This window comes from Hydra vulgaris, chromosome 14 (assembly GCF_038396675.1).
Source record: "Hydra vulgaris chromosome 14, alternate assembly HydraT2T_AEP".
NCBI lineage: Eukaryota > Metazoa > Cnidaria > Hydrozoa > Anthoathecata > Hydridae > Hydra > Hydra vulgaris.
In genome coordinates, this window is record NC_088933.1 from 7,901,303 (window position 1) to 7,972,500 (window position 71,198).

At 27.0% G+C, this 71,198-nt stretch overlaps 1 protein-coding gene and 4 long non-coding RNA genes across 29 annotated transcripts in view; 2 read left to right on the forward strand and 3 right to left on the reverse strand.

Annotated features, from left to right (window-relative positions):
• The window catches only part of LOC136091201 (uncharacterized), an 18,255-nt gene extending 15,943 nt beyond the window's left edge, over nucleotides 1–2,312 (reverse strand). The window contains exon 1 of the mRNA XM_065818233.1: nucleotides 1–2,312. This exon is cut by the window's left edge and continues 2,136 nt beyond it. Coding sequence (XP_065674305.1) covers nucleotides 1–2,208 — 2,208 coding nt within the window. The 5' untranslated portion in view covers nucleotides 2,209–2,312.
• A 21,209-nt stretch (nucleotides 2,313–23,521) lies between these two features.
• LOC136090628 (uncharacterized) lies at nucleotides 23,522–26,394 on the forward strand. 7 transcript variants are annotated; one of them, XR_010643582.1, is made up of 5 exons: nucleotides 23,522–24,394; nucleotides 24,594–24,690; nucleotides 24,886–24,994; nucleotides 25,449–25,521; nucleotides 26,203–26,394. It is a non-coding gene; the product is annotated as an uncharacterized LOC136090628 (long non-coding RNA). The 7 variants fall into 7 exon arrangements; XR_010643579.1 differs by having other exon boundaries at nucleotides 24,594–24,994; XR_010643578.1 differs by lacking the exon at nucleotides 25,449–25,521.
• A 1,414-nt stretch (nucleotides 26,395–27,808) lies between these two features.
• LOC136090552 (uncharacterized) lies at nucleotides 27,809–34,067 on the reverse strand. 8 transcript variants are annotated; one of them, XR_010643504.1, is made up of 7 exons: nucleotides 33,388–34,067; nucleotides 33,092–33,188; nucleotides 32,788–32,896; nucleotides 32,241–32,313; nucleotides 29,806–31,558; nucleotides 29,510–29,606; nucleotides 27,809–27,994 (listed from the first exon to the last, which is right to left on the reverse strand). It is a non-coding gene; the product is annotated as an uncharacterized LOC136090552 (long non-coding RNA). The 8 variants fall into 8 exon arrangements; XR_010643499.1 differs by adding an exon at nucleotides 28,677–28,749 and having other exon boundaries at nucleotides 32,788–33,188; XR_010643505.1 differs by adding an exon at nucleotides 29,206–29,314 and having other exon boundaries at nucleotides 32,788–33,188.
• Nucleotides 34,068–35,211: 1,144 nt separating this feature from the next.
• LOC136090725 (uncharacterized) lies at nucleotides 35,212–37,799 on the reverse strand. 2 transcript variants are annotated; one of them, XR_010643669.1, is made up of 3 exons: nucleotides 37,211–37,799; nucleotides 36,610–37,011; nucleotides 35,212–35,407 (listed from the first exon to the last, which is right to left on the reverse strand). It is a non-coding gene; the product is annotated as an uncharacterized LOC136090725 (long non-coding RNA). The 2 variants fall into 2 exon arrangements; XR_010643668.1 differs by having other exon boundaries at nucleotides 36,082–37,011.
• Nucleotides 37,800–41,991: 4,192 nt separating this feature from the next.
• LOC136090545 (uncharacterized) lies at nucleotides 41,992–49,556 on the forward strand. 11 transcript variants are annotated; one of them, XR_010643484.1, is made up of 8 exons: nucleotides 43,339–44,018; nucleotides 44,218–44,618; nucleotides 45,097–45,169; nucleotides 45,852–47,604; nucleotides 47,805–47,900; nucleotides 48,096–48,204; nucleotides 48,616–48,688; nucleotides 49,371–49,556. It is a non-coding gene; the product is annotated as an uncharacterized LOC136090545 (long non-coding RNA). The 11 variants fall into 11 exon arrangements; XR_010643487.1 differs by lacking the exons at nucleotides 48,096–48,204; nucleotides 48,616–48,688 and adding an exon at nucleotides 41,992–42,151 and having other exon boundaries at nucleotides 43,832–44,018; XR_010643482.1 differs by lacking the exon at nucleotides 48,616–48,688.
• Nucleotides 49,557–71,198: the final 21,642 nt, after the last annotated feature.

Sequence of the window (71,198 nt, forward strand, 5' to 3'; positions counted from 1 at the left end):
AACATTTTGTAATTGTAACTTTTTATGATGGTTTGTTTCATTTTTTACTGCTTCCTCTAATTTAATATGAGCCTGATGATATTGAGCTAATCTAAAATAAATAAGACCTTTATTAGCATCATTATCTACATAAAACTCAGTATCTTTAAAAAAAGCTTTTCTATCATCGTTGTCTAGGTTCATGTATTCATTACAAAAATCTTTTAACTTTTCATGTAATGGTAATGCAGTATAAAAATATTGAAACATCCCTCCTTGTTCTCCTAAATCTTCTTCAGATAAATGGAATGTTTGTTTGGTTTGTTCTTCAAGTTCAGCCTCACTTTCGATTGATCTAGAAAATATTGACATATCTTCTGTTTGTGCTTTGTAGTGCAGATAGGTTTTTAATCGTAGAGTAGTTGCAAAAGTTGCAGCATTTTTCATGTTTCTTGCTGCTTCCATGCTAATTATGTCTTGATTTGTTAATTTATCTACTGTATCCCAGACACTATCTCCTTCAATGCCATAATATAGACCAAAGTTATATATCAGACGATCAGGTAATCTATATATCTCCTGCTTAACGTTAAATAACATACCTTCAGCATCATACAAGTTAGGTTGTAATTTTTCTAAATCTCCTTTAAACTTGATTTCCTTAGGTTTTAAACTCAATGCTTGTTGTAGATAATCACTTTCTATTGCACCTTCTTTTAGCAGCTTAAGAGCTCTTATTTCAAAGTTCTTTGAGCTAGCATGTTCTTTTGGATTAAATTTACTGTCCAAAAATCCTGAAACCTTGACCCGATAAGTTTCTACAAGCTGCTTATCCCCGTGCACATAACAAACCTTTTCCAATATATATGGTAGATTCTTATCTATATGACTTGCCCAATCCTTTTCATTATGCACATAAGCAAGCATTCCATCTATTGTTTGCACTAACTTGTATTCTTTGTCACTATCTATTCTTCCAAGTGGAGTTTTACCACCAAGATCAAAGTTAACTGCCCTATGCACTAAATGGCTCATATCTACACCATACTTACTGGTAGGAATAATGCTCTCCCCTAAATTTATCATCTTAAAATTTACAAAGTGGCTTAAGTTTTTAAAATATTTTCTTACTTTCGGATCGTTATTTTTTTTGTAATCATCATTTTCTGTAAGAATAGCAAATTCTAAATCCGAATACGGTGTCATTTGCTTAAGGGTCATTGAACCTAGTCCTATTACTGCGTATTTGCATGGTGGTGTTATGCCAATTTCTTTTTCACTATCACTATATAGTATGGCTAAAAACTTTTGCATGTCATCAGCTATTGATTCAAATAACTTTCTTACTTCCTTTACATATGATTCCTGATATTGTTGTTTTTCTTCTTGGTTGTTTATTGCTTGCTGACGATCATCTTCCGCTTTTTTTAATCCTTCCTCAGTACTTGCTCGTATTTTTGCTAATATAGCTTTATTACTAGTTGATTCATTCTGGACATTTGGAATGGTTTGTGGTTGATTAGTACTAATTGCAGAAAATATTAACTGTTGTATGGAGGCTAATTGCTGATATGAATCTGATAATTTTTGTTCTGAAAATTTATTTTTCTCTTTTGTACTTAAAAACTTTCCTAATGCTCCATCTTTTTCATCCAACATGGCAATAACATACTGATAAAATATTGACGCATCTGTATAATATTTAAGATCACCGCTTAATTCTCCTAGCTTGGTGGTTAAATAACCAAGGTCGTTTAGTATGATTATTAAGTTCTTAACTTCTTTTACAGATTTTTTGTAAGCGAATTGCTTTACTAAAGTTCCATATTCAATTTGTTCTATCTCTTTTAAAATACTAATTTTTATTTCATCATTACTACTTTGACCTTCCAACGTTATAAATTGCTCTACGCTATTCCGTATTAACTCTAATTTAAAATTATCTAATAATTTTTCGTAAGTTTTTAAAAATTCTTCAGCTTTAGTATGATAAGGTTCTTTTTTTAAGACCTCATCATAACCTTTATGAGCTAAATACAGACATCCAAGATTTTCATAAGCACGGGCTTTGTTAAAAATAATTGAAGCATCATCAGCTATCTCAAGAGCTTTATGCCAAATAGCGATTGCTTCGTTGTACTTTCCTTCCTTAAATGCTTTGACTCCTTTATTATTTAAAGTTGTTAGACCTTCTCTATTATAGTTATTTATTCTGGACCTTTCAGACATTTTTATTCCTCCGCTATTAAAAACAGTCGTTGATCAAAAATTACTTAACATGCTACAAATTACCACACCGGGTAGCATATTTACATACTCCACAAGGCGATAGCACACATGCGTAAAAATCAAAATGCAAGACCGGAATTTTTTTTTTTTAATAATGATAGACTGCCTGCCCCAACCAAACCCTCAGTCGATGTAGCAGCACTCCCTTGCGGGTCAGGCTATTTGTCAGTCGATGTAGCAGCACTCCCTTTCGAGTCAGGCTCAAATTTAAAAATATGTTTCTTTATAAAAAAGTACGAAAAATGGAACAAATGACTCGAAAGGGAGTGCTGCTACATCGACTGACAAATAGCCTGACCCGCAAGGGAGTGCTGCTACATCGACTGAGGGTTTGGTTGGGGCAGGCAGTCTATCATTATTAAAAAAAAAAAATTCCGGTCTTGCATTTTGATTTTTACGCATGTGTGCTATCGCCTTGTGGAGTATGTAAATATGCCACCGGGTAACATAAAAATATCCGTAAAAAATACGGGATTTGTAGTTAAATAACAAAGTGGGCTAGAATCGTCTATGAGATAGGGTGTTTAGCAGAAATAGTTCTATAATTTGAGATTTATTATTGGATGAAGTAGAACATTTCAATAAATTTATGTGATCTTCTACTGTGCGTATAGAGAGGTTTAAAAGGCTAGCAATCTCTTTTGGTGATGCACCAGCAGATAGATAAGATAAAATATAAAACTTTTTAGGAGTAAAAAGATATTTGTCATTTAACAAATATCTTTTTACTTTAAATTTATCATAAAACTGCTTGATTGCCTCATTTTTTGAAACAGAAGTGGGTGACCTTTTATTGCTATTTATAGTAACTGATTATTTGCTGGAATGTGATATTTTATTTTGCTTTTAAAAAATAAATGAACTTTAACAGTAACTCTGAATAATTTTAATAGAATTGGTAATATAATAGAATTATCCAAAGTTTAACCAAAATGAAAAGACTCTATCATTTGTGGATGGCGATTGATAATAGAAAAGCTATTACTAATGTTGAAATTTTTCATGGTAACAAATATTTTATCTTCTTTATGTGCCTTCCATAATAATTAGTGCTGTCCTATTGGTAAGTTATAAATGTTACTATGTAAAATATCATTATAAAATTGACAATTTAAGTAATGTTCAAGCCAATTAAGCTGATAACAAATATCTATTCTTTTACCATTATTATAAAAAAATTGTGTAGTCAAAGTAACTAATACCTATATCTTGTATAGGTTTGCAAATACTATTTGTAATAGTATTTATATTTCTATTGTAACCAATAAGATTTTGCCAATCTTTCTTATCGTTCATGGTTTGCTTCTCTTGTTGCTACAAGTAATAGTTAACGCTTATCGCAAAGTTTCTTGTGGAGTACATATACTTTCGCCTCTAACGAAAAATGACTCAAATAGCTATTTACTAACTTAATTTTAGAACAACAATTGACTTGCCCATTAGTACATGAATTTCTACATTTTTTTTAGAAATACGCATTATATTGCCTGTTTCTTTATATGTTTTAACCATTGAAAAAAGAGCGAGACATTTTTTTTCCTTTGCAGTTATAGCTACTGATTCGTCAATATTTAGATAATTTTCATTGATTTCTATTGACTTAAGCAAATTGTTGATTTGCGGATATTCTTCTCCATTATATTTCTTACGAATATTGTTATATTCATTATTAAGAGTAACTTTAGGAAGATGTTCGTGTTTGGTACAATGAAACTTATATCGAAAGTAAAAGATAAACTGCTGCAATAAAGAAATATTATTAAGGTAAAAATTAACTCATAATGTTCATCAGGAAAATGTGAATGTTTCTGTTTAAGTTTGATATTTCTAAAAATACTAATGCCATACCATAAATTGTTATTATATAAGAACTGATAAAAATGATTATCTGGGTTATTAGACCAATAGTAAATTTGATAACCACAAGAATTATTGGAAAATATTTTATGCAAAAGCGAAGAACCAATAAATACAAGCGATTTCTTTGTGAATTCTTGCAGTTCTGAAAAAATGGTGAGTAAAAATATTGTATTATCATCAGCTTTTATACCCGAGAAATGGAAAAAACCACTATATGCGAGAAATGAAGCACCAAACGACTCTTTAAAAAAATTTACACTATCATTGATATTCTTGGGTATTTCCTTCTTCAGAGTATTCTACAACATTCTAGTATCTCATAGACTTAAAATTGGCTAAAGTTTATAGACTATTAGAAATAAATAATTAGTGTAGTGGTTAAAATGAATAAACGGAAAGAATAGTTAAAATAGCAGCAAAAAAATTAACGAATATCACAAAACATTAATAACTTATATTCTGCAGCAGAATGCGAGGTATCTTAGTTTTTTATAACCATTAATTTACCAATATTAATTCCCAAACAACATTACTTTCATTCCACCTTACCTAGTGTTATGATCAAAACTAAAAATCGTAAACTAAACTAAAAAAACCGTAACTAAAACTAGCCGACTAACTTTTTAGTTAACTAAAATTACCCGACTAACCTTTTAGTTAACTAAATTTAGTCGACTAACTTTTTATTTTACTATAATTTTTTGACTAATGTTTTAATTAACTAAAATTAGTCAACTAACATTTTAGTTAAATAAAATTAGCTTTTAAGTACTTAACTAGTAACTTTTTAATGTAACTAAAAATCGTTTATAACAGTTTCCTAACTTTTTAGTTAATTCAAATTAGTCGACTTAATTTTTAATCTAAATAATACTAGCATGGGTGCCGATAGTCTTTACGCCGCGTGGGACAGAAAACCAAGTCGGCGCCCCTATTTCTCAAAACTTTCCTATATTTTCAGTAAAGGACCTTTTTATCTATATATATATATATATATTTTAGATACCTTCTTTTTCTTTGGCTCCCCTTGGACATCTGCCGCCTTGCACAAACTGTCCCTTTCGTCAAACTTGTCCCTTTAATAATTTATTTTATATTTTAATAACATATAAAATATATTATTAATATACTAATTGCATATATAATATAATTAATTTATATAACATAGTTATTAATAACTTATATAAATTAATTATATTATATATAATATAATTAATTTATATAATATAGTATTCAGTATACTTACTATTACTTACTATTATATAATTAATTTATATAATAGTATATATAGTTATATAATTAATTTATATAATAGTATATATAGTTATATAATTAATTTATATAATAGCAAGTGCCGCAAAAAGAAGAGGGGGGGGGGAGAAAGGAACAGTTTGTCGCAGGCGGCAGATGTCCAACGGGCGCCAAGGAAAAAAAAAATTTTTCAAAAATTCTGATAAAAACGACATCATGAAATTTAATTAGTATTCTATCAGATTCTTTGAAAAAGTTTGTTAATACATGATCATTGTACCGCAAAATACCGCAACAATAAAAAAATATCAAAATTTTTTTATTGAAAACTTTTTTCTTGGTTCCAGAAATTTAACGAGATGCCGGCGTGAAGGAGTGGGGTGGTTGGTTGTGAAGGTGTGTGATACCCCATCAATTAACTTTTAGTTCATTTAGTTGGCAAATTTGACTTTTTTAGATAAGTCAGTCAGGAAATGTAGACCTTTCAGACCAGCTGGTTATCAAATTTTAAAAAGCGAGGGCTTTCATTTTCTTTTCCAGTCAGCAACATTTTTAATGGCGCTCTTGACGTGATACCAACTTGCGCCGGCCGTGTGAGCTACAGAGGTGTTTACAACCCTTTTAAAAATAAATTGTCTTAAAAATTTAAATTTATTGAAAAATAAATTATTTAGGTTGGCTTAAAAATTATATAAACTCCCTAATTATGACTATTACACAAAAGTAATTTTTATAAATCTTGTTATGCGTTAGTTGTGAAGAGATTAGATCTCCAACTATTTATTCATTTGGCTTTACGAATTGCTGTAAGTTACAATTTACAGTTGTAATTTACTAAAGCGCATGAATTTAAAGATTTGTTTTTCAGAGTTTTTCAAGAACCTCAAGTGTTTCAAGAGAAATAGTTTTCAATTTATAATTAAACTATATGTAATAATAAAAATAGTTATGTGAAACAAATTTATAAAAATAGATGGTGCAATATTTTTAAAAGTTGTGTTTTGTGCCGGAACTATATTCGGATTTGCTTTATATAACACCTCAAATCATTTTTCTGATGTAAGAACTCGTAAGTTAGTTAGTTCTACATTCTTAAAACGCTAATATATTCATTTACGACAATTAGATTGTAAAATTTAGACAATTAAAGTTTTTTATTAAATTTATATTGTTTAATTAAATACCATGTTAAACTATTTACTTTTATTTTAAAAATTGTAAAAACTAATTATGTATTCGGTATAGCGGCTTATTAGGTGAACTAAGCAGCTGCCTAAAGCCTGCTTAAAAAAGAGGCTCGTACTTTTAATCTGAAACAAATATATAAAATATACAAATATATACCGTATTAATTAAAAAGAAAAATGATAAATTAAATAGCATATTTACTATTTAATTTTGTTACTAATATTGTTTAATATAAGTAATTTTATGATTTAATTTAAACAGAAAAAATGATTTATCAATCTAAAACTTACAAAAAAAAAAAATTTGCTAGTGATATACCTAAATTTATTTGCCATGACATGACATTATCGTGGAGAAGGGGACAAAACTACCAAAAAAAGCAAAAACTAAAAAAAGTCCTTTTGAAAAAACCCTCAGGTGTCATCAAATGAGGCCCTCGCAGTATCTCTGTCAAAGGCCTAAAATGCTTTAATCTGCCATTAATTCTGCATAAAATTATTTTTTATTAAAACATCAGCTGTTTTAACCAAGTTATTCTGCTAAAAAACCGATTGTTAATAAATTCAGTAAAATAACATTTGGGGCAATACATGTACAGACAAAACATTTTAGTTAACTATTTTTCACAAAATATATAGTTTTTGGTATTTCTGGAATTTTAATGAATGCCTTTAAATTGATTTGATTGTGATAACTTCATTAAATTTCTCAACGCAGCAAATTTTATGGAATGTCCTTACTGAAACCTCAAAGTAATGGTTTCCTGCTTTATACTAGATAAATAGTTCTTCTAAACAATATCTACAAATTTATTTTACGAAATTAAATTATTAAATTATGGCAAACAATAATACGTTTAGTCGACTAACTTTTTAGTTCGAATAAAATTCTAGTCAAATAAAATTGTTAATAAAATAAATCGTTTTAAACTACATTTAAATATTTGTATTTTTCCCCAGCTTGGAGATAAATGCCCATGAGGTTATTGCAACTGTTTAAAAACACCCAATCGGAATGTAAGCGCGGAATGTAAAAAAGACGCCATTTAGACAATTAAATTAAATTTGGTACGTTCATTTACCGTGTAATTTATTCATTTTTTTGTGTGCCGCGTTCTATAGATAGTATGCAATAATAATCGCACATCATGAATACTCTCCCCTGGCTTATTGCAAGGGTGGAGTCCAATTTTCACCAAAAGTCTCTTCGATTTCAATTAATTACTTTCTATCCAATCTACGCTTTTTACCCCCAAACACCTTCCTTCATAACAATTTATAACCACCCCAAAATTTAAAATCAAAGGCAAAAAAAAAAAGGAATAGTAACCGAATAAATAAAGCAAAACATAGTATGGTAAAAAACACTCTCAAATATGAAATACAGAAACTATGCAGTAGAAACATTTGGCATTCTACTACTTTTTACTAGTTTTTACTTACTACTTTTTCTGTACACTTAAAACTCATAAATGAGTAATCAATAAGTTCTATCCCTCTATTAACTCTCTCAATCTATTGAAATCTTAACGTAACCACCACAACAATTACAATACACAATCTATGAATATTTATTGCTGTGTCTTCTCCCCCGACTATTGTAACCACAACACATTACAATAAGGCAGGCAGGGCCGTACCGAACGACGAATACGTGCAACTAATAATACTAATTTTACCAATGAAGGGTTTTCTTCTTTAGATGCCAAATTTCAGTTTTGAATTTCAGCACCCACTTCCACCACTTCGTTGGTACGAACCTGTAGCCAGGCGTGAGTATTACCATAAACCCAGTTTATGGTACCCAGTACCCAAACCCAGTACCCAAACCCAGTACTCGTTTATAGGTTATTATGTAAACATTTTTATTGCTTTCAGAGTAGAGTTGTTTGTCAATTGGGCAGACTTGCAAAATTTACAAAGAACGCTTGGTATTCGCATTTAAGAATGCAATTTCCGCAATTTAAATCGTTGAATAGTATTTACAAGATAAAAAGTATTGAATAATACCTGTTGAATAATGAAAATATAAGTCGCTGCGGTCGCTTTTTAAACCAGAAATTTGTTTATTACATTTTAATTAATTCAACAACGTAATGCGTAATCTATTATTTTTAAGTACTTGTTTGTTTTTGTTAGAAAAAAAATTATCACAAATTTTATTTATATATTCATTAATGTCAAAAAATTAATATTTATTATTTGGAATAAATAAATGGATATCTATTTTAAAATTGAAACTATTATTTTCAATACCACACCTTTACGAGAAAGTTTAACAACAATGCCACGTTAGTTTCCGTTAAAATATTTTAGCGTAAATGTTTTTGTCAGTCGTTTTCACTTAAATGATCAAAACTTTTAACCCAAATCGAATAACTGTTTTCGGTATATTTTACTTTTCTTTTAAATACTCAGACTATTCCTGCCATTTTTTTACACATACTACGTCATTTTTAATCTATTAAGAACCAGTAAACAAATAAATAACAAAGTATGCATTTTACGAACTATGAAAAAATGTCTACGACGGACAAAGTTTTTTGGAATGTGTTAATTTTTTTGGGTCCAAAAAATACATAAAAACACAATATCTTTTATGCGCATGCACAAAACTCTACAAAGCTGCTGTAAAAGATTAAATGGTAAAATAAGATAATCCAAGTAACTTCTAGTATTTCTGATGAAAGGCTCTTTTACTTGTAGCCTGTTAAAGCGATCCTTATTGTTTTAACGCTTGATTCATTATATATGGCTACCGCATACTGAAAAGAATCTGGCAACCCTGGCCGCACCGCTCATGAGATGTCTTAGATATACTAAAAATTCCTCAAGTAAACTCGCCCTATTCTTTCTTGGATATATATAAATATGCAGTAGCGTAGCGAGGATTTTTGCGCACAGGGTAAAGATAAATAAAAAAATTTTTTACAATAAATTTAAAAAAATATTTTTAAGTACAATAGTTTGTTTTTTTTCGCTTTTCTTGTTTCTTTGGCGTTCATTTAAGCCTTCACGCCCTAGACAATTGCCCCTTTGCCACCTCTCCTCGCAACGCGACTGTAAAGACTTATAACACAAAAGAGTTTATAACAGTTTATAACTATCAATAAAATTATATATCAATTAGAGTTATATCAATAAAATGAATTAAAAAATAATTATTACTATAAAAAACTTCCGAATTACATTTAATAAATTTAAATTAAATTAAAAAATTCCAAATTTTCGTATAAAAACATCAACATTTGAAAACATTCAGTTGTCATTCTGTTTCGCTTTGCATATAAATTATTTAATGCGTCAGAGAAAAGGCGCTCACTTGGTGCACCGGTAGCATGCGTACATAAAATCATTGTTTAAATACAATACAATATTGGAAACACATATTGATTTTGATGCCAAAAGTGTAAAACATTTTGATCGTGTATTGACAATTTTATATAACCACTAATTTCTTTTTTTAAATCTAAACTTATTGTTTTGTCACTATCATTTCCTGAATCATCATCTTCATCGTCAAATGATAACTTAAATTTTTTTGATTTGCTTGTCAACTTTTTAACCGGAACTATTTCACAAACTTTTTTTGTCAGGTAAAAATCTGACAAAAATTCCTTCACACATTTTAAATATTTTTTTTTCTCATACTTTTCAAAGAATTTTTATAGTTTGGATCCAAAAAAGTGGCACATAATAAAAACGAATTGTTCTCTAAATCATACGAGTCTTTGCAAGTTTTTAAAGATAACTAAAGGAGGGGTTTCACTTTTTTTCTTATTTAGTGGCTTCTCAAGGAACTTTATACTTGGATAATTAAAGAACATGTTGCATAAGTATTGCCAGAAAGTAAAACTCTTACTTGATTACAGCTTGTTAATGATTTTACCGTTTCTTTTAAGTTAACTATTTCATCTTCATCGAGCAAATATTTTCTCATTTCTTTGTAATGTTGTTTAGAATTAAAGATATCTTTTATGTAGGAGTGAAGTTTAAGCATTCTTTCTGCCATGAGAAACGTGGAGTGCAAACGAGTTTTCTTTCAACGCCTTGTCGCATTTGACTTTCTTCTAATAAATCATTAAGTTGAGATGAGTGATTGAAAGATGTAACAATTTTTCTGCACTTAGTTAATGTTTTTGCAATAAAAAAGAATTTAGATGAACTATCATTTTTATCTTCTTCAACTAAATCTTTGACATTTTTTACTACTAATTGCAAAACATGCCCCATGCATCTTATTTGTTGAATGTTTAAACTAACTTTTAAAGAATTTAAACAGTTGCGTACGTTACTGGCGTTGTCGGATACTACACTTATTATTTTATCATCTACCTTGAATTTTTCTAAAATTTTCAGTAAAGCGTCTTTTAAATTATTTGCTTCATGTCGTCCATTAAGGTATGCAAATCCCAAACAAAAACTGATGAAAGTGGTTTTGTCAGAAATGAAATGTGCAGTAGCAGATTTGTAACTATAGTTTTGACAGGACGTCCACTCATCAGTAGTAATAGATAAAACTTTAATTGAACATAATTTAGACTTCAAAAGATCAACTTTTTCTCGGTATAAATCTGTTAAAAGAGATCTTAACTTTTTCCGGCAAGGGGCTGTTCAAATAATACGTGACAGTCTTAGGGGGGGTAGGGGATATTGGAAAGTGTCACCAAATATCACATGGGGGAGGGAGTTAGTTTGTTACAGTGTGACATGACAAACAACTTTTTAAATTAAACTTTTTATCAATGCGTAATTTTTTAAAATTGCAAACTCCTAGATATAATACGAAAATTTTCAATAAGAATGATATGCAACGACTTCACAAGTAGCTAGCGTTTATTGTTTAACGGAGTCATAACTAATAAAAATAAAAAATTTAAATTAGTTTTTATTAGTCAATTACCTCAAGTAAATTAAGTTACTTGAGGTAATTGCAGGCATTAAAAGAAACATTGATTCTACAAACATAGAAAAACCAGATAGTGGGCGATTGTTTAAAAGCAATTTATGTTACCGTTAAAATCTAATTTTATTTTTTAACGAATATTGGTATAAATATACTAAAAATTTTAGTATTAATAGTTGTTTAAAATTTGATCTTTAAACATAAATATTATTCTTGATCGTCATCTGATCTATAAATATTTTAGTTTTGCAATACTTTTATTTTTAATGTTATTGTTATCATTACTTTTAATGTTTTGTGTCACTCTATTATAATGAATTTGTCGAACTACTTTAGTTGCGTTATCATTTTTATTATACATTATGTTATTTAGTTACTACGATATAAAATTTTTGTAATAGCAGTACTATTATTAATGCTATTATTAATACTATCTTTACTATATACTTATTTAACGTAATGGTTTTTAGGAAAATTAATTTCTTGTTGATGTTGTTATAGATTAAAAATGTGTAATTAAAAAACTTTACAAATTTATTTATGAAGGGTATTTAAAAGCATTTGCAAACAAACCAAAGCAAAAGTCTCAAGAAGAAACAAATAAAATCTGGTCTGAGATTAAAACAAAGAGCAAAACATTATCCTAATTAAATGTAGAAGTTGAAAAAAAATTGAAAGAGCTAAAACAAATTGAACTCCAAAATAAAGTTATCTTACTGGGCAAAATTACCGAACCAAGAACCGAGTACATCAAAAAAGCGTGCGGTTGAATCTAAAATCACTTTTGATGGCGTGACTGACGCGACCCCATCAATTACAACAAGTGAAGAGTGTGAAAAAAGAAACTCCAATTTCTCAAAAGTTTTAACAAAACAAGCCCCAAAACAAAATCAGTTAAAAAATGAAATTTTCATTTTACAAAAAGATATTGCATATCTTACTGAAAAAAGAAATTGCTACTTGTTGTTACAAGAAGACTACCAAATACTAGGGCAAAAGCAAATACTTTTGGTAGAAAAAAACCGAGATCTTGTACTTCGTCAAAAAGCCACAGAACGCCAAAAAGCAACCAGACTGAAAAGAAAAAAAGCTATAGAAGCATTAGATCCAGATATTAGAAAAAAGTTGTGAGGAATTAAAAATTTAGTATCAATAGGTCAACCACTAGCCTGTGATCAGGACAGTTTAGTAAAAGCAATTGTAGATATTGCCATGAAAGGGTCTGCTTCTGATAATAGGAGATGAACTGAAATGGTTCAAATTGTAAAAACATTAAACGGCTTGGTTGAAGAATTGAAAAATCATGGTTAACATCTCTCCAGATCAGGAGTTTACTTAAGATTACTTCCAAGCAGATCATTGAGCACAGAAGGAAAAAGACATGTTAAATCTGCACCTGTCCGGTTAATAAGAGCACAAAATTCTGAGCATAAATATCATGCAGACAAAATTTGCCAAATCATCCATTAGTGCTCTTGAAAAACTTGCGGCAGTCTTGGGTCCTAAAGAAGTGACGTTTCACTCCCAGGATGATAAAGCCAGGGTGCCAATTGAATTGACAGCTGCAAACAAACAAGCACCAATGATAATGCATATGGAGTATAAGGTAACTTTAGCTGATCATGATTTTATAATTGCTCCTCAATACAAACTTATTCCTTCAGTAATTGCAGCCATAGAAATTAAAAAGGATTGCATGGAAGAACAAGCAGTCACATACTCTGGCCCAACATACATAGCAATCAGAAGTGCAAAACATGATTCATCAACAGCACTTAGTCACTTATAAGACATGAACAGAATAAACCATCTTCCTGCATTTAAAAGCAGCTTGTTTACTGAAGATGGGGTTAGCAAACCAGTCATAATTTTAACTGTTGATGGTGGGCCAAATGAAAATCCAAGATATGAAAAAACAATTTATTGTTCCAAGACTTATTTTAAAGAGCATGACCTTGATGGATTATTTGTGGCCCTTAATGCTCCTGGCAAAAGTGCCTTTAACAGGGTAGATAGAAGAATGGCTCCGCTAAGCCATGACCTAGCAGGAATAATACTTCCATTTGATCATTTTGGAAGCCATTTTAATTCAAGAGGAGAAACAACAGACAAAGTTATGGTGAAGGCAAATTTTGCCAAGGCAGGTGAAGTTCTTGCACAATTTTGGTCTAGCACAGTCATTGATAGATTTGAATCTAAAGCCGAGTACATAAAGCCAAATAGTGAAAATTGTGTACAGTTACAACATTTCGGAGCAGAGTGCGATGCTAAACATGTCAGAGAAAGTCAATACTTCCTTCAAATTGTAAAATGTAATGATCAAAACTGCTGTGGTCATCGTCGCAGCTCACTGTTTCATCTTATTCCAACTTGTTTTCTTCCACCACCAATTTCTTTGTTCCAAGGAGAAGATGGTCTTGAATGCAATAATACAAAGAACAACTTTGTATCTCTCTTTTTAAACTTATCACTTTGCAAACCAATTTTTCCCACGACAGTTACATAGAAGTATCCCAATGGATTGCTATACGACTATTTAAGTCCAACCATTCAAAATTCCTTACAAAAAAGAATTTGTACCAATTGCAGTTTATATTTTGGCACTATCAAATCAATGAAACAACACAAAACAGTTTGCCCAAGTATTGGATATTCGAATGAGATTCAAAAATCTCCTAGATAGACCTCATCGCCTAGTTGCTCAACGTCTATCTGAACTCATGTGTATTTTTTTTAAATTCGAAACAATTGAGTGGTATGATCAGGACGATGTTGATACCTCTGACCTCAACTGGCCTTCAAAAATTATTAAAGAACATGAAACTCCAATTTTGGAAGGCCTAAGTCCGATTTGGGAACAAATATAGGTTTTAGACAGATATTCATCAATTGTATATTTTTATAAAAATAAACTATTACAATTAAACTATACATTTATAAAAAAAATTTTTTGTCTTTGTCACGTAACACAGGTAGGGGTGGTGGTGGTTCTTCAAAATGCCACAAAATGTCGCATAGGGGAGGGGGGTTTATGTAGAAAAACGACAAATAATATATCACGTATTATTTGAACAGCCTCCAAGGCACATTTTGAGCAAAATTTAAAAAGATTCAAGCAAAAAACAAATTCTTCAAAGACATTACTTTATATCAACATAAATGAAAGGCAACGGGCAATAATGAATATCAAAAGACTTCTATCAATCTTATCGCTTTTTTCTTTTGACAAACCACTCACGTTGCGTTTCTTTTTCGACGTTATAATTTCGTGATCATGTTCAAGATGGTAATCTAGTATACTTTTTGATGTTTTACTTGAGTACTTTTTAGATCTTTGATTACTACATTCATTGCATACCCATTTTGATGTTTCCTCATCAAATGAGTAATATTCGTATGTCGTTTTAGTAATTTCCTCAATAAACTGTGTATCAATTTCAGTTTCTTTTTGACTAGATGAAAAACTTGAACTGGTTTCGCTACCGTTATGATTTGGAGAAAACGTATTATTGTTTGCCATAATTTAATAATTTAATTTCGTAAAATAAATTTGTAGATATTGTTTAGAAGAACTATTTATCTAGTATAAAGCAGGAAACCATTACTTAGAGGTTTTAGTAAGGACATTCCATAAAATTTGCTGCGTTGAGAAATTTAATGAAGTTATCACAATCAAATCAATTTAAAGGCATTCATTAAAATTCCAGAAATACCAAAAACCATATATTTTTTGAAAAATAGTTAACTAAAATGTTTTGTCTGTACATGTATTGCCCCAAATGTTATTTTATTGAATTTATTAACAATCGGTTTTTTAGCAGAATAACTTGGTTAAAGCAGCTGATGTTTTAATAAAAAATAATTTATTTTTGTCAGTTTTAGATTGATAAATCATTTTTTCTGTTTAAATTAAATCATAAAATTACTTATATTAAACAATATTAGTAACAAAATTAAATAGTAAATATGCTATTTAATTTATTTTTTTCTTTTTAATTAATACGGTATTTTTGTTTAATACGGTATTTTTAATTAATACGGTATATTTGTATATTTTATATATTTGTTTCAGATTAAAAGTACGAGCCTCTTTTTTAAGCAGGCTTTAGGCAGCTGCTTAGTTCACCTAATAAGCCGCTATACCGAATACATAATTAGTTTTTACAATTTTTAAAATAAAAGTAAATAGTTTAACATGGTATTTAATTAAACAATATAAATTTAATAAAAAACTTTAATTGTTTAAATTTTACAATCTAATTGTCGTAAATGAATATATTAGCGTTTTAAGAATGTAGAACTAACTAACTTACGAGTTCTTACATCAGAAAAATGATTTGAGGTGTTATATAAAGCAAATCCGAATATAGTTCCGGCACAAAACACAACTTTTAAAAATATTGCACCATCTATTTTTATAAATTTGTTTCACATAACTATTTTTATTATTACATATAGTTTAATTATAAATTGAAAACTATTTCTCTTGAAACACTTGAGGTTCTTGAAAAACTCTGAAAAACAAATCTTTAAATTCATGCGCTTTAGTAAATTACAACTGTAAATTGTAACTTACAGCAATTCGTAAAGCCAAATAATAAATAGTTGGAGATCTAATCTCTTCACAACTAACGCATAACAAGATTTATAAAAAATACTTTTGTGTAATAGTCATAATTAGGGAGTTTATATAATTTTTAAGCCAACTTAAATAATTTATTTTTCAATAAATTTAAATTTTTAAGACAATTTATGTTTAAAAGGGTTGTAAACACCTCTGTAGCTCACACGGCCGGCGCAAGTTGGTATCACGTCAAGAGCGCCATTAAAAATGTTGCTGACTGGAAAAGAAAATAAAAGCCCTCGCTTTTTAAAATTTGATAACCAGCTGGTCTGAAAGGTCTACATTTCCTGACTGACTTATCTAAAAAAGTCAAATTTGCCAACTAAATGAACTAAAAGTTAATTGATGGGGTATCACACACCTTCACAACCAACCACCCCACTCATTCACGCCGGCATCTCGTTAAATTTCTGGAACCAAGAAAAAAGTTTTCAATAAAAAAATTTTGATATTTTTTTTATTGTTGCGGTATTTTGCGGTACAATGATCATGTATTAACAAACTTTTTCAAAGAATCTGATAGAATACTAATTAAATTTCATGATGTCGTTTTTATCAGAATTTTTGAAAATTTTTTTTTTTCCTTGGCGCCCGTTGGACATCTGCCGCCTGCGACAAACTGTTTCTTTCTCTCCCCCCCCCCTCCTCTTGGCGGCACTTACTATTATATAAATTAATTATATAACTATATATACTATTATATAAACTAATTATATAATAGTAAGTAATAGTAAGTATACTGAATACTATATTATATAAATTAATTATATTATATATAGTATAATTAATTTATATAAGTTATTAATAACTATTTTATATAAATTAATTATATTATATATGCAATTAATACGTTAATAATATATTTTATATGTTATTAAAATATAAAATAAATTATTAAAGGGACAAGTTTGACGAAAGGGACAGTTTGTGCAACGCGGCAGATGTCCAAAGGGAGCCAAAGAAAAAGAAGGTATCAAAAATATATATATATATAGATAGATAAAAAGGTCCTTTACTGAAAATATAGGAAAGTTTTGAGAAATAGGGGCGCCGAATTGATTTTCTGTCCCAGGCGGCGTAAAGACTATCGGCACCCATGCTAGTATTATTTAGATTAAAAATTTAGTCGACTAATTTGAATTAACTAAAAAGTTAGGAAACTGTTATAAACGATTTTTAGTTACATTAAAAACACACTAGTTAAGTACTTAAAAGCTTATTTTATTTAACTAAAATGTTAGTTGACTAATTTTAGTTAACTAAAACATTAGTCGACAAATTATAGTAAAATAAAAAGTTAGTCGACTAATTTTAGTTAACTAAAAAGTTAGTCGACTAATTTTAGTTAACTAAAAAGTTAATCGGCTAGTTTTAGTTACGGTTTTTTTAGTTTAGTTTACGATTTTTAGTTTTGATCACAACACAATATTTTATAATAATTTTTCTTGTTGTATTGTCGAAATCTTTAATTAGTAAAAAATTAATCTTAACATATTCAACATCTTTGTCTTCATAGTAACTTAAACTCATCTTTTTAAAAACAAGATGTACCAAAGCATCTTCTGATGGGTCAGGAATAGTTTTTGTAAATTTAATTAGATCATGATTCTTAAATATCTTATCTAACCTAGAAATAAAAAATAGTTAATTTACATTTTTTGTCTGTTAAGTTTTTTATTTTTTGAGCTACATCAATGTAATCCTGAAAAAATATAGAAATTTTATTTAATTGGGTAAGTTGAAAAGTTTTTGTAGTAACAGAAAATAAGCCGGATGCAGGAATTGGGATATTTGTATTTTCTAAAGTGGTATTAATATGTTCAATTTGTTTGGCTCTTTGTTCAGCTTTTTTCGCTCTTGTTGAAAATATATCATTTATTTTATATCTTAAAACTTTACCTCCTTCACCTTTTGGTATAGCCAAATAAGTGCAATATTTATAAGATAAAGTTTGATTATATAAGATTAATGCAATATTTATAAGAAAAGGTTTGATTATATAAGATTAGTGCAATATTAACAAGAAAAGGTTTGAGATCTAGCATTGAGCTAGCTAATTTCAAAAGGATTTACTTGCGTACAGTAAAAACAGATTATAAAATTAATTAACTTATTGGGCACTTAAAATGCCAAATTTACCTCTTAACGTCTTTAACTTCCTTGCAAATATCCTTTTCAATATATCGAAAACTTAATGCCATTTTTGAGCAGCTTGTTTTTTTAGGAGACATCTTAACTTTATTTTACTCTTAATTTAATTATTTTTTATAGATTTAGAAGAATATAAACACAATTTATAACAATAAAAACATTTAGATATTCATTTGAGAACTCCAAAGTTCGGAATTATTTTCCAAGGGAATTACTGTGTTGCAAACATTAATGATTGTACAAAAAGAACTTCACAAAACATTAATAATGTTGTGTTGCAATCATAAATGATTGCGCAAATAGAACTGTACGAAACATTAATTATTTAGAAACATGCTGTGTAACAAATCACAATATTCAAAAAAGCTGAATAGTGGCTCAGAACACCTATTATACAATCAGGTATTGGTGTTACTTTTTTATTTCGCCGTATACATAATAAATAACTTAAATAAATATCTTTTTGATGTTACTTTTTTATTTTGCCTGGAAAACATAATAAATATCTTAAAGTCATCGACACCCCTTTTATCCCCACTTCCTTTTTAGTGTCTTGATTCTGAAAGTTTGTACATTCATCTCATCTATTTCCATATCAGCATGAAAAATAAAAAAATTCAGTTACATTAAAATTGTCATGCGTTTTTTTGTGGTTATCTAAAAAGAGTTATAAATAGCATTCCTAAAAGTTAAGGGTATTTACGGAAGTTTTTTTTGCTCTAAATCATCTTATGTGTTTATTTTTATGTTTACAATAGCCAAACTTCCTTCATATATTAAGAAATAATAGGCGATCATTTAAGACATTTAAAAAGACATTTTTTTTTTATAGTTTCAAGACATTTTTTTTGGCATTTAAAAAATTGTTTATTTTAGTTGCCATTCTTTTTGGAAATTTTTGTTCCGGTGTTTTTATTAGAATTTTAATTTATTCTGCTTAGTGTTTTCTACCGGTGGTATGGTGGGTGTATTGTATGTAGGTGTTGGAAGTGTATTCCAAACAGTTTCAGGTCATTATTTCTGATTCAATTAGTTTATAATTTATTTTATTTTTGATCTAAATTTAGTTATATTTTTCATTTTTATGCAGCCTGGTTTGTAGAATATTTTCTCAATTTTGTTTGTTTAATAGCATATTTAAATTTAAAAAAATTTAAATTTACTTGAAAGTTGTGAAAAACTTATTTTTTAAAAGTTTTGTTACTTTGGTTGTTATAGATTTTGTCATCATTTTAAGAACTTTTGGTTGTTCTTTATAGAATTATTTTATTGTTTTTTCTTTTTCTTTTAGCATTATAGATTAAAAATCGATTAAAATATAATGTAACTTATAATAAGTTTATTCTCAGCAAGCTTTTGTGTTACAGTATGCTCCGATGAGGCATGGTTAGGCAACCCCTTTCTTCCCCTCCAAATACACCCTCCCTGAAAGGAGGAGGGGGCAATTTTAGGGAGCCTATTTGGAAATTTAGGGCACTATTTGGGAATTTAGAACCCTATTTGGAAACTTAAGTGCCTTTTTGTTTTTTGTGTACTATTATGCCTTCCACATTTTCGTTACCATTATGCCTCCCACATCTGCATGTGTAAGTTTTTTAATGTGTAATTTTTTTTCGATATTTTGTGTAAATAGTAATTTTAATTTTTGCTTTTTGTTTGTGTAGGTAATCTTTTTCTTTCACTTTTTTTTGTAGCTTGCACAAGATTGCTTGCAAAAGGACTGGTAATAAAAAATATATAATAATAGTGTCACGACTCTTTCAACCTCGGTAACTATAATGTAATTTGAATATAATTGGGAACTAAGTCTATTAGCGTACTCATAACTAATCCAAAATCATCACTTTTTTGATTTTGGAATGATTTACAAACATATTGCAATAAAGTTTTAGCTTTCCATAACCAAAGTTATCTGTGTAGACTTCAACGGACTCAACATCAAAAAACTGACCAGTAACAAAATATTGAGATATGATAAATGATCTGGGGTCTTAAATTGTCAGCTAAAATTGGAAATAAGAACATTCAGGGCATTAATAGTAATCAAAAATAGTAATTGATGATTTTCTGACGAACCAGTCATTACAATATTCACTTTTAACATCTTCTGCAGTAAAAAGATGTTGAAACAAAATGCCTCAAGCGATTGGATTAAATTTATTACATTTTTGATTTTCAACAGAATCTCTTTCTACAACATTTAAATCATGAGCTCGACATTGTTCTGGTTTCTTTTTTTCCTTATTACGGTCTGCAACCAATAAATTCTTTCAGATATGTTTGTCCCGTCAACTTTTTTGGTGTTGTCACTAAACTATGTTTTACCATTTTTGACCCCTTCCACCCCCTATCGTTACAAAATCGTAACACTTTAGCAGCAAGTTTTATATGAGTCGTTACAAAACCACTAACCCGCCTTTCCCATATAGCGTGACGTTTTTTTTGGACAACCCTTTGAAGACTAAAATGGTATAAAACGTCAATCAAAAACTTAAGTTGCGTTTTTGATGTTTTTTTTTTATTTCTATCAAGATTTTTTTTAATCTTAATTTTTTTCATTAACGAGAGAAACGCAAATTAAAAAAAAAAAAAATTTCACTTTATACTTTAAGAGCAGAGTTGTCTTTATAAATGGAAGAAAACTTGAAATGCTATACAACTACTATACCATTTCAATTCGCAAAAAATCATCTGCTTGTAGTTTTATTAAAAAAAAGTTTTGAAAATCTTTGCGAAAATATTTCTACAAATCTGTTTGTAAAAATTTTGTTCTTTTGGTATTGGTTAAGTGATGGATATTTGTCGATACCAGTGTAGCTTTGGTATTTTTTCCAGTTAGAAATTTCATATGATTTAAATTCTTCGTGCGAATGTGAATGAAGCGCAAATGATATTTTCTTCTCAGAGACAAATTAACCTAAAAACTGTCTTTCTTACAATAATGTAAAGTTTACTCAATTTTTCATTACCAGCTTTTACTCAAGAAAGACTCATTAGAAGCAGAAGCGGCCTGTGGATAAACCGGGAAATTCCCCAGTGGGCCCGTGGTTCAAACGGATAATAGGCTTCAAGCGTTAGATTTTTGTTGTTACATTATATTGTTTAGACTTCATCGAATCCTGACTTTTCAAAAATTATTTAAACAGCACTTTGCAAGATTGGACTTGGTATTTTCAACCTTGATAGCGAGTTTAGAGCAACAACAAACTTGCCTTTAAAAAATTTAGGATATTTTATCTACCTAAATTTCATTGCATACTGTTTTAAAAAATAATTAAACAAATGAAAGCGGGCTAATTTCATAGTTTAGTCGTTAGATTATTAAAATTTAACGTAGAAAGTGGAGTCGTAAATTTAGATAACAGTGCATTTTTTTTTAACATTTATATCATTTTTGAACCACTCTTATTTCAATAGATATTTTTAGTTTGACATGTTTAAATTTAAATTTTTTAATGTTTAAATTTTTAAAAATATGCCTAGCTTCTAAACATATATCCAACTTATTTTTTGTTTCAGAATAAACAAATGCGAGTCTTGAAGTAGTAAAAAAAAAAAAAATCTAGACGAGTTTTCAAGTTTTATGATGCTGATTAAGTCTTGAGATTCATTGAAAACACTTGTTTCAATGAATCTCAAGAGTTAGTGACTAAGAATGTTAATATTGAAGCAGCATCCACTCCTTACAGGAGTCTATAATCCATTAAATTTCAAAGGAATAAAAACAAAATAGTGTCGGTCATTGAGATTGTTAATATAGATTTAGTATAGATAGAGCGTTATCTATACCTCACAGCCTGCAATCCGTTGAACTTCCAAAAGATGGACACAAAATCGTATCAGCTGTTGAAATTTCTTGTTGAATTCTTGAAAACAATCATTTGATGTTTCAAAGCAGTCTCATGGTAACGTTAAGCACACAAACGTGCGAAACTAAGGTTGCACGTGCGAAACTAAGGTTGCACGTAAGAAAAAAAGAGTTTTAAAAGAGTCACTGATAAAATAATTTTTATTACCGCGGATTTCATCAAATGACATCAAATGACTACTTACTAAAAATTTGCCGACTGCTTAGTCGAGATTTGCCGACTGAATGTCCAAATTTAGTAAATGGTCTTCATTTGCCAACTGACTTGTCTAAAAGTGTCAAATCTAATGACTAAATGAACGAAAGAATTATTGATGGGGTGGAGGATGTGCCGCACTCCCCCCCCCCCCCCACATCGCGCCGGCCTTAAGGCCGGCATATCTAGTATTGTAAATACTCGGAGTATTGATCACGTATAACATACCGCCATTGATACCAGAAAAATGCGCATTTAGTTTTAAGTTTCGAACTCGAGTTCAATACCACTTATTTATCAAAAATACGTATTTATAATATTAATATTATAAATACGTATTTTTGATCAAATTTGATCAAAATTGGATATGATATCGAACCCAATTTTGATCAAATATTAACAAAAAATGGAAAAACGAAAATCTTTGCTTTTAAAGCGCATGCTTAATCTGAAATTGCGAAAACAAAATCTAAATTAAAAAGGTCTCTCTCGAGAAATTTAGTAAATTATCTCTAGTACAGTTACAGTGCTTTATTGCACTAAAAGAGTTACTAAAACTTTATCATAAAAATATTTACTACTACTTTTAAATTTATTAATTTAGTTTAATGAAGTCCTAAATTAATATAGTTCAAATATATTTTAAATCCTATCATTTCATACCTTGCTTATGTTGATTATTATTTTATTGACATTTCTGTTATGCTATTATCTTTTTTTGTTCTGTTTTAGAAAATTTAGAAAAATAAGTTAAAATTTTGAGCCAACACTGACATTTTAATTGTTGCTAAACGTTAAATTTTGTTATTAGGATTGCAGTTCTTTTATCTGTTTTTTTGTTCTTTATTCAATAAGTATTTGACTTAAATTAAATATGATATATTTTATTACGAGATATATGTCTTTATATATAAATTAATATGAATCTTTTTAGATTTTTTAATGTTATTTTTAAATTTTTTGTTCACGCAATTCAATTTATATATGTTTATAGTTTGCATATTTGTTTATATTATGTTCAAAATTAAAACGTTTTTGATAAATATATGTATGTGGTAATATGTGTTATATAATTGTTTTCTAAATGTATTTTTAAAGTAGTATAAAATGTATCTATTGTGTATATAAATATTATAAGAGGTGTTTATATATGTTTCTTAAATTTAAATAAATATATTGTGTTTAATAGTTCTTATATATTTTTATATTATGTTGTTTCCATGTTTTCAAAGTTTAAGTAAAGTCTTTGATTAGAAAAGATCACAATTTGTAAGATTCTTTTACATTCATTTATTCAGTTATAGTAATAGTAAGATTACTGGTAATATGTTTAATGGTAATAGTTAAATTGAAATAGATAGTATTAGGCTCAACGAAGTTATTAATGTAAATGCTTTTGCATTTACATTAATAACTTCGTTGAGCCTACTTGCAGGCAACTTGAAAATAGTAGTCAAATGAAAAAAAATAGATCTAGGCAGGATGAAATTAATAATTGTTGAAATGCTAGAAATGTTGCTCGGCTAGCAGAAAACTTGACAGAATTCAGTGTCAAGCAGTGTTAATGTCTGTTAATTTGGTTTTACTTTAGAACAAAGCAAAGTATGAGTTTAACTATTTATAGTATCAATTAACACATTTAAATTTAAATAATTTTAATTTTTTTATAATTTTTAACATAGTTATGTTCTTTTTTTCATTTTTAGTTTGTCTTCCCTTTGTCGTACGACGATGTACCAACATGAATTGTTTTCTAAAAGCTAACATGAAATAACAATATTTAACAACTACTACTCTCTTATCATGACATCTTATTTCTATCTGATATTTTGATTTGCGATTCATATATGATGTTTTTCTTTATATTTACTTATCCATTACATTTTTTCATTTCAGATTTATCATATGATGGATTTATGCAATATAAAAGAACAAATATATGTAAATCTTTATGAATTTTTTAAAAACATCTTCTAATAATTAGTCCAGTCAACGTTCAAACTTCAATTTTGCATATGTCATCTTTAAGTAGTTTCTAGGCTTTTCTAAATGTGTTTCTTATTCACATGGTTTTACAAGCAAGGTATGCAAGCAAATTTGAGCTGAAAGTTTTATTTTAGCCTTTAAGGAGAATTGGCGTTACACTTTTTTAAATTTAATTTGTTTAAATATAGTAGTTTTAACAAATAAATGTTTGTTTGTTCTTTGTTTTTTTACTTATTTGTTTTCAGATTCTTAAGAACTTGCCAACTTATCTAAGTAAGTTTTTTTTTTCTTTTTAGTGCAATTGGAAAGAGCTGAAAGTTATTTTTTAAAGCAATTGAAAAGAACTGAAGTGTTTTTTAGTTACTTCACACGGTATAACTGATACTGATTTGAGTAAGTTTACTATTTTGTTTTATTTTATATTGGATTTATTTGATATTTGATATATGTTATATTTGATATATATTTTATGTATTTAACATGGAAAACTGACTGTAATTTGTTGACACAAAAGTTTATAAACATAAATCTGCCTATATTTCAGTATATTTTATATTTCTCTGTATCTTTATAAATATTCTTTCTTAGAAAAAATAACAGACTAGAAAAAATAAATAAATTTCTTTGAAAGTAGTTGAAAAAAATGATGATGTATTTCCATATTTCATTGTATAAAGTGTAATACCACTTTTTAAAGGTATGTGAATAGATATATAGGGGAACATGGGGCAAGATGACGACTGTTTCGAAAAACGCCTGTATCTTAGTCTGTCCAAAAAATAAAATTTACCTTTAGCTGGTGATGTAGCGATGTAATAAATCAAGTCAAACGAGGATAATAAGTTTTTTTCTCAATGTCAGAAAAACTTTTTTAATACATAGCTTTCGTCACAAAAATAATATTTAAAAAGAAACCATTGATAAATCTAGTAAAATTAATCTACTTCCCTTTCAGCTAAAGTCAACTGTTATATTTAGTTTTGCTTAAGAGATAACTGTAGGTTGTCATCTTGCCCCATTCGTCATTTTACCCCATGTTCCCCTATATATATATATATATATATATATATATATATATATATATATATATATATATATATATATATATATATATATATATATATATATATATATTTAAATAATTAATTTAGAGTAAAATATACTGATTGGCATTGCTTCATTTTTTTATACAAGATTGTGCATTTATTATTTTTATGCATTAAGGTAAAAATAATTTTGTGCATTGTAGTCAAGATTCTTTTTTAATTAAAAATAATTGATGTAAATAAATGTTATTTAATATTTTTGATAAACGACTAATGTATGTAAACATATAAAAAGATATGGATTTCAATAAATCTTAAGTTTAAATAAAGTCTTTGATTAGAAAAGATCACAATTTGTAAGATTCTTTACGTTCATTTATTCAGTTGCAGCAATAGTAAGATTACTGGTAATATGTTTAATGATAATAGTTAAATTGAAATAGATAGTATTAGGCTCAACGAAGTTATTAATGTAAATGCTTATAGGCAACTTGAAAATAGTAGTCAAATGAAAAAAATAGATCATTTCTAAGAAATATTTTACGATTTGCTTGCTTTTTTATGGTATAATTGTTTAAATTGTTTAACTATAATTGTCCCTCGATTGTTCAAATATTGTAATAAATAAAATCTTTTCAGTCCAAGTATTTAAGTTAATAAAATATTTTATTAAGTTGTGGTATTATTTGCCAGTGTTACTACATTGTATTGTCTAGCCTTTTTATAATCTTTTTTAATTATACTGTAGTTACAGAATATATACTTTCTGTTATTATTATCCTAATTCTACTAACAATAAAATGCAAATAGTACTTTTGTAATTAAAAATTGTAATTTTTTTTTTAATTTCATTCTTTAGGTATTTGCAGGCTTTACTTGACTTTCCGTTTCTGGTACCTGTGTTGTGACAGATTTTAAAAAGAACTCAACTGATGTTAATGCGGTCTTCGTCGTTAACTATAAGCAATGACGTTACTGATAGGGAGTCAAAGTTAAAATATTTATAGATAAATTTGTATTAAATTTTTTAGATAAAATATCAAGTTATTAATGTGTTTTTATTGTTATTAAAGATTTAATAACTCATAACCCGTATTACGGGTTGCTTACTGCTAGTCATTATCATTATGTTATGAATTCATATTAGTTAATAAAATTGTATTGAATATTTTCTGGTTATCGTGTTTTATACGTGTTCAAATGTGAGTTTGATACTCAATAGGCGTCGTATTGTATACCTGTCTTTATACGCATCTGATGTCTATTTTTAATGCGCGTTTGACACGATAAAATGGCTAACAAATATTCGTAAATAATGCGTATTCTGGAAAGTTTTAAATGCGCATGTAATACCAGGGAAATATCGTATTGAATATTCTCTGGTTATCGTGTTTTATACGTGTTTACAAGAGTTTCAAATGCGAGTTTGATACTCAGTAGGCGTCGTATTGTATACCCGTCTTTATACGCATCTAATGCGTATTTCTAATGCGTATTCGACACGATAAAATGGCTAACATACATACCACATCGATACGTATTTAAAAGAGTTTCTAATGCGCATTTATAACTAAATTTGCCGACTGGGTGGGTTGCCCAGTCGGCAAATTTAGTTGTAAATGCGCATTAGAAACTTATTTAAATACGTATCGTTGTGGTATGTATGTTAGCCATTTTCTCGTGTCGAACATGCATTAAAAATACGCATTAGATGCGTATAAAGATAGGTATACAATGCGACGCCTACTGAGTATCAAACTCGCATTTGAAACTCTTCTAAACACGTATAAAACACGATAACTAGAGAATATTCAATACGAAATTTTCCTGGTATTACATGCGCATTCAAAACTTTCCAGAATACGCGGTATTTACGCATATATGTTAGCCATTTTATCGTGTCCCAGTCGGCAAATTTAGTTGTAAATGCGCATTAGAAACTTGTTTAAATACGTATCGATGTGGTATGTATGTTAGCCATTTTATCGTGTCGAATACGCATAAGAAATACGCATTAGGTGCGTATAAAGACAGGTATACAATACGACGCCTTCTGAGTATCAAACTCGCATTGGAAACTCTTGTAAACACGTATAAAACACGATAACCAGAGAATATTCAATACGATATTTTCCTGGTATTACATGCGCATTTAAAACTTTCCAGAATACGCATTATTTACGAATATTTGTTAGCCATTTTATCGTGTCAAACGCGCATTAAAAATAGACATCAGATGCGTATACAGACAGTATACAATACGACATCAGATGCGTAGTCAGGTATACAATACGACGCCTACTGAGTATCAAACTCGCATTTAAACACGTATAAAACACGATAACTAGAGAATATTCAATACAATTTTGTTAACTAATATGAATTCATAACATAATGATAATGACTAGCAGTAAGCAACCCATAATACGGGTTATGAGTTATTAAATCATTAATAACAATAAAAACACATTAATAACTTGATATATTATCTAAAAAATTAAATACAAATTTATCTATAAATATTTTAACTTTGACTCCCTTTCAGTAACGTCATTGCTTATAGTTAACGACGAAGACCGCATTAACATCAGTTGAGTTCTTTTTAAAATCTGTCACAACACAGGTACCAGAAACGGAAAGCCTGAAAATACCTAAAAAATAAAATTAAAAAAAAAATTACAATTTTTAATTACAAAAGTACTATTTGCATTGTATTGTTAGTAGAATTAGGATAATAATAACAGAAAATATATATTCCGTGACTACAGAATAATTAAAAAAGATTATAAAAAGGCTAGACAACACAATGTAGTAACACTGGCAAATAACACCACAACTTAATAAAATATTTTATTAACTTAAATACTTGGACTGAAAAGATTTTATTTATTACAATATTTGAACAATCGAGGGACAATTATAGTTAAACAATTTAAACAATTATACCATAAAATAGCAAGCAAATCGTAAAATATTTCTTAGAAATGATCTATTTTTTTCATTTGACTACTATTTTCAAGTTGCCTATAAGCATTTACATTAATAACTTTGTTGAGCCTAATACTATCTATTTCAATTTAACTATTATCATTAAACATATTACCAGTAATCTTACTATTGTTGCAACTGAATAAATGAACGTAAAAGAATCTTACAAATTGTGATCTTTTCTAATCAAAGACTTTATTTAAACTTAAGATTTATTGAAATCCATATCTTTTTATATGTTTACATACATTAGTCGTTTATCAAAAATATTAAACAACATTTATTTACATCAATTATTTTTAATTAAAAAAGAATCTTGACTACAATGCACAAAATTATTTTTACCTTAATGCATAAAAATAATAAATGCACAATCTTGTATAAAAAAATGAAGCAATGCCAATCAGTATATTTTACTCTAAATTAATTATTTAAATATATATATATATATATATATATATATATATATATATATATATATATATATATATATATATATATATATATATATATATATATATATATATAGGGGAACATGGGGTAAAATGACGAATGGGGCAAGATGACAACCTACAGTTATCTCTTAAGCAAAACTAAATATAACAGTTGATTTTAGCTGAAAGGGAAGTAGATTAATTTTACTAGATTTATCAATGGTTTTTTTTTAAATATAATTTTTGTGACGAAAGCTAAGTATTAAAAAAGTTTTTCCGACATTGAGAAAAAAACTTATTATCCTCGTTTGACTTGATTTATTACATCGCTACATCACCAGCTAAAGGTAAATTTTATTTTTTGGACAGACTAAGATACAGGCGTTTTTCGAAACAGTCGTCATCTTGCCCCATGTTCCCCTATATATCTATTCACATACCTTTAAAAAGTGGTATTACACTTTACACAATAAAATATGGAAATAGATCATCATTTTTTTCAACTACTTTCAAAGAAATTTATTTATTTTTTCTAGTCTGTTATTTTTTCTAAGAAAGAATATTTATAAAGATACAGAGAAATATAAAATATACTGAAATATAGGCAGATTTATGTTTATAAACTTTTGTGTCAACAAATTACAGTCAGTTTTCCATGTTAAATACATAAAATATATATCAAATATAACATATATCAAATATCAAATAAATCCAATATAAAATAAAACAAAATAGTAAACTTACTCAAATCAGTATCAGTTATACCGTGTGAAGTAACTAAAAAACACTTCAGTTCTTTTCAATTGCTTTAAAAAATAACTTTCAGCTCTTTCCAATTGCACTAAAAAGAAAAAAAAAACTTACTTAGATAAGTTGGCAAGTTCTTAAGAATCTGAAAACAAATAAGTAAAAAAACAAAGAACAAACAAACATTTATTTGTTAAAACTACTATATTTAAACAAATTAAATTTAAAAAAGTGTAACGCCAATTCTCCTTAAAGGCTAAAATAAAACTTTCAGCTCAAATTTGCTTGCATACCTTGCTTGTAAAACCATGTGAATAAGAAACACATTTAGAAAAGCCTAGAAACTACTTAAAGATGACATATGCAAAATTGAAGTTTGAACGTTGACTGGACTAACTATTAGCAGATGTTTTTAAAAAATTCATAAAAATTTACATATATTCGTTCTTTTATATTGCATAAATCCATCATATGATAAATCTGAAATAAAAAAATGTAATGGATAAGTAAATACAAAGAAAAACATCATATATGAATCACAAATCAATATAACAGATAGAGATAAGATGTCATGATAAGAGAGTAGTAGTTGTTAAGTATTGTTATTTCATGTTAGCTTTTAGAAAACAATTCATGTTGGTACGTCATGGTTCTAAAAATTCAAATTAAGATATAAACAAAATGTATATGTGGCAAAATGACTTTTCTTGAGTGGCTTTTAGTGAATGATTAAAAGCAGTGACTTTCAATAATAAAACCACTTATAATTTTTAACAATAGACACCAACATAAAGGTAAGCCAAATGTAACAACATTAGTAACATAAATAACAACTTTATGCAAAATCTTGCTCAACACGTTTGCCAAGTCACACACTTTGAAAACATGGTCCATAAATATTATAAGAAGTGTTTATATATGTTATATAAATTTAAATAAATATATTGTGTTTTATAGTTAGTATATATGTTTATATTATGTTGTTTCTATGTCATGGAAACAACATAATATAAACATAAATACTAACTAGAAAACACAATATATTTATTTAAATTTGTAACACATATATAAACACTTCTTATAATATTTATATACACAATAGATACATTTTATACTATTTTAAAAATTCATTTATAAAACAATTATATAACACATATTACCACATACATATATTTATTAAAAACTTTTTAATTTTGAACATAATATAAACACATATGCAAACTATAAACATATATAACTTGAATTGTGTGAACAAAAAATTTAAAAATAACATGAAAATATCTAAAAAGGTTCATATATATTTATATATAAAGACATATATCTCGTAATAAAATATCAAATTATAATCATATCTAACTTAAATCAAATACTTATTGAATAAAGAACAAAAAACAGATAAAAGAACTGCAATCCTAATAACAAAATTTAACGTTTAGCAACAATTAAAGTGTCAGTGTTGGCTCAAAATTTTAACTTATTTTTTTAAATTTTCTAAAACAGAACAAAAAAGGTAATAGCATAACAGAAATGTCAATAAAATAGCATGCGCTTTATAAGCAAAGATTTTCGTTTTCCCCCTTATTTGTTAATATTTGATCAAAATCGGATTCGATATCATATCCGATTTTGATCAAATATTATAAATACGTATTTTTGATAAATAAGTGGTATTGAACTCGAGTTCGAAACTTAAAACTAAATGCGCATTTTTCTGGTATCAATGGCGGTATGTCATACGTGATCAATACTCAGAGTATTTACAATACTAGATATGCCGACTGGGAACATAATGATAATGACTAGCAGTAAGCAACCCATAATACGGGTTATGAGTTATTAAATCGTTAATAACAATAAAAACACATTAATAACTTGATATATTATCTAAAAAATTAAATACAAATTTATCTATAAATATTTTAACTTTGACTCCCTTTCAGTAACGTCATTGCTTATAGTTAACGACAAAGACCGCATTAACATCAGTTGAGTTCTTTTTAAAATCTGTCACAACACAGGTACCAGAAACGGAAAGCCTGAAAATACCTAAAAAATAAAATTAAAAAAAAAATTACAATTTTTAATTACAAAAGTACTATTTGCATTGTATTGTTAGTAGAATTAGGATAATAATAACAGAAAATATATATTCCGTGACTACAGAATAATTAAAAAAGATTATAAAAAGGCTAGACAACACAATGTAGTAACACTGGCAAATAACACCACAACTTAATAAAATATTTTATTAACTTAAATACTTGGACTGAAAAGATTTTATTTATTACAATATTTGAACAATCGAGGGACAATTATAGTTAAACAATTTAAACAATTATACCATAAAATAGCAAGCAAATCGTAAAATATTTCTTAGAAATGATCTATTTTTTTCATTTGACTACTATTTTCAAGTTGCCTATAAGCATTTACATTAATAACTTTGTTGAGCCTAATACTATCTATTTCAATTTAACTATTATCATTAAACATATTACCAGTAATCTTACTATTGTTGCAACTGAATAAATGAACGTAAAAGAATCTTACAAATTGTGATCTTTTCTAATCAAAGACTTTATTTAAACTTAAGATTTATTGAAATCCATATCTTTTTATATGTTTACATACATTAGTCGTTTATCAAAAATATTAAACAACATTTATTTACATCAATTATTTTTAATTAAAAAAGAATCTTGACTACAATGCACAAAATTATTTTTACCTTAATGCATAAAAATAATAAATGCACAATCTTGTATAAAAAAATGAAGCAATGCCAATCAGTATATTTTACTCTAAATTAATTATTTAAATATATATATATATATATATATATATATATATATATATATATTATATATATATATATATATATATATATATATATATATATATATATATATATATATATATATATATATATAGGGGAACATGGGGTAAAATGACGAATGGGGCAAGATGACAACCTACAGTTATCTCTTAAGCAAAACTAAATATAACAGTTGATTTTAGCTGAAAAAAAGTAGATTAATTTTACTAGATTTATCAATGGTTTTTTTTTAAATATAATTTTTGTGACGAAAGCTAAGTATTAAAAAAGTTTTTCCGACATTGAGAAAAAAACTTATTATCCTCGTTTGACTTGATTTATTACATCGCTACATCACCAGCTAAAGGTAAATTTTATTTTTTGGACAGACTAAGATACAGGCGTTTTTCGAAACAGTCGTCATCTTGCCCCATGTTCCCCTATATATCTATTCACATACCTTTAAAAAGTGGTATTACACTTTACACAATGAAATATGGAAATACATCATCATTTTTTTCAACTACTTTCAAAGAAATTTATTTATTTTTTCTAGTCTGTTATTTTTTCTAAGAAAGAATATTTATAAAGATACAGAGAAATATAAAATATACTGAAATATAGGCAGATTTATGTTTATAAACTTTTGTGTCAACAAATTACAGTCAGTTTTCCATGTTAAATACATAAAATATATATCAAATATAACATATATCAAATATCAAATAAATCCAATATAAAATAAAACAAAATAGTAAACTTACTCAAATCAGTATCAGTTATACCGTGTGAAGTAACTAAAAAACACTTCAGTTCTTTTCAATTGCTTTAAAAAATAACTTTCAGCTCTTTCCAATTGCACTAAAAAGAAAAAAAAAACTTACTTAGATAAGTTGGCAAGTTCTTAAGAATCTGAAAACAAATAAGTAAAAAAACAAAGAACAAACAAACATTTATTTGTTAAAACTACTATATTTAAACAAATTAAATTTAAAAAAGTGTAACGCCAATTCTCCTTAAAGGCTAAAATAAAACTTTCAGCTCAAATTTGCTTGCATACCTTGCTTGTAAAACCATGTGAATAAGAAACACATTTAGAAAAGCCTAGAAACTACTTAAAGATGACATATGCAAAATTGAAGTTTGAACGTTGACTGGACTAACTATTAGCAGATGTTTTTAAAAAATTCATAAAAATTTACATATATTCGTTCTTTTATATTGCATAAATCCATCATATGATAAATCTGAAATAAAAAAATGTAATGGATAAGTAAATACAAAGAAAAACATCATATATGAATCACAAATCAATATAACAGATAGAGATAAGATGTCATGATAAGAGAGTAGTAGTTGTTAAGTATTGTTATTTCATGTTAGCTTTTAGAAAACAATTCATGTTGGTACGTCATGGTTCTAAAAATTCAAATTAAGATATAAACAAAATGTATATGTGGCAAAATGACTTTTCTTGAGTGGCTTTTAGTGAATGATTAAAAGCAGTGACTTTCAATAATAAAACCACTTATAATTTTTAACAATAGACACCAACATAAAGGTAAGCCAAATGTAACAACATTAGTAACATAAATAACAACTTTATGCAAAATCTTGCTCAACACGTTTGCCAAGTCACACACTTTGAAAACATGGTCCATAAATATTATAAGAAGTGTTTATATATGTTATATAAATTTAAATAAATATATTGTGTTTTATAGTTAGTATATATGTTTATATTATGTTGTTTCTATGTCATGGAAACAACATAATATAAACATATATACTAACTATAAAACACAATATATTTATTTAAATTTATAACACATATATAAACACTTCTTATAATATTTATATACACAATAGATACATTTTATACTATTTTAAAAATTCATTTATAAAACAATTATATAACACATATTACCACATACATATATTTATCAAAAACTTTTTAATTTTGAACATAATATAAACACATATGCAAACTATAAACATATATAACTTGAATTGTGTGAAAAAAAAATTTAAAAATAACATGAAAATATCTAAAAAGGTTCATATATATTTATATATAAAGACATATATCTCGTAATAAAATATCAAATTATAATCATATCTAACTTAAATCAAATACTTATTGAATAAAGAACAAAAAACAGATAAAAGAACTGCAATCCTAATAACAAAATTTAACGTTTAGCAACAATTAAAGTGTCAGTGTTGGCTCAAAATTTTAACTTATTTTTTTAAATTTTCTAAAACAGAACAAAAAAGGTAATAGCATAACAGAAATGTCAATAAAATAGCATGCGCTTTATAAGCAAAGATTTTCGTTTTTCCCCTTATTTGTTAATATTTAATCAAAATAGGATTCGATATCATATCCGATTTTGATCAAATATTATAAATACGTATTTTTGATAAATAAGTGGTATTGAACTCGAGTTCGAAACTTAAAACAAAATGCGCATTTTTCTGGTATCAATGGCGGTATGTCATACGTGATCAATACTCAGAGTATTTACAATACTAGATATGCCGACTGGGCGATAACCAGAGAATACTCAATACGATATTTTCCTGGTATTACATGCGCATTTAAAACTTTCCAGAATACGCATTATTTACGAATATATGTTAGCCATTTTATCGTGTCAAACGCGCATTAAAAATAGACATCAGATGCGTATAAAGACAGGTATACAATATGACGCCTACTGAGTATTAAACTCGCATTTAAACACGTATAAAACACTATAACCAGAGAATATTCACTACAATTTTATTAACTAATATGAATTCATAACATAATGATAATGACTAGCAGAAAGCAACCCGTAATACGGGTTATGAGTTATTAAACCATTAATAACAATAAAAACACATTAATAACTTGATATATTATCTAAAAAATTAAATACAAATTTATCTATAAATATTTTAACTTTGACTCCCTATCAGCAACGTCATTGCTTATAGGTAACGACAAAGACCGCATTAACATCAGTTGAGTTCTTTTTAAAATCTGTCACAACACAGGTACCAGAAACGGAAAGTCAAGTAAAGCCTGCAAATACCTAAAAAATAAAATTAAAAAAAAAAATTTTAATTACAAAAGTACTATTTGCATTTTATTGTTAGTAGAGATAGGATAACAATAACAGAAAATATATACTCTATGTCGACAGAATAATTAAAAAAGATTATAAAAAGGCTAGACAACACAATGTAGTAACACTGGCAAATAACACCACAACTTAATAAAATATTTTATTAACTTAAATACTTGGAATAAAAAGATTTTATTTATTACAATATTTGAACAATCGAGGGACAATTATAGTTCAACAATTTAAACAATTATACCATAAAATAGCAAGCAAATTGTAAAATATTTCTTAGAAATGATCTATTTTTTTCATTTGACTACTATTTTCAAGTTGCCTATAAGCATTTACATTATAACTTCGTTGAGCCTAATACTATCTATTTCAATTTAACTATTATCATTAAACATATTACCTGTAATCTTATATTGCTGCAACTGAATAAATGAACGTAAAAGAATCTTACAAATTGTGATCTTTTCTAATCAAAGTCTTTATTTAAACTTAAGATTTATTGAAATCCATATCTTTTTATATGTTTACATACATTAGTCGTTTATCAAAAATATTAAACAACATTTATTTACATCAATTATTTTTAATTAAAAAAGAATCTAGACTACAATGCACAAAATTATTTTTACCTTAATGCATAAAAATAATAAATGCACAATCTTGTATAAAAAAATGAAGCAATGCCAATCAGTATATTTTACTCTAAATTAATTATTTAAATATATATATATATATATATATATAAATATATATATATATATATATATATATATATATATATATATATATATATATATATATATATATATAGGGGAACATGGGGTAAAATGACGAATGGGGCAAGATGACGACCTACAGTTATCTCTTAAGCAAAACTAAATATAACAGTTGATTTTAGCTGAAAGGGAAGTAGATTAATTTTACTAGATTTATCAATGGTTTCTTTTTAAATATTATTTTTGTGACGAAAGCTAAGTATTAAAAAAGTTTTTCCGGCATTGAGAAAAAAACTTTTTATCCTCGTTTGACTTGATTTATTACATCGCTACATCACCAGGTAAAGGTAAGTTTTATTTTTTAGGACAGACTAAGATACAGGCGTTTTTCGAAACAGTCATCATCTTGCCCCATGTTCCCCTATATATCTATTCATATACCTTTAAAAAGTGGTATTACACTTTGCACAATGAAATATGGAAATACATCATCATTTTTTTCAACTACTTTCAAAAGGAATTTATTTATTTTTTCTAGTCTCTTATTTTTTCTAAGAAAGAATATTTATAAAGATACAGAGAAATATAAAATATACTGAAATATAGGCAGATTTATGTTTATAAACTTTTGTGTCAACAAATTACAGTCAGTTTTCCATGTTAAATACATAAAGTATATATCTAATATAACATATATCAAATATCAAATAAATCCATTATAAAATAAAACAAAATAGTAAACTTCCTCAAATCAGTATCAGTTGTACCGTGTGAAGTAACTAAAAAACACTTTAGTTCTTTTCAATTGATCTAAAAAATAACTTTCAGCTCTTTCTAATTGCACTAAAAAGAAAAAAAAAACTTACTTAGATAAGTTGGCAAGTTCTTAAGAATCTGAAAACAAATAAGTAAAAAAACAAAGAACAAACAAACATTTATTTGTTAAAACTACTATATTTAAACAAATTAAATTTAAAAAAGTGTAACGTTAATTCTCCTTAAAGGCTAAAAAAAAACATTCAGCTCAAATTTGCTTGCATACCTTGCTCGTAAAACCTTGTGAATAAGAAACACATTTAGAAAAGCCTAGAAACTACTTAAAGATGACATATGCAAAATTGAAGTTTGAACGTTGACTGGAATAATTATTAGCAGATGTTTTTAAAAAATTCATAAAAATTTACATATATTCGTTCTTTTATATTGCATAAATCCATCATAAGATAAATCTGAAATAAAAAAATGTAATGGATAAGTAAATACAAAGAAAAACATCATATATGAATTACAAATCAATATGTTAGCTTTTAGAAAACAATTCATGTTGGTACGTCATTGTTCTAAAAATTCAAATTAAGATATAAACAAAATGTATATGTGGCAAAATGACTTTTCTTGAGTGGCTTTTAGTGAATGATTAAAAGCAGTGAGTTTCAATAATAAAACCACTTATAATTTTTAACAATAGACACTAACATAAAGGTAAGCCAAATGTAACAACATTAGTAACATAAATAACAACTTTATGCAAAATCTTGCTAAACACGTTTGCCAAGTCACACACTTTGAAAACATGGTCCATAAATATTATAAGAAGTGTTTATATATGTTATATAAATTTAAATAAATATATTGTGTTTTATAGTTAGTATATATGTTTATATTATGTTGTTTCTATGTCATGGAAACAACATAATATAAACATATATACTAACTATAAAACACAATATATTTATTTAAATTTATAACATATATAAACACTTCTTATAATATTTATATACACAATAGATACATTTTATACTATTTTAAAAATACATTTATAAAACAATTATATAACACATATTACCACATACATATATTTATCAAAAACTTTTTAATTTTGAACATAATATAAACACATATGCAAACTATAAACATATATAACTTGAATTGTGTGAACAAAAAATTTAAAAATAACATGAAAAAATCTAAAAAGGTTCATATATATTTATATATAAAGACATATATCTCGTAATAAAATATCAAATTATAATCATATTTAACTTAAATCAAATACTTATTGAATAAAGAACAAAAAACAGATAAAAGAACTGCAATCCTAATAACAAAATTTAACGTTTAGCAACAATTAAAATCTCAGTGTTGGCTCAAAATTTTAACTTATTTTTTTAAATTTTCTAAAACAGAACAAAAAAAGGTAATAGCATAACAGAAATGTCAATAAAATAGTAATCAACGGAGTAAAATAAGCAAGGTATGAAATGATAGGATTTAACGTATATTTAAATTTTATTAATTTAGGACTTCATAAAACTAAATTAATAAATTTAAAAGTAGTAATAAATATTTTTATGATAAAGTTTTAGTAACTCTTTTAGTGCAAAAAAGTACTGTAACTGTACTGGAAATAATTTACTAAATTGCTCAAGAGAAACCTTTTTAATTCAAACTTTATTTTCGCTATATCAGTTTAAGCATGCGCTTTGAAAGCAAAGATTTTCGTTTTTCCCTTATTTGTTAATATTTGATCAAAATCGGATTCGATATCATATGCCGACTTTGATCAGATACTGCAGTCGGCATATCGTAGTATTGATAAATACGCTGAGTATTGAACTCGACGTATCGACATACCGCCATTGATACCAGACAAAATGCGCATTTTTCTGGTATCAATGGCGGTATGTCATACGTGATCAATACTCAGAGTATTTACAATACTAGATATGCCGACTGCAGTACTGCAGTCGGCATATGATATCGAATCCGATTTTGATCAAATATTAACAAATAAGGGGGAAAACGAAAATCTTTGCTTATAAAGCGCATGCTATTTTATTGACATTTCTGTTATGCTATTACCTTTTTTGTTCTGTTTTAGAAAATTTAAAAAAATAAGTTAAAATTTTGAGCCAACACTGACACTTTAATTGTTGCTAAACGTTAAATTTTGTTATTAGGATTGCAGTTCTTTTATCTGTTTTTTGTTCTTTATTCAATAAGTATTTGATTTAAGTTAGATATGATTATAATTTGATATTTTATTACGAGATATATGTCTTTATATATAAATATATATGAACCTTTTTAGATATTTTCATGTTATTTTTAAATTTTTTGTTCACACAATTCAAGTTATATATGTTTATAGTTTGCATATGTGTTTATATTATGTTCAAAATTAAAAAGTTTTTGATAAATATATGTATGTGGTAATATGTGTTATATAATTGTTTTATAAATGAATTTTTAAAATAGTATAAAATGTATCTATTGTGTATATAAATATTATAAGAAGTGTTTATATATGTGTACAAATTTAAATAAATATATTGTGTTTTATAGTTAGTATATATGTTTATATTATGTTGTTTCCATGACATAGAAACAACATAATATAAACATATATACTAACTATAAAACACAATATATTTATTTAAATTTATATAACATATATAAACACTTCTTATAATATTTATGGACCATGTTTTCAAAGTGTGTGACTTGGCAAACGTGTTTAGCAAGATTTTGCATAAAGTTGTTATTTATGTTACTAATGTTGTTACATTTGGCTTACCTTTATGTTGGTGTCTATTGTTAAAAATTATAAGTGGTTTTATTATTGAAACTCACTGCTTTTAATCATTCACTAAAAGCCACTCAAGAAAAGTCATTTTGCCACATATACATTTTGTTTATATCTTAATTTGAATTTTTAGAACAATGACGTACCAACATGAATTGTTTTCTAAAAGCTAACATATTGATTTGTGATTCATATATGATGTTTTTCTTTGTATTTACTTATCCATTACATTTTTTTATTTCAGATTTATCTTATGATGGATTTATGCAATATAAAAGAACGAATATATGTAAATTTTTATGAATTTTTTAAAAACATCTGCTAATAATTAGTCCAGTCAACGTTCAAACTTCAATTTTGCATATGTCATCTTTAAGTAGTTTCTAGGCTTTTCTAAATGTGTTTCTTATTCACAAGGTTTTACGAGCAAGGTATGCAAGCAAATTTGAGCTGAATGTTTTTTTTTAGCCTTTAAGGAGAATTAACGTTACACTTTTTTAAATTTAATTTGTTTAAATATAGTAGTTTTAACAAATAAATGTTTGTTTGTTCTTTGTTTTTTTACTTATTTGTTTTCAGATTCTTAAGAACTTGCCAACTTATCTAAGTAAGTTTTTTTTTTCTTTTTAGTGCAATTAGAAAGAGCTGAAAGTTATTTTTTAGATCAATTGAAAAGAACTAAAGTGTTTTTTAGTTACTTCACACGGTACAACTGATACTGATTTGAGGAAGTTTACTATTTTGTTTTATTTTATAATGGATTTATTTGATATTTGATATATGTTATATTAGATATATACTTTATGTATTTAACATGGAAAACTGACTGTAATTTGTTGACACAAAAGTTTATAAACATAAATCTGCCTATATTTCAGTATATTTTATATTTCTCTGTATCTTTATAAATATTCTTTCTTAGAAAAAATAAGAGACTAGAAAAAATAAATAAATTCCTTTTGAAAGTAGTTGAAAAAAATGATGATGTATTTCCATATTTCATTGTGCAAAGTGTAATACCACTTTTTAAAGGTATATGAATAGATATATAGGGGAACATGGGGCAAGATGAAGACTGTTTCGAAAAACGCCTGTATCTTAGTCTGTCCTAAAAAATAAAACTTACCTTTACCTGGTGATGTAGCGATGTAATAAATCAAGTCAAACGAGGATAAAAAGTTTTTTTTTCAATGCCGGAAAAACTTTTTTAATACTTAGCTTTCGTCACAAAAATAATATTTAAAAAGAAACCATTGATAAATCTAGTAAAATTAATCTACTTCCCTTTCAGCTAAAATCAACTGTTATTTTTAGTTTTGCTTAAGAGATAACTGTAGGTTGTCATCTTGCCCCATTCGTCATTTTACCCCATGTTCCCCTATATATATATATATATATATATATATATATATATATATATATATATATATATATATATATATATTTATATATATATATATATATATATATTTAAATAATTAATTTAGAGTAAAATATACTGATTGGCATTGCTTCATTTTTTTATACACGATTGTGCATTTATTATTTTTATGCATTAAGGTAAAAATAATTTTGTGCATTGTAGTCAAGATTCTTTTTTAATTAAAAATAATTGATGTAAATAAATGTTGTTTAATATTTTTGATAAACGACTAATGTATGTAAACATATAAAAAGATATGGATTTCAATAAATCTTAAGTTTAAATAAAGTCTTTGATTAGAAAAGATCACAATTTGTAAGATTCTTTTACGTTCATTTATTCAGTTGCAACAATAGTAAGATTACTGGTAATATGTTTAATGATAATAGTTAAATTGAAATAGATAGTATTAGGCTCAACAAAGTTATTAATGTAAATGCTTATAGGCAACTTGAAAATAGTAGTCAAATGAAAAAAATAGATCATTTCTAAGAAATATTTTACGATTTGCTTGCTATTTTATGGTATAATTGTTTAAATTGTTTAACTATAATTGTCCCTCGATTGTTCAAATATTGTAATAAATAAAATCTTTTCAGTCCAAGTATTTAAGTTAATAAAATATTTTATTAAGTTGTGGTGTTATTTGCCAGTGTTACTACATTGTGTTGTCTAGCCTTTTTATAATCTTTTTTAATTATTCTGTAGTCACGGAATATATATTTTCTGTTATTATTATCCTAATTCTACTAACAATACAATGCAAATAGTACTTTTGTAATTAAAAATTGTAATTTTTTTTTAATTTTATTTTTTAGGTATTTGCAGGCTTTCTTGACTTTCCGTTTCTGGTACCTGTGTTGTGACAGATTTTAAAAAGAACTCAACTGATGTTAATTGCGGTCTTCGTCTTTGACCACAAGCAATGATGTTGCTGATAGGGAGTCAAAGTTAAAATATTTACAGATAAATTTGTATTTAATTTTTTAGATAATATATCAAGTTATTAATGTGTTTTTATTGTTATTAATGGTTTAATAACTCATAACCCGTATTACGGGTTGCTTTCTGCTAGTCATTATCATTATGTTATGAATTCATATTAGTTAATAAAATTGTAGTGAATATTCTCTGGTTATAGTGTTTTATACGTGTTTAAATGCGAGTTTAATACTCAGTAGGCGTCATATTGTATACCTGTCTTTATACGCATCTGATGTCTATTTTTAATGCGCGTTTGACACGATAAAATGGCTAACATATATTCGTAAATAATGCGTATTCTGGAAAGTTTTAAATGCGCATGTAATACCAGGAAAATATCGTATTGAGTATTCTCTGGTTATCGCCCAGTCGGCATATCTAGTATTGTAAATACTCTGAGTATTGATCAGCGTGATGACATACCGCCATTGATACGCAGAAAAATGCGCATTTTGTTTTAAGTTTCGAACTCGAGTTCAATACCACTTATTTATCAAAAATACGTATTTATAATATTTGATCAAAATCGGATATGATATCGAATCCGATTTTGATCAAATATTAACAAATAAGGGGAAAAACGAAAATCTTTGCTTATAAAGCGCATGCTATTTTATTGACATTTCTGTTATGCTATTACCTTTTTTGTTCTGTTTTAGAAAATTTAAAAAAATAAGTTAAAATTTTGAGCCAACACTGACACTTTAATTGTTGCTAAACGTTAAATTTTGTTATTAGGATTGCAGTTCTTTTATCTGTTTTTTGTTCTTTATTCAATAAGTATTTGATTTAAGTTAGATATGATTATAATTTGATATTTTATTACGAGATATATGTCTTTATATATAAATATATATGAACCTTTTTAGATATTTTCATGTTATTTTTAAATTTTTTGTTCACACAATTCAAGTTATATATGTTTATAGTTTGCATATGTGTTTATATTATGTTCAAAATTAAAAAGTTTTTGATAAATATATGTATGTGGTAATATGTGTTATATAATTGTTTTATAAATGAATTTTTAAAATAGTATAAAATGTATCTATTGTGTATATAAATATTATAAGAAGTGTTTATATATGTGTTACAAATTTAAATAAATATATTGTGTTTTATAGTTAGTATATATGTTTATATTATGTTGTTTCCATGACATAGAAACAACATAATATAAACATATATACTAACTATAAAACACAATATATTTATTTAAATTTATATAACATATATAAACACTTCTTATAATATTTATGGACCATGTTTTCAAAGTGTGTGACTTGGCAAACGTGTTGAGCAAGATTTTGCATAAAGTTGTTATTTATGTTACTAATGTTGTTACATTTGGCTTACCTTTATGTTGGTGTCTATTGTTAAAAATTATAAGTGGTTTTATTATTGAAAGTCACTGCTTTTAATCATTCACTAAAAGCCACTCAAGAAAAGTCATTTTGCCACATATACATTTTGTTTATATCTTAATTTGAATTTTTAGAACCATGACGTACCAACATGAATTGTTTTCTAAAAGCTAACATGAAATAACAATACTTAACAACTACTACTCTCTTATCATGACATCTTATCTCTATCTGTTATATTGATTTGTGATTCATATATGATGTTTTTCTTTGTATTTACTTATCCATTACATTTTTTTATTTCAGATTTATCATATGATGGATTTATGCAATATAAAAGAACGAATATATGTAAATTTTTATGAATTTTTTAAAAACATCTGCTAATAGTTAGTCCAGTCAACGTTCAAACTTCAATTTTGCATATGTCATCTTTAAGTAGTTTCTAGGCTTTTCTAAATGTGTTTCTTATTCACATGGTTTTACAAGCAAGGTATGCAAGCAAATTTGAGCTGAAAGTTTTATTTTAGCCTTTAAGGAGAATTGGCGTTACACTTTTTTAAATTTAATTTGTTTAAATATAGTAGTTTTAACAAATAAATGTTTGTTTGTTCTTTGTTTTTTTACTTATTTGTTTTCAGATTCTTAAGAACTTGCCAACTTATCTAAGTAAGTTTTTTTTTTCTTTTTAGTGCAATTGGAAAGAGCTGAAAGTTATTTTTTAAAGCAATTGAAAAGAACTGAAGTGTTTTTTAGTTACTTCACACGGTATAACTGATACTGATTTGAGTAAGTTTACTATTTTGTTTTATTTTATATTGGATTTATTTGATATTTGATATATGTTATATTTGATATATATTTTATGTATTTAACATGGAAAACTGACTGTAATTTGTTGACACAAAAGTTTATAAACATAAATCTGCCTATATTTCAGTATATTTTATATTTCTCTGTATCTTTATAAATATTCTTTCTTAGAAAAAATAACAGACTAGAAAAAATAAATAAATTTCTTTGAAAGTAGTTGAAAAAAATGATGATATATTTCCATATTTCATTGTGTAAAGTGTAATACCACTTTTTAAAGGTATGTGAATAGATATATAGGGGAACATGGGGCAAGATGACGACTGTTTCGAAAAACGCCTGTATCTTAGTCTGTCCAAAAAATAAAATTTACCTTTAGCTGGTGATGTAGCGATGTAATAAATCAAGTCAAACGAGGATAATAAGTTTTTTTCTCAATGTCGGAAAAACTTTTTTAATACTTAGCTTTCGTCACAAAAATTATATTTAAAAAAAAACCATTGATAAATCTAGTAAAATTAATCTACTTCCCTTTCAGCTAGAATCAACTGTTATATTTAGTTTTGCTTAAGAGATAACTGTAGGTTGTCATCTTGCCCCATTCGTCATTTTACCCCATGTTCCCCTATATATATATATATATATATATATATATATATATATATATATATATATATATATATATATATATATATATATATATATATATATATATATATATATATATATATATATATATATTTAAATAATTAATTTAGAGTAAAATATACTGATTGGCATTGCTTCATTTTTTTATACAAGATTGTGCATTTATTATTTTTATGCATTAAGGTAAAAATAATTTTGTGCATTGTAGTCAAGATTCTTTTTTAATTAAAAATAATTGATGTAAATAAATGTTGTTTAATATTTTTGATAAACGACTAATGTATGTAAACATATAAAAAGATATGGATTTCAATAAATCTTAAGTTTAAATAAAGTCTTTGATTAGAAAAGATCACAATTTGTAAGATTCTTTTACGTTCATTTATTCAGTTGCAACAATAGTAAGATTACTGGTAATATGTTTAATGATAATAGTTAAATTGAAATAGATAGTATTAGGCTCAACAAAGTTATTAATGTAAATGCTTATAGGCAACTTGAAAATAGTAGTCAAATGAAAAAAATAGATCATTTCTAAGAAATATTTTACGATTTGCTTGCTATTTTATGGTATAATTGTTTAAATTGTTTAACTATAATTGTCCCTCGATTGTTCAAATATTGTAATAAATAAAATCTTTTCAGTCCAAGTATTTAAGTTAATAAAATATTTTATTAAGTTGTGGTGTTATTTGCCAGTGTTACTACATTGTGTTGTCTAGCCTTTTTATAATCTTTTTTAATTATTCTGTAGTCACGGAATATATATTTTCTGTTATTATTATCCTAATTCTACTAACAATACAATGCAAATAGTACTTTTGTAATTAAAAATTGTAATTTTTTTTTTAATTTTATTTTTTAGGTATTTTCAGGCTTTCCGTTTCTGGTACCTGTGTTGTGACAGATTTTAAAAAGAACTCAACTGATGTTAATGCGGTCTTTGTCGTTAACTATAAGCAATGACGTTACTGAAAGGGAGTCAAAGTTAAAATATTTATAGATAAATTTGTATTTAATTTTTTAGATAATATATCAAGTTATTAATGTGTTTTTATTGTTATTAACGATTTAATAACTCATAACCCGTATTATGGGTTGCTTACTGCTAGTCATTATCATTATGTTCCCAGTCGGCATATCTAGTATTGTAAATACTCTGAGTATTGATCACGTATGACATACCGCCATTGATACCAGAAAAATGCGCATTTAGTTTTAAGTTTCGAACTCGAGTTCAATACCACTTATTTATCAAAAATACGTATTTATAATATTTGATCAAAATCGGATATGATATCGAATCCGATTTTGATCAAATATTAACAAATAAGGGGGAAAACGAAAATCTTTGCTTATAAAGCGCATGCTATTTTATTGACATTTCTGTTATGCTATTACCTTTTTTGTTCTGTTTTAGAAAATTTAAAAAAATAAGTTAAAATTTTGAGCCAACACTGACACTTTAATTGTTGCTAAACGTTAAATTTTGTTATTAGGATTGCAGTTCTTTTATCTGTTTTTTGTTCTTTATTCAATAAGTATTTGATTTAAGTTAGATATGATTATAATTTGATATTTTATTACGAGATATATGTCTTTATATATAAATATATATGAACCTTTTTAGATATTTTCATGTTATTTTTAAATTTTTTGTTCACACAATTCAAGTTATATATGTTTATAGTTTGCATATGTGTTTATATTATGTTCAAAATTAAAAAGTTTTTAATAAATATATGTATGTGGTAATATGTGTTATATAATTGTTTTATAAATGAATTTTTAAAATAGTATAAAATGTATCTATTGTGTATATAAATATTATAAGAAGTGTTTATATATGTGTTACAAATTTAAATAAATATATTGTGTTTTCTAGTTAGTATTTATGTTTATATTATGTTGTTTCCATGACATAGAAACAACATAATATAAACATATATACTAACTATAAAACACAATATATTTATTTAAATTTATATAACATATATAAACACTTCTTATAATATTTATGGACCATGTTTTCAAAGTGTGTGACTTGGCAAACGTGTTGAGCAAGATTTTGCATAAAGTTGTTATTTATGTTACTAATGTTGTTACATTTGGCTTACCTTTATGTTGGTGTCTATTGTTAAAAATTATAAGTGGTTTTATTATTGAAAGTCACTGCTTTTAATCATTCACTAAAAGCCACTCAAGAAAAGTCATTTTGCCACATATACATTTTGTTTATATCTTAATTTGAATTTTTAGAACCATGACGTACCAACATGAATTGTTTTCTAAAAGCTAACATGAAATAACAATTCTTAACAACTACTACTCTCTTATCATGACATCTTATCTCTATCTGTTATATTGATTTGTGATTCATATATGATGTTTTTCTTTGTATTTACTTATCCATTACATTTTTTTATTTCAGATTTATCATATGATGGATTTATGCAATATAAAAGAACGAATATATGTAAATTTTTATGAATTTTTTAAAAACATCTGCTAATAGTTAGTCCAGTCAACGTTCAAACTTCAATTTTGCATATGTCATCTTTAAGTAGTTTCTAGGCTTTTCTAAATGTGTTTCTTATTCACATGGTTTTACAAGCAAGGTATGCAAGCAAATTTGAGCTGAAAGTTTTATTTTAGCCTTTAAGGAGAATTGGCGTTACACTTTTTTAAATTTAATTTGTTTAAATATAGTAGTTTTAACAAATAAATGTTTGTTTGTTCTTTGTTTTTTTACTTATTTGTTTTCAGATTCTTAAGAACTTGCCAACTTAACTAAGTAAGTTTTTTTTTTCTTTTTAAGGCAATTGGAAAGAGCTGAAAGTTATTTTTTAAAGCAATTGAAAAGAACTGAAGTGTTTTTTAGTTACTTCACACGGTATAACTGATACTGATTTGAGTAAGTTTACTATTTTGTTTTATTTTATATTGGATTTATTTGATATTTGATATATGTTATATTTGATATATATTTTATGTATTTAACATGGAAAACTGACTGTAATTTGTTGACACAAAAGTTTATAAACATAAATCTGCCTATATTTCAGTATATTTTATATTTCTCTGTATCTTTATAAATATTCTTTCTTAGAAAAAATAACAGACTAGAAAAAATAAATAAATTTCTTTGAAAGTAGTTGAAAAAAATGATGATGTATTTCCATATTTCATTGTGTAAAGTGTAATACCACTTTTTAAAGGTATGTGAATAGATATATAGGGGAACATGAGGCAAGATGAAACTGTTTCGAAAAACGCCTGTATCTTAGTCTGTCCAAAAAATAAAATTTACCTTTAGCTGGTGATGTAGCGATGTAATAAATCAAGTCAAACGAGGATAATAAGTTTTTTTCTCAATGTCAGAAAAACTTTTTTAATACATAGCTTTCGTCACAAAAATAATATTTAAAAAGAAACCATTGATAAATCTAGTAAAATTAATCTACTTCCCTTTCAGCTAAAGTCAACTGTTATATTTAGTTTTGCTTAAGAGATAACTGTAGGTTGTCATCTTGCCCCATTCGTCATTTTACCCCATGTTCCCCTATATATATATATATATATATATATATATATATATATATATATATATATTTAAATAATTAATTTAGAGTAAAATATACTGATTGGCATTGCTTCATTTTTTTATACAAGATTGTGCATTTATTATTTTTATGCATTAAGGTAAAAATAATTTTGTGCATTGTAGTCAAGATTCTTTTTTAATTAAAAATAATTGATGTAAATAAATGTTATTTAATATTTTTGATAAACGACTAATGTATGTAAACATATAAAAAGATATGGATTTCAATAAATCTTAAGTTTAAATAAAGTCTTTGATTAGAAAAGATCACAATTTGTAAGATTCTTTTACGTTCATTTATTCAGTTGCATCAATAGTAAGATTACTGGTAATATGTTTAATGATAATAGTTAAATTGAAATAGATAGTATTAGGCTCAACAAAGTTATTAATGTAAATGCTTATAGGCAACTTGAAAATAGTAGTCAAATGAAAAAAATAGATCATTTCTAAGAAATATTTTACGATTTGCATGCTATTTTATGGTATAATTGTTTAAATTGTTTAACTATAATTGTCCCTCGATTGTTCAAATATTGTAATAAATAAAATCTTTTCAGTCCAAGTATTTAAGTTAATAAAATATTTTATTAAGTTGTGGTGTTATTTGCCAGTGTTACTACATTGTGTTGTCTAGCCTTTTTATAATCTTTTTTAATTATTCTGTAGTCACGGAATATATATTTTCTGTTATTATTATCCTAATTCTACTAACAATACAATGCAAATAGTACTTTTGTAATTAAAAATTGTAATTTTTTTTTTAATTTTATTTTTTAGGTATTTTCAGGCTTTCCGTTTCTGGTACCTGTGTTGTGACAGATTTTAAAAAGAACTCAACTGATGTTAATGCGGTCTTCGTCGTTAACTATAAGCAATGACGTTACTGAAAGGGAGTCAAAGTTAAAATATTTATAGATAAATTTGTATTTAATTTTTTAGATAATATATCAAGTTATTAATGTGTTTTTATTGTTATTAATGATTTAATAACTCATAACCCGTATTATGGGTTGCTTACTGCTAGTCATTATCATTATGTTATGAATTCATATAAGTTAACAAAATTGTATTGAATATTCTCTGGTTATCGTGTTTTATACGTGTTTAAATGCGAGTTTGATACTCAGTAGGCGTCGTATTGTATACCTGTCTACGCATCTGATGTCGTATTGTATACTGTCTGTATACGCATCTGATGTCTATTTTTAATGCGCGTTTGACACGATAAAATGGCTAACAAATATTCGTAAATAATGCGTATTCTGGAAAGTTTTAAATGCGCATGTAATACCAGGAAAATATCGTATTGAATATTCTCTGGTTATCGTGTTTTATACGTGTTTACAAGAGTTTCAAATGCGAGTTTGATACTCAGAAGGCGTCGTATTGTATACCTGTCTTTATACGCATCTAATGCGTATTTCTTACGCGTATTCGACACGATAAAATGGCTAACATACATACCACATCGATACGTATTTAAACGAGTTTCTAATGCGCATTTACAACTAAATTTGCCGACTGGGCGTGTTTTATACGTGTTTACTAGAGTTACAAATGCGAGTTTGATACTCAGTAGGCGTCGTATTGTATACCTGTCTTTATACGCATCTAATGCGTATTTCTAATGCGTATTTGACACGATAAAATTGCTAACATACATACCACATCGATACGTATTTAAACGAGTTTCTAATGCGCATTTACAACTAAGTTTGCCGACTGGGAAAGAATAACATAAATTAAATTAGTGGTCACGCTCTCAGTGTAAAAAAAAAATAATTCTCTTCTTTAATTAAAACCAAAATCTTCCTAATTTTACCACATCCTCCTTCAAAATCCTTCTTATTATATTATTGTTCATAAAATTAACAAAACTCTGAAAGTATTATTAGAATTTTAAAAATCTAAAAAAGAACTATATTTACAGCCTATGAAAAAATACTTCGTTTTAGTGTAACAAAAATGCAAAAAACTAAAATTGAAAAAATCCATGTTTATATTAAAAATTCTATTCATTTAGTTTTTTACAAGTATCGTGGACGTCATCTTTTCAATGACATCTGAAAATTCAGTTTCCATTTCAAGATTCATTCTTAAATCAATGTTTATGTTGTATTTATTTTATATATATATTTTTTGTTTTATTTATATACATATATATCAATCTATATAAAATCCATTTATTTAACCATAAAATATGAAGATTTACAATAATATTTTACAAACTCACATAAATAAGGTTAGGTGTCACTCATATGTTTAAAAACTAGTCAATGGAGTGACACCTAAAAAAAAAGAAAAAACAAACAAACAAACAAACAAAAAAAACAAATAAAAAAACGAAAAAAAACTATAAATAGAACATAGAACTTAAAATAAAATAAAGAGAAAAAAAAAAAGAAAAAAAAGGAAAAAGAAAGAAAGAAAGGAAATAAAAGCACTAACAAATAAAGATAAATTTAATAATTGCAATAATAACATCATTAAAATAATATTGATATTATTATTAATGTGAATAAAAAGACATTATAAATAGTAACTATATCATGATAACTTTACTAAAAATTATAACTAATAATAAAAACTATGGTAAAAATAATTATAGTAAAGTTTATAACTATGACAGAAATTATTAAAATAAACATAACAATTGCAAAAATTAGGACAATAACCATAACACTATTACTACAATTGAATCACTATCACTACCATTATAAAAAATATTAATAAGATATATAAAACAAAAGTAAATTAATGATAATAGTAATATTAGTAGAGTTAAAAAAGACAGTATAAAATAAAAGTAATAATAGTTTTATAAATACAGTAATATAAAAAAAATAAAAAATAATAAAAGATAAAATTAATAATCATTAAATATATACTCAAATAAAAAATTTTTAATTTGGTTTCGACTGAGAAGATGAATGTTGGTAATAGAAGGGTATTTATCTAAAACCCTTTTTTTTTAATAATGGTATTATTTGGTTCCAGTAAGAAATATATTGATATTTTATAGAGAGCTTGCCATATTTGATAGTGTTGAAAAAGGAAGTGTGCAAGTTAAAACTTTCAGTATTTCGAGTGCAATATTTGTGTGTGTCACTTAATTTAATAAAAAAATTATTGTAATGTAAATAAATATATACATATACACAGTGGTGGAAGAATAAATTCAGAACTCGTCAGTTTTTTGGAAAAAACTTGCTGAGAAGATAAATTATTTATTCGGAAAGCTAAAAAGGATTCGTTATTTTTCAGCTATTTAAAAAATTTAAATGTTTATTATTTAAAAAAGTTAAATGTAACTTCACGTACAATTAGAAGGCATTTACTTAAATTAAGTTGAATAAGATTAAATTAAATGATATTTTAATTTAATCTTATTGTTATTTGCATGATATTGGTGATGCTTGTTTAGTAAGTTTAAATTTATTTATGCGTTTTATCGTGTGTTAACTTATGTGTTTAATTGTGATTTATTTACTCGTATTGAATATTTTTCAGATACTATATTGAAATTTTTATTTCTTACACAAAACGGATAACAAATTTTTGATTACATCAAAAAGTTTTATAAAAAACTCGAGGCTATCTAAATGCAAATCATGGAATTAATCTGCAGCAAAATTATTTTTTATACCAAAACTCATTCAATCTGATATTTGTAAAACTTATTTTTCTTGGCGAAAACTACAATCCAATGCAAACAATAGTTCAAAAGATGGAAGAGATGCAAATAATGGCGCCAATCTTCTTTTCTTTGGTTTATAACTTGAAGTATAATACCATCATTATTAATAACATTATTAAGTATCATACCATTCACCTGGGGTCTGCCAGACACTTCAGTTGAATAAGAGCAGAGTCGTCTTTATCAATGAAAGCAGTTAGAAGAATATTCTTATTGACAATTACAAATTGAACTAACTTTGGTTTATTTTGTAGCTATTGTTTGTTATTCTCTTTGGAACGAGTTTAAGAGCTTTTGCATATATTTTATTTTTGTCAAAGATGCTTTATGAAATTAGACAAGTTATAATTTAAAGTTACGTTCGTCCCATTTGCAACTGTGCCAAGAATTAGCTAACTTCAAGTTTACTTGTATTATATATGAATAAATACCAATATTTTTCACGTTTTAAATATTTAAAAACATGGATTACACTTACAAAATCTTATAAATAGATATTTTCAGATATAATAATATTTAAAAAAAGTTTTGTAACACTAACCAAGACTCACTGAAACCCAATTATTAAATAACCATTTAGAATAAATTACATATAAATGTTTTTGCCGCATAAAATCAAATACATCAGCTAACTTGTAAAAATCATTATTATCGACCTGGCGAACATCGGCAGATTATTAACCAAATTTATATTGATAATATACATATTGAACAATATATAAGTCTCAAGTTACTGGACTACCTTAGACTGTACTGGAAAAGTATTTGACTATATAAGTAGACATTTTATTTTTATGTATTATTCTACAGGTTAGAAGCATACGGCATGATAATTATACAAAAAATATATACATTTAATAAAAGCTGAATTTAAGCTATAAAATGGTATATAGTAATGTAATTTTTAAAAGTGTATTTTTTTAACTTTTGTCCACCACCACTGTGCAATGCGAAATTTAGAAAACTGGTTTTTACAAATTGTATAATAAAATTCAGGAAAATTAAGGAAATTTTCCAGTTACTGTATCAAGTTTAGATCTCCACAAAAAAATCCATTAAAAATATAAATTCCAAAATAGTCTGTAAAAATAAGAAAAATAAGAAAAATATTTAACTTTAACTAAACCACAAGTAACTTTGATTTATTTTTAGCATAAAGCTAAGTTTCAATTATTAACTTTGATACCTTCAGTTATTTTTATTGAGTTTATAAATTATTAAGAAATAAATAATATAAACAGATGTTTTGTTTTTAATTGAAACAAAGTAACGTTACTCTATTTTTTCTTCAAAAAATGTGGATTTATTTAGACTTTCATTGTGTAATAATTTATTGGATAAATGGTTTGATAATAGTTGTCCAACTTGGTGACCAAGATATTAAAAAAGGAGAATCATTATTTTCAGTTAGATGTTAAAAAAGCAGAATCAGGATGCAATCAGATGTTAAAAAAGCAGAATCAGGATGCAATCAGATGTTAAAAAAGCAGAATCAGGATGTACTTAGATGTTAAAAAAACAAATTAATTGTCAGAAATAAAAACACTAGAAATGGTAGCACAACTATAACAACCTTTAAAAAACATTTTTTGTGTTGCATAAAAAGAAATTTCTAGTAAACAATGAAATAACAGCTTATGTTTACTGATTTGAATCTTATTTTTAATTGTTATGATTTGAACTGATTTATTATTTGTTATATACCCTCAAAATTTATGAATTTTTATTTTTTTGTTTGAACAAAAACTATTTGATGGCTTGCAAAGAAGATGTATATATATATATATATATATATATATATATATATATATATATATATATATATATATATATATATATATATATATATATATATAAATTTTTTTTTTTTTCTTTTAGAAAGAAAAATCGTGTTAGTGTATTTTCTCACCAATCAGATAAAGTTTTTTTTTTCTAAACTTTTCTACCAACTAGATAAGTAATTACTCGAATTTCTTTTTGATCCAATGTTTTAATTTAAAGTTTTTATTTTTTTATTTTAGGTAATGCAATTCAAATTGTTCTCTATGTATAGTTACTTGCACTACAAATGAACTTCCCACTTAAACTTGAGTGCAGCTTATAATATTCAGTCACAGATTTCAAATTAATTCACAGGAACTCTCTTTATCACAAAGCTAAGTCTAAAACTTATTCCATAGTCTTATTCCATCTCTCATAAATGGGTCAGAACTTATTACTTTATAATTAGGTAAGGGAGAGCTACATGCAAAGATTTTTTCACTAGTTTATCTCTTAGATTTGATGACTATTCCTGTCATCCCAAATATTACGTAAATATTAAGCCAATTAAAAGTGTTCTCAATAACTCTCAAGACTCTCTAAACTATTTAACAATTAATTGAGTTTTGCTTTTTATGCCAACTAAAAAAATGGCATCTGTGGTTCTAATTATAAAAAATTCCCAAAATCGCTCTGACCCTTTTAACTATTGTTATATATATATATATATATATATATATATATATATATATATATATATATATATATATATATATATATATATATATATATATATATATATATATATATATATATGTATATGAATATATATATATATTTGTATGTGTGTATGTATATATTGATTAACTTTATTTCATTTTTCAAAAGTTTAAAGCAATTCAAAATAAATAACAAAACTGTTAAAAAGTTTTAACATTCCAAACAATACCTGTGTTGGCAGATGAATCAGCAATCACTGTTACCACGATTGGCAAATAATTGAACATAACTACCTATAACAAAATAATTTTTAATATTCAATCATTTCTGTTTAACATCTAACAACCAGCGTCTGACATACATTTAAGGTCTGAAAGTTTTTAAAACATTCTTAAAAGTTAATTTGCAACATTAGGTATTTTAAAGTAGTTCTACACCTGAAAATCTGTATTCACAACACCAAAATGCCATAAAAATATGTAGCGAAAATAGTACATAAAACATAACATAAAATCTCACAATAAACAATATGTACAAAATATGATAATACAAGTTAAGCTCGATTAGCAAATATACAATTATATAATAAATATTTGTACAAATAAATTATTGTACAAATAATAGTGCAACATTGTTTTACTATTTATCAAAAAACAAGAAATGTTAAGAAATAAAAGCTAATAAAAGGATTGCCAATGTTATGTATAATGTGAAATATTTTAAAATGAGACTTAATTTTGATGTAGCTAAAAATCCTACACTGGATAAAGTTTGTTAAGAAAAATTTACAGGGAATGAAAATTGCTTCGAAAAAGTGGGAAGTTCAAATAAGTGGCAGTTCGAATAACCAGGAGTTTACACTGATAGATACTACACACATTCAGTTTTTTTATAGATTTTATAGATTTTGTTGGTCAGGTGTATAATCTTAATGATTACCCTGCTTCTGGTAACATGTCCCCCAGTGCAACATGCTCCATGTCCTGCTGCCTTGTGAGATACGCTTTTTAAGCAAAGGCTGGAAACCGTTTGCTTCCTGTCAACAGTACTAATTAAAATCGGTCATGCCTATAAAAATATATTAAGGCTCAATTTAATTTTATAAAAAGTCCCGTACAAAATGTCCAATTTAAACTTGTTTGGGTTGGACAGTGTCCGATCAAATTTTTTAAATATAATTTTTATGAATTTACGGAACCGAGTTATGCAATCAAAATCTTTGTCATGTTATTCAGTTTATTTTACGCTAGTCTAGTGACATTGTAGTTTCTTTCCTTATTATTTAGAATATTTCATCAAAGATTTTTGTTTTTTAATAAAATAGTTTTAATTTAATATTGTATGTTTTGTAGACTTAATTTTCACACTGTAACTGACAACGCTTTTTTTTTTTTCTTCAACAATTTGATAATGGCTGTTTTGATGTTTTAACAATTTAAATGCAATAAAAAAATCATTACATTATGAATAACTTTTATTCATTGATCTTTTTTAAATTTTTATTTTAGGCGAAGGCTTAAAATAAAATCAAAAATTAATTATAATGATTGTTTAAAATAAACACATTATGTGTAAATTAATTCTTATATTAAATTTTTTTTTTAATAGGTAAGCATTTTTAATGTTAAATTTAAACGTTTAAAATGTTTTTTCCATGTCTTTCTAAAAATCTTTCAAAAGATTATTTTTTTAAGTTACTTTAAATTATGAATAGGTTAAATTAAATCTTCCCACGATTTAATTGCTTTATTATCTTTTGTTTATATTTGTACAAAGAATGGTTTATGTTTTTATTTATTTTAAACTTGACTTACTAATTAAAACATGAAATTTTAAACTTGACTTAAACTTGGCTAGGAGAAACAAACTCTGACTTAAAAATCGCCTGTCTTGGGGCTCATGGTTGATTAAAGGCTCGAGATTGTGTTTTGATAAAAATACTCATCTTAGGCATATGTTAACTTCATCCTGCTAAAATTCCTCTGCCTCGGAGTGCTTAGTTGAGCAAAGGCTAGAGATGGTGTCTTGATAAAAATACTCATCTTGGCCAGATGTTAACTGCATCCAGCTACTGTATTGTAGGAGGCTTTCCTAGGCAAAGACATTAGGAGTGTGCAGAATTATTCTGCTAACCAGCCTCGAACCCCTTTTTCATCTATTAGGCTGGCGTAGATGTGAACCTATAATATACTGTTTCCTACATAGAATATTTTTTTTCTCCTTTAGGTGGTTCTAATCATGCAATAATCTCTTTAAATCTTTTATTTCGTACTTTTTTTTTGGGCTTACCCTGTCATCGCACTACTTACTACTACCCTAAAGCTGACTGGGATTCATTTTATGACTTTTTTCGTGACGGTACTTGGGCTGATGTCTTTTCCCCCTCAGCTGAAAAATTTGCCTCCTACATAACCGATTATGAGACAGATCAAAATTTAATTATTTGAGCATAACAACTAGTTTTTGCGGTTTTATGCGTAGGCATAAATGTTTTATAAAACATAAACTTTATTATTTGAAACATAATTATTTAAAATGAGGTTAAATGCAGCTGAACAAGAATCTTTTCAAAAGCTACTTAAAATGTTTTTTGTAATTAAACCTAATATATATATAAAAAAGAAATCGTAAACCATTTTGAAAAGGAAGGATTTACTCAAAGTACAATATATGATAACCTAAATGACTTGGTCAATCTTAAGCACCCTAGTTGTTCGACATCCTGGACTAGAGAAAAGAAGGCCAAATCAACGAGACTTGTCAATAGAAAAGGGGTCAATCAGAGAAAAATAAGCTTTAAATTCAGTGCAAATCAACAAACAATTGGTCGTCAATTTAAAAAAATGAATATTAAATATAGAAAATGTAAAAAGACTCTAAAATACACTAAAGAACAACAACTAAAGGCAAAGGAATGAAGCAGGAAATTAGTTAACCAACTCTATAACACAAAATCGCTTCTGGTCATTGATGATGAAAAAAACTTTTGTTTTGCAGGGGACAACATGCCTGGAAATTCTGGATACTACACAAACAACAAAAAACATGCCCAGAAAGTCTTCGTTTTATAGGAAAAGAGAAATTTCTAAAAAATTTATTAATGTAGATAGCCATATCTGACCAAGGTATGTTTGAGCCATTGTTTTATACTTCCAAGACTGTAGCAATTAATTCATAAATCTATATTGATGAATGTTTAGAAAAACGACTTCTTCTATTCATTCATAGTATCATGGAGACTTTAGCTATTTATTTTGACCAGATTTAGCAAGTTCTTATTATTTTAAAGTTTCTCCAAAATGAATGGATAATTGTGTCCATTTCGTTGATAAAGAATTCAATCCCCCAAATGTGCCTCAAGCACAACCATTTGAATATATTTGGAGACATTCGGCACAAAAGGTTGACAAGGGAGATTGGCAAGCTTCAACAAAGTATGCTTTGATTGGTCGAATTAAATTAAAACTACAGGAAATCGGTTTAATTTTTTAAAATCGCTTATAAAAAGCGTCAGAGCGAAATTGAGATCAATTGCAGATGGTAGTGTTTTTTCATTTAAATAACTTATTTTTATTAAAAGATAAATACTATATTTTTTAAAAAATATAGTAACAGTTTTTTTTTCATTTATAAATAAGTAATTAACATTTTTGATTTATTTGATAACTTACACATCACCTGTTACTCCATGATTTTCACCCTTTTGTGAAGCTCTAGTCATTATCAATTTTTTCATCTTTTTCAAAAGAACAACTCTCTTAAGAACAAACAGATATTTATTATAACAAAAATTTGATGTAAAAAGGTGCTGTCAGATGCTAAGCTCCAATTATTCTCAGTTTACTAAATCTCATATCTCATCTCAGAAGTTAGGCAAGTTAGGCTCAAGAGACTTTTTGGAAAATCTCCAACAGCGTTGTTAACAAAAGTAGGTCTAACATTCCATCTCTCATTCATGTTGATCTTATTACTTCTTCCAAAGATAACGCAGAAGAACTTTTCCTATAACTTTTAATTTTTCCTATATTTGACTCTCTAATCTTATCGCCACTCTTTTCCTGCTATTCCAATTAAACAGGTTAACCAATTGTTAGAAACTCAAATCACTCCAGCTTCCGAAAACAAAACATAGAATTCAATTATTAGTAATTAACAGCCTGAAATAACTCTAAACGTTTAATAGCCTGAAATAACTCTAAATTCTAAATGTTTGAAGAGGTAACTGCGACTCATGTGGTTTAATTTGTAACTTAAGAATTTTTAAAATATTTTTTCACAAAATATTTTTCAAAAATATTAACTTATTTAACAAAAGTTACCATATTTAACAAAGCTTTTCATTTAGATTGAAATAATTTGTATTTTAAATAATTTAGATGAATTAAATAATTTAGATGAATTAATTTGTAAAATGTGCATTGTTTAAATAAATTTCTAAAAGAGGATAAAATTAATAAAAACTATATTAACTCAAATTAATTATTTAAACCATTTAAATTAATATTTAACAAAACTCTATCCTTTGAGTATTTTTAACAATTGACTTCAGAATCAAAATTTAATAGAACAATTATCTTTTAAATTTTACTTACTTTTATTTTGATAAAGCATATTTGGAAATGTTTTTAACAAGTCATAAAACATTTAATGAAATTTTTTATGACCATGAACTTTAAACTTTAATTTACATTGCAAACTAATGCATTATTTTTTCATTAAAAATGTTACCTGCTTTTGAGAATAGTCTCATTTTATTTTACTTAAATTTTAAATAGTTAAAAAATAAAGGATGCCTAATCAGTGATGAATCCAAGGGGTATGCATCCTCCTCCCCCCCCCTCCATCCTTCAACGGAATCTGAAAGTCTTTAAATATCTTAGAAATAGAGGACCTTTTTTTTAAGGAGATGCAAATGTGATACAAAATACAAAAAATCTTTCAACATCCATAATGTTGAAAAACATTTTCGAAATTATTACTTTTCAACAGGAAAACTGTTTGTCAGAATGTAATGATGAATCCTCCATTATTTGCACATGCAAAAAAAAATAAAAGATTCCAAAAAAAGAGTTATTTTTTTAAACTTGGGCAAATAGCTACTTCTGGTACACATCAAACTGGATTAGCAGACTCAAATGAAAACAAAAAGCTACATAAAATTGGAGAACGATGATTGAAGGAAGTTTTTTTAATTAGCTAAGTATTTAATAAATTTTTATTTAATAAAAAAAAAGTTAATTAAACTCCTATGCAAAATTAATTTTATTTATATTACAAAAATCTGTCTGTTTTGACTTAATACTTAGAAAATCTAATTAAATTCAAGATTAATTTTTGACATACAACCATTTGTATTTTACTTATGTTAAAACATGACATATAATAAATATATAATTAAAACTATTTGTACTTAAAGTATTTTACAAAACATTTTTTATGAAAACTTTATTTATAGTTAAAGAAAAAGCGCCTGAAGAACTGCAACAAAAAAAAAGAAGTCAGGAGAAAGGTTTGAATTGGAATTTGGCGAAACAGAAGAACTATTTAGTAATAATATATATTTTTTTCAACATCTTCACTTCCAACAAGAATGTAAGAGAAAAGATGAAGTTTATAGAGCAAAGTAATGATTGACAGACAACTTAAAAGATTGCAAATTATATGAATAAGGAAAGCAAGATGAAAGGGAATTCTAAAGAACTGATGATCGAGGAAAAAAACTAAATAAATAAGAGTTTTTGGAGCACTTAGGAACAACACAGTAAAAGGATGAAACTTAATTGAATGGCGAATAACACGAGAATGAATTTTAGTAGATGGCACAAGAAACGCTAGCTCTTTAGAGCATTGCTGATTATAGTATTTGTAGAAAAGAGAGAGAGAAGCAACATTACGATGATATGATAATGCTAGGAGGTTGCCTGCAAGAGCAGGTCCAACTATGTTTATGATGCGTATTCGCAGCTTGTCTAAAAAAGAAAGGGCATTTTTGGAAGATCCGCCCCAGATATGGCAGCAGTATTCCATACAAGGAATGTTTAAGAATGTTTAAGAACAAGTTTAAAATTTATAGAAACAAAGAATAGAACTGGGAGTAAGAAAGTGGCGAGGACAATAAAGAGATGCAACCTTAGTAGATCCTAATTTTGCAATCGATTTGATATATGGTTTCCAAAAAAGATTGGAAGTAAGACTTAATCCTAGAAGATAAAGGGTAGATGACTCATCGAGTACATTACTGTAAATAAGGAAGATCTAAACTATTGCAATAACAATTGGCTGAAAAAAATTGGGATTTATCTGAATAAAAGTTCACCAACCACTGTGAGCCCATGTTGCATCAGAAATTAGATCCTTTTCAAGCTCAAATACCCCCTCCAATCATTCAGAGAGTATTGGCTTCATATCAAGACAAGAATAAATGGTAGTATCATTAGCAAACAATGCCACCTTAGATGTGAGAATATACGGAGGATCGTTATTGTAAATTAAAAAGAGTATAAAGTCAAGGATAGAACCTTGAGGAACCACTGAAGTTACAGGATATGAGGAAGAGCGCTGTCCATAAAGGACAACTTTTATATTACGATTGGAAATAAAGGATTCAATACTCTTACAAATGTTACCTGATAAACCATAAGACGAAAACCTATAGAGAAGACCAGCATGCCAAACTTTATCAATGGCTTTAGAATAATCAAGAGCGATAGCCTTAACCTCTCCATCTTTATTTTATGCACGATAAAACATATCAGTGTTAGCAAATCAGCTGTCGAACAAGAAGGTTGAAACCCATATTGATGATCAGCTTCAGTTTCGATTGATCAAGAAAATATTGACATATCTTCTGTTTGTGCTTTGTAATGCAGATAGGCCTTTAATCTAAGAGTAGTTGCAAAAGTTACAGCATTTTTTATGTTTCGTGCTGCTTCCATGCTAACTATGCCTTGATTTGTTAATTTATCTACTGCATACCAGGCACTATCTCCTTTAATGCCACTATTTATATAGACCAAGGTTATATCTCAGACGATCAGGTAATCTATACATCTCCTGCTTAACGTCAAATAACATACCTTCAGCATCATACAAGTTAGGTTGTAATTTTCCTAAATCTCCTTTAAACGTGATTTCTTTAGGTTTTAAACACAATGCTTGTTCTCGATAATTAATTTCCATTGCACCTTTTTCTAGCAGCTTAAGAGCTCTTATTTCACAGTTCTCTTAGCTAGCAGGTTCGTTTGGAATAATTTTACTGTCCAAGAACCCTGAAAGCTTGGCCTGATAAGTTTCTTCAAGCTGCTTATCCCCATGCACATAACAAACATTTTCCAATATATATGGTAGATTCTTATCTATATGACTAGAACAATCCTTTTCATTACGCACATAACCAAGCATTCCATCTATTGTTTGCACTAACTCGTATTCTTTGTCTCTATCTATTCTTCCAAGTGGAATTTTACTACCAAGATCAAAGTTAACTGCCCTATGCACTAAATGGCTCATATCTACACTAAACTTACTATAAGGAATAATGCTCTCCCCTAAATTTATCATCTTAAAATTTACTAAGTGGCTTAAGTTTATAAAATATTTCCTTACCATAGGATTGTTATTTTTTTTGTAATCATCATTTTCTGTAAGAATAGCAAATTCTAAATCCGAATACGGTGTCATTTGCTTAAGGGCCATTGAACCTAGCCCAGTTACTGCATATTTGCATGGTGGTGTTATGCCAATTTGTTTTTCACTATTACTATATAGTAAGGCTAAAAACTTTTGCATGTCATCAGCTATCGATTCAAATAACTCTCTTACTTCCTTTACATATGATTCCTGATGTTGTTGTTTTTCTTCTTGGTTACTAATTGCTCGCTGACAATCATCTTCTGCTTTCTTTAATCCTTCCTCAGTACTTTCTCGTATTTTTGCTAATATAGCTTTATTACTAGTTGATTCATTCTGGACATTTGGAATGGTTTGTGGTTGATTAGTACTAATTGCAGAAAATATTAACTGTTGTATGGAGGCTAATTGTTGATATGAATCTGATAATTTTTGTTCTGAAAACTCATTTTTCTCTTTTGTACATAAAATTTTTCCTAATGCAACATCTTTTTTATCCAACATGGCAATAACATACTGATAAAATTTTGATGCATCTGTATAATATTTATGATCATCGCTTAATTCTCCTAGCTTGGTGGTTAAATAACCAAGGTCGTTTAGTATGATTACTAAGTTCTTTACTTCTTTTACAGTTTTTTTGTAAGCGAAATGTTTTACTAAAGTTCCATATTTAATTTGTTCTATCTCTTTTAAAATACTAATTTTTATTTCATTATTACTACTTTGACCTTCTAACGTTATAAATTGCTTTACGCTATTCCGTATTATCTCTAATTTAAAATTACCTAAGAATCTCTCGTAAGTTTTTAAAAATTCTTTAGCTTTAGTATGATGAGGTTCTTTTTTAAAAATCTCATCATAACCTTTTTGAGCTAAAGACAGACATCCTAGTTTTTCATAAGCGCGGGCTTTGATAAAAATAATTAAAGCATGTTCAGCTATCTGAAGAGCTTCATGCCAAATAGCAATTGCTTCGTAGTACTTTCGTTCCTTAAATGCTTTGACCCCTTTATTATTCAAAGTTGTTATATCTTCTTTATTATTGTTATTTAATCCTTTTTGACATTTTTTAGCCCGCCGCTATTAGAAACAGTTGATGATCAAAAATTACTAAATATTTTACAAATTACCACACCATGTAACTTAAAAATATTCGTAAAAAATACAATAACATTAAATAACAAAGTGGGCTAGTTTCGTCTATGAGATAGGGTGTTTTGCAGAAATAGTTCTATAATTTGAGATTTATTATTGGATGAAGTAGGGCTTATCATTAAATTTATGTGATATTCTACTGTGCGTACAGAGAGAAATTTTTAATGGTTCCATTATTATAAAAAACTGCGTAGTTAAAATAACTAGTTGCTAGTTAAAGTAACTAGTTGCTATTTCTTGCATGTGCCTTTCATAATAAATGCATTAATATGTGCCTTGCATTTCTTTATGTGCCTTTCATAATAAATGGCAGCACCATCCTATAGGTAAGTCATAAATGTTACTATGTAAAATATTATTATAAAATTGACAATTTAAGTAATATTCAAGCTAAATAAACGGATTAAAAACATCTATTCTTTTACCATTAAAATAAAAAATTGAGTAGTTAAAATAACTAATTCCTATATCCTGTATATCCTGTATATCCTGTATATCCTGTATATCCTGTATATCCTGTATATCCTGTATATCCTGTATATCCTGTATATCCTGTATATCCTGTATATCCTGTATATCCTGTATATCCTGTATATCCTGTATATCCTGTATATCCTGTATATCCTGTATAGGTTTGTAAATACTATTTATAATCGTAACTATTTTTCTATTGTAATCAATGAGATTTTACCAATCTTTCTCATCGTTCATGGTTTGCTCCTCTTGTTGACACAAGTAATAATTAATGTTTATTGTAAAGCTTCTTGAGGAGTTCATATGCTTTCTCCTATATTAAAAAATGGCTCAAATAGCTTTTTAATAACTTATTTTTAGAACAACAAATTGAATTTGCCCCTTAGTTTTTGTAGATGAGTTTTTACAATTCTGTTAGAAATACCCATTATATTGCCTGTTTCTTTATATGTTTTACCCATTGAATAAAGAGTTAGACATTTTTTTAAAATGCACAAAGCAGAATCTCCTGCATTATATTAATCTTACCCCCAAAATAAGCTGAATTACCCCTTTAAAGTGCTGTATAGTTTTTGTAGATGAGTTTTTACAATTCTGTTAGAAATACCCATTATATTGCCTGTTTCTTTATATGTTTTACCCATTGAATAAAGAGTTAGACATTTTTTTAAAATGCACAAAGCAGAATCTCCTGCATTATATTAATCTTACCCCCAAAATAAGCTGAATTACCCCTTTAAAGTGCTGTAATATGAGCTTTGTTGAGAGTTCAAAAACGCGTTTTATTTAAAAGTGCTATATCTCTTTCAGCTCTTGACATAACAAAAATCCTAAAATTACTGGTTGTATTGAACATATAAATAAATCAAAATTGCAAGTCCACGTTTTTAAAAAGCCGCATACATAAAAGTTTTTAAAAATACACTTTTGTTATTAAAATCTAATTGATGAATTATAATGATTCCCATATTTTGAACAAATAAATAGAAGAAAAGAGACAGTATTCTTTTAATACCCCAGTCAAATATGGCATTCATGCAACGCAGATAAATTAGACATAGTATTACTAAACCAGTATAAATAATGACAGTACTATTCTTTGGAGAAAATACTACTAGCTTGAAGAAAATCAGTCTTAAAGCTAACTAACATTTTTTTTAAATAGCGATATTCCTTTAAATCTGTATGAATCTGTTTAAGTCTGTATAAATCACAAATGGTTGGTGTTAACAAGAACAATTAAAATAATGAATATGTTTGAGAACACTTTTTTTCTCAATATAGCTGGTTGACAAATTCTCTATATTTTATACCAATTTTTCTTGCTGTCTAGTCAAAATCTTTTATTAGTAAAAAATTAATTTTAACATATGAAACATCTTTGTCTTCATCGTAACTCAAACTCATCTTTTTAAAAACAAGATAAACCAAAGGATCTTCTGATGGGTCAAGAATAGTTTTTGTAAATTTATTTAGATCATATTTTTTAAATATCTTATCAAACATAGAAGTAGTTAATTAAGATTTTTTGTCTGTTAAGTTTTTTATTTTTAGAGTAACACCAATGTAATCCTGAGAAAATATAAAAATTTTGTTTAAATGGGTAAGTTGAAATATTTTTGTAATAACAGAAAATTAGCCGGATGCAGGAAAATAAGCCGGATGCAGGAAAATAAGCCGGATGCAGAAATTGGGATTTTTGTATTTTCTAAAGTGGTAATAATTTGTTCAATTTGTTTGGGTGTTTGTTCAGCTTTTTCCTCTCTTGTTGGAAATATACCATTTCTTTTATATCTTAAAACTTCATCTTTTGGTATAGCCGCAAAAAAGATTATACTCAAAAGAAAGATAGAAAGCGATAATATTGAGATTGCTGCTTTTATTACGCATGTTACAAATTCTATATTAATAATTTTTATCATAAATTCTATATTAATAATCCTAATTAATTTAAGAACCAAAAAGACTAATTGTTGGATTTGGCTTTAAATTCTAAAAAATTTATTGCTTCAATGAGCGTAATTTTCTTTAAAATTCACACAAAAAAATGAAATGGACCTACCCTATATACGGAATCGATAACAAATGTTATTGATCCAGAATATAAAATGAATAATATAAACAATAAGGACGCCCATATGAAAGTTACCACAATTGGTATTGATATTGCAAAAAGAGTTTTTCAGTTTCACGGCGTAGATAAAAATGGTAATACGGTGCTGATAAATAAGTTAACAAAGGATCAGGTATTAACATTTATGGCTAATTTTTCAAAGTGTCTAGTTGGGATAGAAGCTTATGGTGTCGCTAACAATTAGGCGAGAGAAGTTGGAATTAAAAAAACTAAAAAATAAAATGTAGTGTTGTCAAAGACTGGAATAAAATTGCATTACTTATAGAAGTGTTAGTTTTAAACTTAAATCACTGGCACAAGTCACATAAAATACTAAATTGTGGCTCAGAACACCTAGATCAAGATCTAGATCTAGGAACACCTAATATACGATCAAGAAATGATGTCAACTTTTTTTTTTTTTTTTTTTTTTTTTGCCGTGTACTGGAAAACATAATAAATATCTTTCAGTCATCGACACCCCTTCAAACTCCCCCCCCCCCCCCACTTCCTTTTTAGTGTTTTGATTCTGAAAGTTTGTACATTCATCTCACCTATTTCCGTATCAGCATGAAAAATAAAAAATTTCAATTAGATTACAATTTTCATTCGTTTTTTTTGGAAAGAGTTATAAATAGCATTCCAAAGACTTAAGTGTATTTAAGGAACTTTTTTTGCTCTAAATCATTTTATGTGTTTATTTTTATATTTACGATAGCCAAACTTTCTTCATATATAAAGAAATAACAGGCGATCATTTTAGAGCCTTTTTTGGCACTATACTTTAATTAGTGTTAGCTCAGCATATTTTTTAATGACAAAACGTCAACGACAAGAGAGATTGTCGACAACTGGGTGGTTTACTCTAATTTAAATCTAAAACCATCATAGTAGATAGTTGTAAAAATGTTTCTGCATCTTTATATCAACTTGTTGATTGTAAAGAATTGAATGTTGGAGTTGAACAAGAAGACAACTACATAAGGTTTTCAAACATGCTATCAAAACAGTAAGTAATAACGGGACAATTTTATTTTAAAATCTCAACTTTTAAAATACTATATTTTAATATGATAAGTCACAAAATAATTTAAAAAAACAAAATGCTCCAGCAAATTCGTGATAAGAAAGTAGATATGCCATATGCTGATGCGTATGGCATATCTAAATCTGCTCTTCACTGGCATATTCCCAATAAGCAAGCTGATCAAGTTATTTGTAGCTAATTGCACTTTTGAAATAAAATTTTTCAAGCGAAATTGTCAATAGGAATCTTTTGCTATACATTCAGTCAATAAAAAAATCATTTTATGGATTATCAGATTAAAATAAATTCATGCTATAGTACATGGATAATGTGAAACTTTGTTTTAGGGTTGAAGCGTTGTCAGGCCCGACGTCACGGGTTTCAAAGTCGGAGCGCACCATCCTCTATTGCAATAAAAGTATATATCTTGAAAGTTTTTAAAAAAAAAGGGGTAAAAAAAAAAGTGGTAGGGTTGGCCATGTTTTTCTTTCAATTTCTTTTTTGCAAGTTTATGGCTCTTTCTTTAAATAGAGTAAATGGGCTAGACAAGACATTAGTTATTAGCAAGTTTAATTATTGACCAGTGGATCTTTTAGTGCAGCTTCAGCCAAAATGCAGATTTTTGGTCTCTAAATGCCAATACCACTCTTGTGAATATCTTGTAATTTTAGCAACTCATTTATGTTGATTGTAATAATAGCTACGTTTTGGATGCAAAATTATAGAAATAATCACATAATTTGTTATTTCTTTATTTATTAATATTGTTCTTTATTTATTAATAAGTTAAAGCCCACAAAAAGAAATAGCGAAGATGTAGTATCTTTAGCTTTTGGGTTTATCGAAATTGTTTCCAAACAGTTTAAGGTTATTTTTTGTGTGATTCATGTAGTTGATAATTTTTATTTTTCTTAAATTTAGTTATACTTATCATTTTTATGCAGTCTAACTTGTAGAATATTTTCTTTAGTTTGTTCGTTTAAAAGCAAGTTTGAATTTAAAAGATCATTTATTTTAGTTGCCATTCTCTTTGGAAATATATTCCATACATCTATCAACATGCATATATACATACATCATCTATACATAAATATTTCATATATCCTTAAAGGGGATGTATGACACTACTTTAGTAATTTTATGATGTATGACACTTTTATAGTAATTTTTAAATTTTACATAATTTTTTGAGCTTTATGTCTAAACATTTTTAAAGCTTTGCAATCAAAGAATAACTTTTGGACTGTAAATGTCCATTGTCTCATTTACTTGAAAATTGCAAAAAACTTATTTTTTAAAAGTTTTGTTACTTTGGTTGTTATAGATTTTGTCGTCATTTTAAGAACTTTATAATGTCTTTTATAGAAATATTTAAATGTTTTTTCTTTTTTCTTTAAGCATTAAAGATTAAAAATTGAATAAAAGTAATGTTACTTATAACTAGTTTATTCTCAGCAAGCTTTTGTGTTACAGTATGCTCCGGTGGGGCATAGCTTGACAACCCCCTCCAAACACACCCGCCCCTAAAGTAGGAGGGGGCAATTTTAGGTGGCGTATTTGGAAATTCATGGCCCTAATTGAGAGTTTAGAGCCCTATTTGGAAATTTAATTGCTTTTTCATTTTTTGTATACTATTATGCCTCCCGCAATTTTGTTACCATTATGCCTTCCACATCATGTATGTGAAAGTAATTTATTTTCGATTTTTCTGTGTAAATAGTAACTTTAATTTTTGCTTTTTGTTTGTGTAGGTAATCTTTTTCTTTCACTATTTTTTCTTGTAGCTTGCACATGATCGCTTGCATACCTAGGATGCAAATGGACTGGTATCAAAAAATACATAATGATAGTGTCACGAATCTTTCAACCTCGGTAACTATGATGTAATGCAATTATAATTGGGAACTAAGTCTATTAGCGTATTCATAACTAATTCAAAATTATCACTTTTTTGGTTTTGGAATGATTTACAAATATATTGCAATGCAGTTTTAGCCTTCCATAACTAAAGTTATCTCTGTAGATTTCAAAGGACTCTACATCTAAAACCTGACCAATAATAAACTATTGAGATTTAATAAATGATCAATGGTCTTAAATTGTCAGCTAAAATCGGGAATTATGAACATTTGAGCCAGTAATAGTAATAAAAAATATTTCTTTAACTTCTCTATCTCCGCTGTTTGAATATCTTCTTCTCTTTTAATAACCTTAAATGTAATTGAAGATTTTCAGATGAACCAGTCGTTAAAATTTCCACTTTGAACATCTTCTGCAGTAGAAATATGTTGAAACAAAATGCATCAAGCGATTAGATTAAAGTTATAACTTTTTTGATTTTCAACAGAATCTCTTACTACAACATTTAAATTATGAACCCAGCATTGTTCTCGTTTCCTTCTTTTCTTATTACGGTCTGCAACCGATAAATTCTTTTAGATATGTTTGTCCCGACAACTTTTTCGGGGTCGTCAATAAATTATGTTACGCAATTTTTGACCTTTTTTGACCCCTCCTTTCCACCATCGTTACAAAATCGTTACACTTTAGTAGCAAGTTTTGTATGAGTTGTCACAAAACCACTAACCCGCCTTCTCCATAGAGCGTGAAGTAATTTATGGACGACCCATTTAAAGACTAAAATCACATAAAACGTCAATCAAAAACTTAAGTTGCGTTATTGGTGTTTTTTTTTAATATTTCTATCAAGATTTCTTTTAATCCAAGTTTTTTTTATTAACGAGAGGAACGCAAACTGAAAAAAAAAAAATAGTTGCACAAGAAAAAATCTTGATGATTTTGTTCGAAATTTCAATTTATGCTTTAAGAGCAGAGTTGTCTTTATCAATAGAAGAAAACTTGAAAGGCTATACAACTACTATATCATTTCCAATCACAAAAATTCGTCTGCTCGTAGTATTATTTGCCTGAAAAACGTTTTTTTTTAATGTTTGTAAAAATTTCGTTCTTTTGGTTGTGGTTAAGTGATGTATATTTGTTAATACCAGTGTAGTTATGGTATTTTTTCCAGTTAGAAATTCCATATGATTTAAATGCTTTGTGCGAATGTGAATAAAGCGCAAATTACATTTTCTTCTTAAAGACAGAACAACCTAAAAACTGTCTTTCTTACAATGATGTAAAGTTCACTCTAATTTTCATTACCAGCTTTCACTCAAAAAAGACTCATTAGTAGCAGGAGTGGACTGGCTTGTGGGTAAACCAGGATAATCCCCGGCGGACCTGCGGCCTAAATGGATAATAGGCTTCAAGCGTTAGATTTTTGTTGTTACATTTTATTTTTTAGACATCATCAGGTCCTGAGTTTTCGAAAGTTATTCAAACAGCACTTAGCCAGATTGGATTTTGGTATTTTCAACCTTGATAGCGAATTTAAAGCAACAACAAACTTGGCTTTAAAAAATGTAAAATATTTACAGGTCAATTTCAATTTATACTGTTTGAAAAAATGAATGTAAGAGGGCGAATTACATAGTTTAGTCTTCAGATTATTAAAATTTACCCTAGAAACTAAAGTAGTAAATTTAGGTAACAGTGTATTTTTGTTAACATTTATATCATTAATATTATTTTTGAACCACTCTAATTTCAATAGACATTTTTAGTTTGACATGTAGTTTAAATTGTTTAAAATAGGTCTTGCTTCTGCTTCGATATATCCAACTTATGTTTTGTTTTCTTTTTGTTTCAGAATGAACAAGTGCCACGAAACGAAGTGCAAGTCTTGAGGTAGAACACAAAAAAGACAAGTAGTCTTGAAGTAGCAAAAAAAAAAAAAAAAATTAGATGAGTATCCACGTTCTATGATGCTGCTTAACTCTTGAGATTCATTGAAACCACTTGTTTCAATGAATCTCAAGAGTTAGAGACTAAAAAAGCTAATATTAAATCAGCATCCACTCTTAACACGAGGCTATAATCCATTAAATTTCAATAGAATGGAAACGAAATGGTGTCGGTCATTGAGATTGTTAATATAGAAGTGTCATCTGCTCCTCACAGCCT